Source organism: Chelonia mydas, chromosome 2 (genome assembly GCF_015237465.2).
Source record: "Chelonia mydas isolate rCheMyd1 chromosome 2, rCheMyd1.pri.v2, whole genome shotgun sequence".
In the NCBI taxonomy this organism is placed as follows: domain Eukaryota; kingdom Metazoa; phylum Chordata; order Testudines; family Cheloniidae; genus Chelonia; species Chelonia mydas.
Genome location: NC_057850.1, coordinates 100595736 through 100667824, shown reverse-complemented (window position 1 = coordinate 100667824; position 72089 = coordinate 100595736). Strand labels below are relative to the sequence as shown.

Sequence of the window (72089 nt, the reverse complement as noted above, 5' to 3'; positions counted from 1 at the left end):
CACCAATATCACTTTCTGGGACTGACCTATAAGAGGTCTGATATTTCATACAGTTTGGCAGCATTGTAAAGCACAAGAAATGGAACAGACAAAGACGTTAAAGCCATCATAGCAAAAGCCAGACCTGCCTTTGTAACTCTAAAGCCAATCTGGAGAAACCAAAATCCAAACTAAACTTCAAATATTTGTAAAGTCGGTTTTACTATATGGCACTGAAATCTTATCTTTCACTGAAATCTTTGGAATCTTATCAAGACCTTAATATCTAAACTCCATATTTTCATAAACAGCTGCCGTAAATAAATCCTCAATATCAGATAGCCAGAAAAAAAATCACAAAATAATTATATGGAGGAGGATGAAACAGAAACTGATAGGACAGGTAATTAAGGAATGAAATGGAAATGGCTAGGACATACATGGAGGCAAGACCCGAACAACACAACAAGACAGGTGTTGGACTGGACTCTGCAGGCAAGAGGTGATGAGGTAGACCAAGGATAACATAGAAATGCACTATAGAAGCAGAATTAAAAGGCATCAAAATGACATGGGAAGAAACAGTCTGCAGCAGGAGTCCAGTAAAGATGGAAGGCAGTGGTTAAGACCCTATGTTCCTCATGGAACAGAGAGTCATAAGAGAAAGACAGAGCATTGTTGGAGCCCCATCTGAAACTGGGACTTCTTACTAGTTGCTGCACATATAATAAGATATAGTTCCACCCAGAAAAGTTCACAATTTAAATAGATACGTAAGATAAAAGGAAAGATAAAGAAAGTGTTATTATCATTACTCCCATTAACAATCCTATGAATCCCTGTCCAATGCCTTAACCACAAGAAGAAACTTCTTATCTGAAGGGAAATGTATTAGGTTAGTGTTTGTTTTTTATTGGTTTTGTTAGAACCTGAACCTCAAAGTGAAACCCATGAGAATGAAAAATGAAGCAGAGATTAGCCTCCAATTTTTGTACAACTCCACTGCTACCTTCTTTCCTTGCTGGACACGCTTACACAGGATATGACGTTAGGAAACTCACCCATTTTAAATTCATGTCCCAGATAATGATTTAGGGCTTTCTCCTCCTCCCATTGAAGCCAGTCAGAGTTTTGCCATTAACTCCCATAGGAGCAGGATTAAGGTTGTAAAATATACTTCTGCACCAGGAGAACCAGCATAGCATGGTGGGATCACATTGTCTTGGGAATGTGGGATAACAACCAGAGGCTGCAGATCTTCAGATTGAAGGCTAGTCTACACTAGAAGTGCTACAGCGGCACTGATGCAGCTGCGCCATTCTAGCGCATCTGGTGAAGATGCTGTATGCTGATGGGAGAGCTCTGTCCCACCATCATAATTACTCCACTTCCGCAAGAGATGGAAGCTATGTCAGCAGGAGAGTGTCTTTCAGCGATGTAGCGCTGATGTGGACAATGCTTAGGTCACTGTAACTTGCATCACTTATGGGATAGCTTTTTCACATCCCTGAGCAACGTAAGTTAGCAATAGTGTAGACCTGTCCTGAGGAAACAGACATTCATGGAGCTCTGTGTGGAGTGGCTCCAACCCTACAGCAACAGAACACTCAGTTCCAGAGACCCATATTGGTGCAGAAGCGGGTGGCTATCACCCTCTGGAAGTTGGCAATGCTGGACAGCACCTGATCAGTAACAAACTACTTCAGGGCTAGGAAGTCCACTGGTGGGGTTGAGGTGATGCAGTTTTGTAAAGCTGTCAACACTCTATCTATGGGAAGGTGCCATCACCAAAGTTTCGGAAACTATAGCTGTATTCCAGGGAATGAGGTGTCCAAAATGTGTGGGTGGCATTGATGGCACCTACATCCCCATACTTTGCCCACCAAAACGCTCAAGTGAATATATGTCAATAGCAAAGATTACTACTCCCTTGTTCTTCAAGGCGGAGTGGACCACAAAGGCAGGTTTATGAACAAAAACGTTGGACACATATGAAAGATTCATAACATCAGAGTGCTGAGAAGAATCAAGACTGCACTTGAAGTGGGAGGAAGGGACTTTATTCTGGTTCTGTACAGCATCTCCATGCCAAAGGGAGATCCTGCATACCTGCTCCTACCCTGGCTAATGAAACCCAATCCCAACATCAACAACCTGGCAAAATGGGAATTCAGTTTCAAACTAAGCAGCAGCAGGATGGTAGTGGAGTGCACCTTTGGATGGCTGAAGGATCTTTGGCAATGTCTACACACTTGGTTGGATGCTGAAACCATTCATGTTATTGTGGCATGCTGTGCCTTTCATAACATTTGTGAGATTAAAGGAGAGTACTTTAGAACAGAGTGGGCACAAGACAAGACTGGCTTACAAAGCCTTTATAGTCAGCCTGATCCAGCGAACGTTCATACTTGTGCTGGATCACCATAGGTCAGGGAAATCCGTGATGCAATTTGTTCCTATATCTTGAAACAGGGGTTTACCTTAGCCTGGTCCCAAACAAAGCACCACACCTCCTGCAGCTGCTGTAAAAACTTGAGGGAACATTCCCACTCATTTGTGTTTCAATGCACAGTTTAGTTCCCCTCCCACCGACTGTCACAAGCTGGTTGCTGAGGTAATTACTCATTATGGGTATTTGGGGCAGGATGTGTCCACGTCTATAACACCTTCTGGTTTGTGATTGTTCTGCAGAGGGTGTGTTCTCAGTTAAATTTCACTTTCTTTTGGGGTTAATGTCCACAACTGTTAGCCAGACTGCAGTTTGGGGAGATTATTCAGTGTCTGAAGGACCTTGAGAACAGTTGATAGAAGGGTTAGGAGGGATTTTTACAACTGGTTTCTGGCCATTGTGATTCTCTGCTGGGATAAGGACACTTACCGGCTCTTAACTGTGAATTCTCCCATGGTTCAAAGCAGTCATGATTTTGGGGTGGTAGGGATGGGGGTCAAGAAGGGGCCATTTTAGAGCTGTTCAGTATGTGATGTCACAGTTCACTTTGTTTTTCCTGTTCTCTGTGTTGCCATAGGGAAGTTTGTTCACCTTTTCCATTTTTTCCCCAGTTAATAAAGTTACCTGTTATTTTTGTGCACACTGTCTCTGGCTTACTTTCATTCACATATACCTGGATGTGGGGGCGGGGGAGGTGAAGGAGGTGGGTTCTGGAAGGGACAGAAAGGACCTTGCAGTTCTCTGCCCCTGGAGTTATATGACTCAAGGCATCAATTGGTGGAGCCTAAAACGAAAGGGGGGAAAATGTATCCTTTTACCACAGTCGATGAGCAGCTCCAGCAGGCTGCCTGGATGTGCAGGACAGAAGAGCGGCGCAACCGCCTGGGAGCAGCAGGCAGCCCCACTGGCAAGCTTGGATGCGGCCCTCCTTCATGGCTGCCCCCTGCCTCCCTCTGCACTGTCTACCCAGCAGCTATATTCCCCGCCCGCTCAAGCCCTCCCTATAGCAGACCTACCTGAGAGCATGGCTGGGGAAGCACCACTGGCGGGGCGGCTTGCATTCCTTCCCTCCCAGGGAATGTTCCATGCCCACTGGGAGCCCCTTATCCCATTTGCCATGGTCCCCTGCACTCTGTCCTCTGCTGCAGCCCTGCAAACCATGTTCCTGAAAGGGGCCACCCACAGCCCGAGGAGGTACATGCATACTGCTGCAGGAGCCACCACTTTAGGGCCAGGCAACAGGCTGCCACTTCTTCTGCGCCCGCCCCCCTCTCCTCGATGGAAACTGGACTGTTATTGTCCAGTCAGTACATCTGACCAGACACTGCCAGGATTCTATTTACAATTGAGTCTTGGTCAGGGATTATTGGGGTGGGGAGGGAGGAAGGAAATGTGTCCTGCATGCAGCCCTGGAGAAGGAGGGAAGGGATGTTCATAGGGATGTGGGGGTTTTAACTCACCAGCCTCAGGTTCCTATTCCCGTTGAGTCTTGGGGTCCACATCTGGCTCCTTAGGAGGGGCTTGATGAACCAGCTCCTCAGGTAGTAGTGCAGGATAACATGCTCCTCATCCTCTGGAGCCTCCTCCTTCGGGTCTTCTGGGATCACCTCCTCCCTGATCCAGCCTGTTCCAGACCCTGGCTGTCATCTGCATCCCATCAGCCTCACCTGTGGTTATGTGTCACCTCAGGCTCAGTACTGGAAGCCCCGGAGAGCACCTGGTCCAGATCCTTGAAGAATGGATATGGTGCAGGACCACTCCCAGAGGGACTGCTGGCATTTTTTGCCCTCTGGTACCAAAGCCTCAAGTACGTTATCTGTTCCTGACACTGGGCCAGAGTACCATGAATGCTCACTTGTGCCAGCCCCCCAAAAACTTCCTGGTGTAAGTTCCTGGTGCTGTGGCAGAAGTCATGGAGGATAGTACACTACAACCACACATTTATCAAAACTCAGCTGACCAGGAGACTGCTCATGGAGCACATACCATGTTCACATGTACTGTTGAAAAGAGCACACTGGAAAACTGTTGTGAAGTGGTCAGTGCAGCTCGCTGTTATGGGTGAGAACACGGGGACACAGACCATTATAGATTTGGGCAAGAGTCAGGTAGGAAGGGTTCAGAGCATTGTGAGAATGGGTCTGGAGGACTATTGAATGCAGGACAAAGAACAGGTCCCTTATCCCTGTCCACACAACAAACTGCCATGGGTACAGGGTCGTGCCACGGCTTGAGATGTGTTCTTGCCTCATGTACACCATGTTTGAAACCATGTTTCTGGGGTCTATATAAGGATGGGTTGGGAGTTCTGGCACAAGAAGTGCTTGGACTCGTGTTCAGTCACCAGTGTAGACATATGGAGAGGAAAGACCAGATGAATTCAGTGTCAAAACAGCATGTAAGGCCCAACAGGTCTCAAACAGAGGCCTACAGAGCTTCTAGGAAATGAACACCTCAACACTGCCACCCAGAAGCAGCTGTAACCAGCTCCTGCACCACTACCCGTGACCCACTGTTGACACAAACCTGAGAAGTCCCACCTCAAGCGTTTGACAGGCAACAGCCTCATGGCTCCTGATTGGTTCCTTGCCCTATATAAACCCAAGGGGAATTCCAGGAAGTGTCCAGGCAACAGTGTGGATCTGCTGTAGCTGCCATGGCCATTCCTGCTTTCTGCTCTTGAATTCCTGGCTTGGACCTTGCCTCCTGACCTGGACCTTGAAACCTGACTCAGATTCTGATCCTTGGTATCAACCCTGGCCTGGAACTTGGCTATGAACTCCTCTGCTACTATCAGCCTCAGGCTTGACCCTGCTCTGATTCTTAGTCCCAGCTGTCCTTACCAGGATCATAACAGTTTGCCTGGACCACCCTAGCCTGTGGTGAAGGCCTACCTTGGGGAAGCATGGAGGCAAACCTTGGTATTAAAGTGCAACCAAAGATGGTCCCTGACCTAGAGGAAACCATAGATCACTCGTTCCTGTTGTCAGGGTTAGTGACAAAGGAGATGGTCCTGAATGGCAAATTCCAGAAGCACCATCAGGAAGTCCTTTGGTTCAGAAAGATCTTGCCATACTACCCCATAATACTCATTATTTCATGGCCAGCAGCTCATGATCTGCACATCTTTTGGCATGAGCGCCAAGTTAGCTGCCACTCTGAGTTCTGCCAGAGAGTCTCCCTGCGTGCATCATCTGACAAACCCCGGAACAAAGATGCCCTGCTCCCAGTCCTGGGTCATCGGCTAGGTGGGGCCACCACTAGAGCTGACTTCAGCACTGCCCCTCGAGTACAGTGCCTATGGTGATGTCTTCAAGAAGAAGAATGCCCAGATCCTGTCACACCAGAATAATGACTGCCCGATTGAGCTGCAACCAGGATCCAAGGCACCAGTTGGCCATATCTGCTCTAAGTCAGAACCTGAGCTGTTTTTTTTTAATGTGCAATCTGTAAAACCTTTGTGGGAAATAATCTTTGATTTTTTTAAAAAAATAGGCCACCTACTTTAGAAAAGATTTAAGGTTGGCTGTTCACAACTATAATGATTCAAACTATTCAGATAATACAGTCTTTCTATAGATGGTGGATATTTTCTCACTTGCCACAGAGAAATGAAGAGCAGATAAATACACTATTGCAGAGGCAGCACATCCCTACTATATGTACAGAATCTCTCCACTATGTGTATGAAATACCACAGTCCCTGTCTTTACTGAAAAATCAATTTCAGTGTAACTGGCACAGATTTAAGACCCTCCCAGAGTGCATGATGAGCAACAGAACTGCACACCCATGAGTAACTTGCTGGAGAAAATTCTGACTTCAAATAGGCTCAAGACCAAGGAAAACATATACTAAGTCTTAAGAACTTTATCTCTAAGTGTGAGAATTCAGCAAGGACTCAAGTGAAGCAATGAGGTCAGGGTACATTCCCCCTCAGCTGCTGTATGTAAATACTTGACCTCTGTGGCAACCAGTCAGTCATCTATTCCTCTAGCCTAACCCACTGCAATGAATGCTTCAGAATATTTTGTTCAAGTTCAGCTCTCAGGCTCATTGAAGATGAACTCACCCTTCAGCAAATGTCATCAATAGCTCAACCAAAGAGTTTCCTCATGATGTGTGCCTCTGTGTCCTGCAGTAGCAATAACTTTTTGCATGATCTCAACACTGACATTAATAGCATGTGCTGTAATGAAGATGTGATGCAATGCAATAGGGTATTTGTCTATGTCCTCTTTAAAGTCTACTTAGGCTTTAATGCAAGTTTCTCAGGGAACACAAAGACCAGGAGGCTGAACACTGCAAAGGTTTCAAGAAACAGAGGCTTGTGTAGTGCTCAGCATCCTCAGCTTCCATTAATTTAAGTTGGTGCTCAGCACCTAGCAGGATCAGGTCTCAGTGCAAGAGGTGCTGGGAAGCAGTTGCTTGACTAACATCCCTTTAGGCCAATTTACCATCGCAATTGTAGCAATGTAATTCAGTGGAGTTACTTTGGGTTTACCCCAGTTTAAATAAGATCAGAATCTGGTCCTCTAAGCCCAGTCATGTGGCAGGAGCCTGGGGGAGAAGAGAAAGTGTCAGCAAATTAACCATTTCCAGAATACAAAAAGCTAGCTTGTAATACCAATGCTAAAGTATTACTTTCTGAAATACCACATGTAGACAATGACATTTAAGATGTATTAAAATTATTTAATCAAGTTGAAAGAGATTTCTAAGAAGGAGGAAACGAGGTACTTTATCAATTTTAGCTTCTCTAGCTTTGCTCTTCATATTTTTAAAAGAGCGCAGAAGCTGATGCAACAAAAGTAAGTTCTAGTTTGACTAAAGAGAAAAGCAGGTAGTACAGGACTAGCCAGGACAAAGATCTAAAGAAAGAAAGAAAAATGATGAGACTGTAAACCAAACAAGTGCCTAAAACAAGTAACTCCTTCTCTGCCCAACACTCACCCACACCCACACCATTGCATGTAATAATTGGTTACTGCTGGTTCTAGCCACTGACACTGGTAACTTCAGGTAATTGTTTAATATTCTATAATGGGTTAGATGTTTATCATAGTGCTTATTCCTAAAAGGTCACTATCACTTTACATGAATGCATCAATACATGTTATTAGGATTCTAAATCTAACTGTCTGCTTTCCTTATAATTATTATTTGCCTTAGTGTTTCCAACAATATTATTTCAGTCATGTCTGCATTACAGACAAGCTACCACAGCTTGAAAGTGTGGAAGTCAATATTATTCATTGTCTGAGAATATGCCAAATACACCAAAATGAACTCACAGGAAAGGTATGATTCTCATGAATTGACTCATCTGCCCATCCAAGACATGAGGGGGCAGCGCTACATTTTCCAGTTGGCCCATGTGGCACCCCTACTTTCCACCTTGAAAATTTTCCTCTGCATGTCTCAAAAGGATTTGATATGGATCTCCAAGAGGATAACCCAGGGGCAAACATACTGTGCTTCATGCAGCATGCTAAACCGGAACGATGAATTGTGTAACACAACCACACCTACCTCACAAGCCCTCACCTCTTCGCTGACTTGCTCAACTTGTATAATCAGCAGTTTTCTTTATTTAAATTCATATTATTATTTTCAAATGATCTCCCCACATTTTAAATTGTCACGGTGTTGTAGATGTATTGACAATGAAAATGAGCCCTTACTGTGCACAAGTTGTTAGGGAAAAGATGGAGATCTCACTGAATTCAAACCCTGAACCAATCTATCGATCCCTGGTTTAGTATCAACCTATCCTGTTGAAAAATCATATAAAATTTAATAAGGATTTAATAGGCATTAAACTTGTTGGGTACTATAGAAATGCAATAGGATTAGTTCTTTGTAAATTACTCTAAAAACCCAAGAACAAATTAAAAAAGGCCAATCTTTTAAAATATTTTGTGCCATCCAATTAAATTAATGAGATATAAAAAGATAATACTTTTTATTAATGGCTAGAGAGATTTTCCAAGAAGGAGAAACCTAACCTTACCCTGGTCCAATTGGAACACTGCCTCTTTGGCCATTCCTTAATAGGAATTTAAGTTTTCCATAAAGGATTAGACTAATTGTCAGTCTATTCTAGTATTCTGTGACCACCAGTGGAAAGTACCTAGTATTTCAGAAAAAGGTAAAAACATCCATAAGACATCCAGTTAGTTGCACAATGCTGTAAATGGACACAAATTCATCTCTTGACCCCTACAGGCAATCAGCTGATCCCCTGAAGCATAAGATTTGACTACAGTATCATTAGCTTTGATTACATAGCCACAAATGTTATTAGTGGTCACAAAATTATCCAGTCCTTTTCTACCGCCAGCTCCAGTAGTTGTCTCAATGGCCTCCAGTGACAACGAATTCCACAATGACTCTACTCTGCGTAAAAAAACGTTTCCTTTCATTGGTATTAAATATAGTGTTCTTTAATGTCACTGAATGTCATCTAGGCCTCCTATGATGTGAGAGGGTGAAAAACACGAAACAGGTGAACTTGATCAGATGAAATAAGAACCAAGCCAGTCAAACATCAGAAACACAAAACAAAGATTTTTGAGGTTTGCTAAACTGTTCCCCCCATTGTTTTTAATTCTTGCATGCTTTTGCCTTTTCCAGATCCTGAGAGAATCACAAACAAAAATGTGAAAGTACTGGAAGAAGGCCAGTTCTTGTGAGATTCCCAGACTTGTTTGCAGATCAGAGAGTTTGGATAAAGTCTGTAGCCTCCAAACCTCTTGATCTTCATTCGTCCTCACTAATAAAAATGATACTACATTGTTCTCATTGTTCCTTTCCTAATAGCCAACTATATAATAAATACTATTTGATTATACAAAACATATTTGAGGTTTAACAGTTAAGTATCAAGATGTGCATCTGCCACATGCTTGTTAAACCTAAATAAACATGTCATGAATAATCAGCTGTTGTTCATTTAAAGGGAAACTGTCAATGTAAAAATTATATATGTATTTTAAAAGTTTCATCACAATTGTTAGTTATGCCTTTAGATTATTAATAGTGAAAAAATGTACACATCTGATGTACTTTTAAACATTTATCATGCCAATTTTCCTCCCCTGTGAATTGAATAGGGCTCCATTTCAGCAAAGCTGTACTTACGTAGGTCCTGAGCAGCAACACCAGCACTAGAATGGCTATTTTTCCATTTTCTGTTTACAGACAGCTTCACTTTCCAATTTGCATATACAATACCCAGTGTACAAATACAGTGTGGTTGTGTTTTGGTTACTCACACTGTGAGGAAACATTCAAGCCCCCAAATCCTATTTTTGTTGCAATTAAAAGAAGCCATACATAGAACCATTCTTATTTATCTTAGGTGTTGTCAATCCTTTATTTTAAACAAAGCCTAAATCTGGGGCCTCAACCACTTCTCAACATCCCTTTAACACACAAAATTAGTCTAATAATACTTACTGTAACTCCTGGTTATAGTAAATGTCTTTAGGATAGCTCGTTTTAAGTGTTACCATTAGCTCTTTATCCCTTTAATAAATGTACTGACCTTTTTCCAATTTCTGAGAAAAAAAAAAACACTGGAAGTTTCAAAGTTATTTTAAGATTAAATAGTTAGGCAACCACTGCTACCAAGGGTATTAATTTTGAAATGCCAAAGAGTAACAGTTAGGTGCAGCTATGGGGTGCCCCCAAAGAAAGAGAAGTTTTATTGCTATCTGAAATCTTTTCTTGTATGACTTGAAGCACCGATTAAGATGCCTTCCCCCGCCCCCCTTCTTTTTTTTGTTTAAATCACGTTTTTAGGAAACAAGTCTTTGGGCCTCAGTGAAGCTCACATATGTTTGCCAGTAAAATGTTGTTGACTGGTTTTATTTATTTTTTATTTCCATAGAGAATCTAGTTGAGGGCTGCACGAATTAAAAACATAGAGGGAACACTGTTCAGTTTCAAACAGAAGGGAAGCTGGGAGGGCGAAGTAGAGTTTACTGTATAGGATTTTTTTTTTTTTTTAATTTGCCTTGATGGAAGTTGACAGCTCAGCCTGTATTTCAGTTCTGTCCATGGGCAGTGAAATGTGTGAGAAACCAATACTCTGAAAATTCTCATATGCATATGAAAAATCATGGTATGAAAAGGGGCCAAGGGATTAGGACAAGATAAATTTATACTAAGCTTTACACATTCCATTGACAAATTTGCTGTTTTTGCGTTGTTGCCTCCGACCTCTTGGTTACCGAGGGGATGACATTAAACTGGGAGAAAATGGCTTATTATGTGTGATAAATTCAAACAAAGATGACGCACTTTACCCACCAAGTATATCTAAGAAATTGTGAGGAAATGTCAAGCATTTCAAAAGAAAGCTGCCGTAAATTCTGATGCCGGAGACTTTAACGAATTTCTGCCAGAGTAGAAAGGTCTCTTTGTTTGGACTCAGCTGACACTCAGCGTGTGGAATATTATGAGCTAGGGGGTCACATAAAAGCTTAAGGAAAAGAAAGAAAACTGTAGATGTGACAAAACTCAGGCACTAGAGGGCTGAGAGCTGGCAGGAAGACTTTGCTTTGACAGAGTTCAAATTGCTGATGGAAAATAGGCACTCACATTCCAAAAGATTCAGAATACAAATATTAGTTCTTTTAGTCTTCCTCCCTCACTCTCCGTCCAACTCTAAATCCTTCCTTTCTGGATGAGATTGTTGGGTTTTGTTTTTTAAATTGTACTTGGTTTGCTTTATGATTATAGTTTAAAAAATTAGGAAAGAAAGAATAGGAAAACAAAACCACACAAAACCCAAAAACCCTGTCCCGCTGATGTTACATAATTGATGAACAAATGATCACATGTTGTGTCCCTGATTTAGGTCAGGAGGTGGCAGGAGGAGGAAGTGCTGTCAAATGTTTGAAAGAAAAAGGAGGTAGAGGAGTAGCAATGAGACCCCCTGCCACTGTGGCAAATTAGCTATTTCACAGTGATGTTTACACTATATAGTGCTTTTCACATTTTGACCTCTTGGGTGCAGGGGAAGACAGAAAGGGCAAAAATGACTAAAATGATAAGCTAATGCTCTCTAGCTGAAGTGAAACAAATCTGCAGCCCTGGTCCTGCCTCTGCGTATCAGCACTTGTAGATATTGGGGGGTGGAGGTGGTGGCAGCTTCTGTGCACACAGTAGCATCTAGATTAGAACCTTCTGCATACTCCCTTTTTTATTTTTAAATGTTACCTTTGAGCTGGGGAACAGCATGACAAGATGCACTTATCTGAAATGTTTACAGAATGTGTAGCTAAATAAATCAATAAGTAACTGACAATTCATTACTGAGAGAGGTTGCTTTAAATTTATAACTTTGTTTTAAATCTAAAATATCTTCCTACTTATTTATTTGAAGGAAAAACAACAAAAATACCCTCTGAATATTTTTCATTCCAAGGCAGGAGCTCATAAAACCCTATACCTGATACAAAAGGTCACTTATACTATTTACAGGTGGCATGATTTTTATTGGTTCCTCTGAGCAGGTAGTGTTCTGATCCTGGTCTAAAGAGAGGACATGCACACTGTCTACAATCCAAACATCCACTGCCTGGGGTGTGGCATTGTTAACAAAGTAAATGACAACAGCAGGATGTAAATAACAACTCAAGATTCGCTGTTCTTAGGAATCCTTCTGTAGGGTCCCAGAGCATAGATCCCTCTGCCCAGGGAACCACATCTGGCTTCCTTACATTTACATAAGTCAATAAGAGACACTCAGTAGCTTAATTCAGGGTTCTAACACCTGCCAGTGGAGTGGCTCAACAGAACAGCCCATGACTTTGGAGTATGCAAAATTCAGATCCAGAACTGAATTTTACAGCATGCGCCCCTCTGAAAAATCAAAGAAAAGTTAAATCCAAAACAGCACATTGCAACGATGGGCAAATTTTTAAAGTTGCCTCAACCCTGTCTCTAACGTTGTGCCTATATGTTTTTCACACACTATTGTTTGCCTTTGCCAAACCTGCGTTTGTACTTGTATAGAGGCATTTAGTCATCTACTCAGTCTTTGTGCTCCAGTGCCCATTTACTCATACAAATATATGTTTTGCACATAAATGGGAGTGCATTCCAGAAGCACTGTTTGAAAATTCGCACTCATTTCAAATCCAAAAGAACCTGCAACCCGATTAAAATAATATGGACCAGAACCACATCTCACTCTACAAAAACAAAGTAGTTCCGAGTCTGGCCAAAATGCCACTCTATCTGACAGTCATTGATGACAATGGGAGCAGTTAGGCCAAGGCTGAGAGGGCTTTTGAAAATCCCACCTACAATGACTGACAGCAATCCTGCCAAGAGTCATCAAATTAAATTATAATTTTCCTTTGCTGCTATATCAATCTAACATTTACAGTAATAATGATCATAACATATTCATAATCATGTTTGCCCATTTGAGTGTTTTGCTTTTATGCACTATTTCAACATAGTCTCTTCCTCTGCTCAAGAAAATTCAATTAGCTCCTTTATTACTTTACAGATTCTAGAAATCTGCCTGTACCTGAAGGTGAGTGAGTGTAGAAGGAGGGATAGCTGAGTGATATTCGAATGTTAGGTTAAATAAGCCAATAATCACCTGATTTGTACAAATCCTCAGTCCATGTTGACAGGAAACAGTTCTTGTTCAAAGTCTATGTTAGCCAAAGAAACTTTTCTGTCCGCCTCTAAAGGAGGACTTTATATAATGACCACAGTTTGCCAGCCTCTTTAAGCACTTGAATATTATTTTCAATTCTTTAGTTCAAAACCTACTCCACAATTGCAAGAGCAGAAACATCTGTCATTTCTCTCTCAATCCAACAATCTCTAAAGAGGCTTGTCCTATAAGAAAGAGACACAAAGGCTGATTCTTATCAACATGTACAGCAAGACTGTGACCAGAGTGTTTTATGCAAGTCAGAAACCATGGCATTCTTTCAGTAAATCCCTGTTGATCCACAAATTGCTCCACTGCAGTTATGTAGAGTAGGTCTCACTTTGGAATCAACAACAATGTGTGTTATTTGCAAAGTCTCAGACAATTTCTTGAACCAAAATTAGGTGGTTTCTCTAAACCAAACAACGTTTGTCATTCATTTATTTTATTTTTTGTAATGAATAAGAAATATATTGAGATTTTCTGGGTACCTAGTTCAGAGAGTTACGATGACCGCTGTAATGCTAAAGGTACAGAAGCTTCTGGAAATATGCTGGGTATGTTGAGCAGTGTTGTATAATACCATTTTTATCATCCAAAATCTTTGCTTTCCTAAATATCAATTATAATTATAGGACTGTCTGCAAGAGTAAAGGGACAAAATTTGTTCTCCTTCCCTGTACGCATGGAAAGAGAGCTGTTCCCATGCTCAGGTGGCGGTATTATAACCATATTCTGCTGAATAGGTGAGAGGGAAGCTGAATCTTACCTATGTGGTATGAGTGTTCAGCCACAAAATATCAGGGAGATCATTGGACAGGTGTGGAGTTTGTATGGTAGTGTGAGGAAAATGGAGAGAAAAATTCTTTACATAACTTGCTGATAAATAGAAGTGGGCTACTCTCTTCTGTGACTGCTTTTCTGGAGAAAATACACACATGTATATTTTTATTTCATTTCTTCACCTTTCTAAAATGTAACTATAGGAGCTCATCTTGTGCTCTGGGTGCCTAGCCAATAAATTAAGAAATCACAAAATGAACAAAGGAGTGCCCACAAATGTACCCAACCCAAACCAGCTCCACCTCAGCCTCTTACAGAAGATAGAAAAAAGATAGGCTTTGCAGTGGGTCTGGAAGGTTAAGAAATCCTGGCTCTGCTAGACTAATGCAAAGAGTGAGTTTCAAAACTGAGGATGCCTCACAGATAACACCCTTCCTACAGCTCTTTGATCTCAACTGTAGCTGTATATCACAGGGACAGGGGTAAACTGGTTTCAAACCACTTAAGGCTTTATAGATTAAAATCAACATCTTGAATTCTATCCAGAAACTTACTGGAAGGCAATGCAGACCACGTAGTACTTGTCTAATGTGCTCCCTACTTGCAACCTCTCTCAGTAAGTGGGCTAAAGCATTCTGCACTAGCTTCAACTTCCTAGTGGTCTCAAGATGTAGCCCCATGTGGAGTGCTTCATAGGTGACAAAGGCACAGATAATTGTGCCAGGTAGAACTGGGCAGATTTTTTTTATCAAATAGTAACATTACCCCCACCAAAAAAAAAAAAAAAAGCAGTTTCAGACAAATAAGAAATGAGAGGGAAACAATTCAAAACAGTAAAAACAGTTCATTTCAACATTTTTGAAAGAAACCATTTTGACATTTCAGTTTGAAACAAACTGTTTAGTTGCAAAATCTTGTTTTCAATCAATATTTTGAAACACAATGACAATTTGAAATGATATTTAGCATCTTGATTTCATTTTGAAATAACATTTCATATTGGCATGTTGTTTCAAATCAACATTTCATTTCAATTCTTCTCTCACACCAGAGTAACTTCCTTGATTTCAGTGGGGTTATTCCAGATTTATTCTAGTGGCAATCAAAGAAGAATCAGACCCTTGATGTGAGTGCAAAGTGCATCTGAGAATTTTCCAATAATTGGAAAAATATATTCATACCTTTCTTCAATACTGTTATTAAAAATGATAAAAAGGGATTTTACTCACATTTACCAAAATATTCACTTCTGGCCTAATATCTTTGTATTGGTTTGTGGGTACGCACACAAACAAACACAGAGAACTGTACACCTCAAAAATTGAGGAACATTGGTTCATTTCTAAAAGTCATGAAATATTAAGATGCTTAATTGAACCACCTCTGAAATATCTGAACTTGTTGGGTCAGCATGGCTGTGACAGAAATTTCACAATGACAGGTTCTTGTGAACTTTCCAATCCACCATAGTGTATATCCAGCATGAATACAAGAATAGCCTTTTGTATTATTTTGGCATTTTTGGTACCAGGCACATTAGGAAGTGGAAACGCCAAAGTCATCGTAAATGAATAAACATTGCGGGGAACAATTATAACTGAACTTCTCCAAATTACAAAATGTTTTGGGTTAGTTCAGTATGCGCTATTCAGGATGTAGTTCACTGCATGCAAACCAGTTTTCTCAAATCCATTACATACAATATAAAGAACTTCTCATCACAGCCACCTATCTTTCTAAATTAACAGCAATGCATACCAATTACATTAATCATTGGAACTATTTTGTATTACGTGCATGTCTGCACACACACATACACAAAAACTATGTTAAAATAACTTTAAGCTGGCAAACTCAAGCACTTAGAAGTTAGGAAATGCCAGAATTAAGGTTGCTTGTGTAACCTTAATTCCCCTCTTTATGAGACAGTGTTTAATACATGACCATATGTTAGTTTTTCAAAAGTATCCCTACCTCATTCAGTGCACAGGATGGACAGTGCTCACTTAATGAATAGGTATTCAGTATTTTGTTTTCTCCTCATTTTTAAGTGTTTGGCCTCATGCTTTATTCACCGAACACTATTCATAACTTGCTCTGTAAACAAGATTCTTAATTTCCTCATGGTCTTTTCCATGGTGCCCGTCACTATAGTATTCTGAATGCTTCACAGAGTGTGGAGAGAGAATAAATGAAAAACTAGAAATGGTTAGCCAGGACAGGAGACAGGGGCAGGAATGGATAATAGAGGGTCAGTAGCGGATGATAAAGCTCATGGAGGACCAATCAGAGATACTCAGGTCCTTGATTGCACTGCAGTCAGAACACATGCATGGTCTACTCCCCCTGCAATCCAGAGAACTGCCTTCCATGCCCTCCCCAAACTCCCCCTGCTACATTCATTGCATGTTCCCAGCCCATTGCAGTACACATTGCACTCTACCCTAGGGACATTTTCCATAACGACAGCTGGACTTACAGACAGCTGTGATAACCTCATTTCAGAGAGTGCTGCTCACTGTCATTTTCCTTGTAATAAATGTTAATCATTGTATCGCTATGTAATAAAAAGTTAGTCTTACAAAGACAAGGATTCTTTATTTGTGACAATGATTCTTTATACACGGTGGTTGTAGCAGAAATCATACACAGTGGCAATCAGCACATTTGCAGACAACAGTTAACACTCAGGCAGGAATCATTGCAGGGGTCATTCAAGGTGGCAATGCCTGGCTGAATGAATTATATAAAGCCACATTACTGGGACTCATTGTCAAAATACTGCTTCAAAACCACCCTGATTTGAATAGCCTCCCTTGATTCCCTCTAATAGCCCTGGTGTCTGGCTGCTCCAAATCACCAGCCAGGTGATCCACCTCAATATTCCACCCGTGGAGAAACTGTTCCCCCTTTGCCTTCACAAATGTATTGCAGAGCACAGTACGTTGCTGTGACCATCCAAATATTTTTGTCATTGAGGTCTAACTTGCCAAAAAGGCAGCACCAGCAACCCTTTAATCTGCCATTCATATTCTGCAGTCATTCAGCACCTAATGAGCGTGTTGTTGAAGTGCTCCTTGCTGCTGCCTAGGTTTCCAGTGTAAGGCTTCATGAACCACAGGATTAAGGGGTAGACTGGTTCTCTCAGGATCACTGTGGGCATTTCCACGTCCCCTGTTGGAATCTTCTGGTCTGGAAAGAAAATCCCTGCATGATACTTTCTATACAGGCCAGCATTCCTGAAGATGTGTGTGTCATACACCTTCTCTGACCACCCTGCACTAATGTCAGAGAAATGATCCCAGTAATCCACAACCTCCTGCAATACCATAGAGAAGTAGCCATTTCTGTGGATGTACTCCATCACAAGATGATCTGGGGCCAAAATTGGGATAGGTGCGCCATCTATCACCCTGTTGTAGTTAGGGAATCCCATTGCCACAAAGCCATCCACTATTTTACACACATTGACCAGAGACACAGTCCTTCATAGCAGGCAGCAATTAATGGCCCTGAACACTTGCATCGCCGCAACCCCCACGATAGACTTACCAACTCCAAACTGATTTGCAACTGACCGCTGGAGTTGCCAGCTTCCACACAGCAATCACCACATGCTTTTCCACCCATCTCTCATTTTGGTGTCCTTCCACTGCAGTGCAGGGGCAAGCTTTGCACACAGTTCAATGAAGGTGGCTTTGCAAATACAAAAGTTCTGCAGCCACTTATCATCATCCCAGCCCTGCATCTCAGTCCGATCCCACCACTCAGCACTTGCTTCCTGAGCCCAATAGCGATGGTCCACTGTGTGCAACTGCTCTGTGAATGCCAACATCAATCTTGAATTGTTTCTTTCCATGGCACCCAGCAGGACAGGCAGCATGGATTCCTGTTCAGATTAACATCTCATGAAATACCGCAGGATCAGCCACATTGTGTTCATAACGCGAATCACAAGACTGGTGAGCAGTGAAGGATCCATGCTTTCTGGCAGAGTTGGTGGGTGCAAAGTTTACAGGGGCAGTTGAAAAATGGTGCAAAACATAGTCAGAATCCCTTGGAATTATGGGACAAAGAAAACTGCATTATGGGGTGACAATCCACCCCCATAATGCACTGCGATCCATTCCCAGAACTCCTAGCGGGAGAAGGTGGCAATTGGCACAGTGGAATAGCTACCCATGGTGCACTACTTTCTGTCAGTGCTAGAGCACCAACTGAGGACGTGCTCCGCTGACATAAGGAACATTGTGTGAAGATTCACAAGTGATGTAATTACAGTGGTTTATGATAATCAATGTAACTTCAGGTTTCAGAGTAGCAGCCGTGTTAGTCTGTATTCGCAAAAAGAAAAGGAGGACTTGTGGAACCTTAGAGACTAACAAATTTATTTGAGCATAAGCTGTAGCTCTACGGCAGAGGCAGGGATAGAATTCAATTGCACAGGACAGCATTCTACTACTTTAACCATAAACACTCCTTTCTCTTCCTGCAATCCTCTGCCTCATTCACTACACACCTTCCAACTTATGCAACACATGAGGCAGAAGTGGTACAGACAACAGGCTCCTCCACTACACAATTCTAGTCTATCCAGTGCACTGAATTTATGGAAAAATAGTATGTGATTATATAATTAAAGACTGTAGCATAATGCATATGCACAAGGGAGCCTCATTTCTAGAAACAGCTAAATCATTTTGGCCGAAACTTTCCAAAATCATTCAAGCATCAGGCATGGAGAATTTAACCAAATGGTTAAAGTTTGGCAAAGTTATAGGCAATTAAAAACATGATCTTATAATAGGAAGCTTCAGAATACCTTAATAATTGGCAGTGTTATCAGACCATTGAGATTACAAAACTGAGTTCTATTTCAAACAAAAGGGGTGTGTTTTTCTATTACACTATTTTTTAAAATCGAGACTTTCATTCTAATTTTCTATATTTTCAGTATCATATTGACTTCCCAGTTGAGTGGTGGGAGACTCAGAAGAGATACAGAATGGGATTTCCTCATACAACAGAAGGACGGCTCTCCTGAACAGGGGATCAGCTTCTAAAATGAGAGCTTGCCCCAAACTTCATATGCAGTAGAAGATCCAGATGACGTACCCTTATTGCAGGGAAGAGTAATTTATACTTTTAGTTCACAACTGAATTAAAAAAGGGCCTCAGCTTACTGGACTCTCAGTTCATCGTATGTGTGAGAGTTAATTCAGTACTGAGAAAAAAAAGACAAAAACTGTGCAATAATTAAACTAAGGCAACAAGGATGTGCCAGGTTTTAATTTTAACCCTGTCCTGGAGGGAACTGGGGAGAGTAGGGAAGGAGACCGAGAGTCTCATGTTTGCCCACTTGTAGTTTATTTAACAAAAGTCCCTGATGTTGCAAAACACTGACTCATCGTTTTTGTTAAATAATTAAGACTGTTTAGGAATCTGTTTCACAAGCCAGGTGCAAAATTAAAAAGTTCCAGGCAGGAAACAGGAGATCATTGTACTACTGAAAGCAAGTAGATACCAAGTAAAGATTATATAGCAGCACTTACTAATTTTTTAACATCTGCCAGCCAAAGCTAAAGGAGAAACAAGCCAATTACACACTAGCAACACAATGCGGGAATTGCCAGTAGTTATGCCCTAACATTAATGTTCTGAGGATGAACTAGAGGAATCTTATTTCTAGCAATGGACAAATAATTTTTTAAAAATTGCACATGTACATGTGCAATTTTTAATTAATTCTCTCCAGCCAATCTCACACTCTTTTGTGTTCATGTTCCCAGCTGGGCGTGTGATGAAAATGTACCGTCACAAATGTTTGAAGAAAACAAATTTCAAAGTCATATGCATGAGCAATCACAGAAATTCAATTTTAACTTGGCACATGCAAGTATTTTTTGCTAGAATTCCACTGGCTCTTTACATTAAGAAATGTAGCTTGGATTTCAGATGTTTCAGATCAATCCATACAGTAAAAAATTTGAAAAGACATGAGATTATCATGCTCAGACAACAAATGCCTTTGAGGAAATCTCCATTTGCTCCTGGATATTCCGTGAGGAAAAATGATACTAAATGCACAATAAAAACTGTTCACTAGGAATTATTTAACCCTCTATCTACTTACTACTAGAACCATTACTATTTTATTTTACATTTTACAGATGGGACCAAACCATTTAGTTTGAATGTGGATCTGAATTTCCCTAACACTTGGGGATGTTTGTAGGCAGGGATTTGGCTTCACCTGTTATGGGTCCCACACCCATTGTTGTCAATGGGAGTGAGTGAGCACTGGATTGGGCCCATAGTAACTGTCCTTGATCTTTATCCAGATTTGTTCATTTGTTCACTTTTTTGAGTGCATTCTCCTGACACTTAAGGAGTCTCATATAGAAGTTTCTTGATGTGGATGGCTCTTTCTTGCCTTTAATGCTCAGCACATTTTGCCTTAGAATTAGGATGTACCAATTTAAGGTCTAGAATATGCCTTAGAGGTATAGGCTTGCATATGAGTGGTGAATGGGATGGAGACACTATGTTGCAGATCGAACCCAAGCAGCAGATGATGATTTTCCATAATTCACCCCTTAAATGGGTTCAGTGTCCACTCTTCCCTGAGGATCCCTGCAGTGTATGGAGGGATAGAGCCATGGTTCTATCATCATCTCGCCCCACTGATGAAGGCAGGGACACCAGTGGCACTTGCATGGACAGCGGCTTTGGTCACCAGCCACAATATGATTGATCTTCGCATACAGCCAAAAAGAGGAGGCTATTTGCTCCCCCCTTTCTCCTTTCACACATATGCTGAGCCAGCTGCAATCTGCTTGTAGAAATGATAATATTAGAAGTAGCTGAATTTTTTTCTAGCAAAACTTTTTCCTAATGACATATTGCAATTTTGTTGACATCAAAGTTTGGTTGGTGGGATTTTCCTATAAGAATATTTGAAACAAGATGATTAAAAGTGACATTTTGAAATGTCAAAAAGAGTCAACATTTTCCATTTTGCCATTCCATTTGCAATAGATTTTTTTCAGACCTTTTTGTTTCATGAACATTTCTGACATTTTGGGTTTTCACCCCATTTTGGTGCAAAAACAAATGCAAAATATCAGAATTTCCTGCAGGATGGAAATTCCATTATCTAAACTGCTCTAGATTGTATTAACTTTGTAGTTGCACACTGACTCACTCTGCATTTTAAAAAACCCCATCTCAAAATCTATGGTGTGTCCTTTATAAAATTATTGTTTACTGAATTTTCCTGTCATTTACATCAAAGTAAGGGCATTATACTTGATTTACCACATGATCTCTCAAATCCTGCTGTAAAAACACCACTTAAATTTCAGAGTAGCAGCCGTGTTAGTCTGTATTCACAAAAAGAAAAGGAGTACTTGTGGCATCTTAGAGACTAACAAATTTATTTGAGCATAAGCTTTTTGCATGCATCCGATGAAGTGAGCTGTAGCTCACGAAAGCTTATGCTCAAATAAATTTGTTAGTCTCTAAGATGCCACAAGTACTCCTTTTCTTTTTACCACTTAAATTGTTGCCAATATGTACACCTAAAGTTCTCCAATACAAGTTTTAGATTTTACTTCAGACTTTTAAAACTCTTCCAGTCAATCTCACCCACAAAGATGAGATTTAGAACTCATTAGTTTGACTAACGTGCTTAACTGCTCTATAAAAATAAATACATAAATACATTGAAATAGTGTACCTACCTTTAAGCGTATTTGCAGATCATGAATTGATTACAAATCATAAAACAGATAAATAAATCCTGAAATATATTTGCAAATCAAGCCTATAAAATAAAATGTTCAATCTTACTGTTGTCTCTGTAGTAGAGGGAACTGATTTATAAAATACTAAAATTGTACCATAATGCTAGTGAATATGAATTTTACGACTTAACTGAAAGTTCTGAGTTCAGGTCTATTTAATTTTCTTTTTACTATTTATATATAAATTTTTCTGTGTAACATTTACATTTAGTAATGAGTTTCATAAAGAGTGTACAATTTGTACACTACTATCTGATTAGAAGTTGAAACATGACTCCTCATTTGGCATGTAAATAATGTTATCCAGTCAGATCATACCATGCATACTGAAGGATATCTAAATGTACCTTAAACAATGTTTTCAAAAGCAGGTTGTGAGTCACCCTGAAACATGATATCGCAATCTAAACAGAATTTCACATACAAATTGAAGATTTAGCTGTACAGAATTTGGGTGTGCAGTTTTGTGTTAAGAAATTTGTAGACCAGGTGTCATAGAATCATAGAATATCAGGGTTGGAAGGGACCTCAGGCGGTCATCTAGTCCTGCTTTGAAAGTGTTACATATGTGAAGATTGTAAATATGTAAATTAAACAAAAATAGTTTTCCTGATAAAAGTTAAAACAATGTTAATAAAAAAAATCTGGTAGCTAAATCTCAAGTTCAATGTAAGGGGTGAGATTTTCAATGAACTGGAGAAGATGTGGCTAAATCCGCTCCATTGCCTTGGATAGATCAACCAAAAGTGTGTAACTCAGAATGAAAGGACTCTAGTCTGTGACCCATTGAACCTGATGAAAAAGTGCCACAGGTATGCACCGTGCTTTACAGGTAAATGAAACATACAAAGAGGGATTGTCAAGTGACTTAAAAGTGTATTGAAAGTCGATAGGATTTGGGCTCCAAAGTGATTTAGGTGTTTTTGAAAATCCCATCCACAGTTAATTCTATATTTAATCTGAATTGGGCACTGATAATTAGGGCTGTCGATTAATCTCAGTTAACTCACACAATTAACTCAAAAATAATCGTGATTAATCGCAGTTTTAATTGTACTGTTAAACAATAGAATACCAATTTAAATTTATTAAATATTTTGGATGTTTTTCTACATTTTCAAATATATTGATTTCAGTTACAACACAGAATACAAAGTGCCCAGTACTCACTTGTATTATTTTTATTTCAAATATTTGCACTGTAAACATGATAAAAGAAAGTAGTTTTCAATTCACCTCATACAAGTACCATAGTGCAATCTCTTTAGCATGAAAGCGCAACTTACAAATGTAAATTTTTTTGTTACATAACTGCAATCAGAAACAAAACAATGTAAAACTTTAGAGTCTACAAGTCCACTCACTACTTCTTGTTCAGCCAATTGTTGAGAGAAACAACTTTGTTTATATTTATGCGATATAATGCTGTCCACTTATTTACAATGTCATCTGAAAGTGAGAACAGACATTTACATGGCACTTTTGTAGCCAGCATTGCAACATATTTACATGCCACATATGCTACATGCCTCTTCATGCTTTGGCCACCATTCCAGAGGACATGCTTCCATGCTGATGATGCTTGTTAAAAAAAAAAGTGTTTTAATTAAATTTGCGACTGAACTCCTGAGGGGAGAATTGTATGTTCCCTGCTCTGTGTTTTACCGGCATTCTGCCATATATTTCATGTTATAGCATTCTCTGATGATGACCCAGAACATGTTCATTTTAAGAACACTTTCACTGCAGATTTGACAAAATGCAAAGAAGGTACCAATCTGAGATTTATAAAGATAGCTACAGCACTCGATCCAAGAGTTAAGAATCTGAAGTGCCCTCCAAAATCTGATTGGGATGGGGTGTGGATCATGCTTTCAGAAGTCTTAAAAGAGCAACACTCCGATGCTGAAACTACAGAACCTGAACCACCAAAAAAGAAAATCAACCTTCTGCTGGTGGCATCTGACTCAGATGATGAAAATGACCATGCATTGGTCTGTACTGCTTTGGATCTTTATCAAGCAGAATCCATTATCAGCATGGACGCATGTCCTCTGGAATGATGGTTGAAGCATGAAGGGACATATGAATCTTTAGCACATCTGGCACATAAATATCTTGCAATGCCAGCTACAACAGTGCCATGCGAATGCCTGTTGTCACTTTCAGATGACATTGTAAACAAGAAGCCAGCAGCATTATCTCTCATAAATATAAACAAACTTGTTTCTCTTAGCAATTGGCTGAACAAGAAGTGGGACTGAGTGGACTTGTAGGCTGTAAAGTTTTACATTCATGATAAAGAGATTGCATTGCAGTACTTGTATTAAGAGAAAGTAAATAATCTCCATTCAAGAAGAAGTAGGAGTAGGCTTGGCCTGGTGAGGGAACTTCAGGTACAGCCTGGTCCCACTGCTCAGCTGGACCATTTGGGGAGATTAGTGATTTTTTCTTCTCACTTACCATGGAAAACTCTCACTCATGGAGTTGCACAAAACTTGGCAGTTGTGATCTAGGGAAAGTTTGGATCTAAACTGTCTAGCTTGGGCCCATTTTTTCATCTTCTTGTATCTAAAAATAGATAGCTTAACAAAGCAATAATATACTTTAAATTATTAATGTTAATATCAATATCAATAATAATTAATACTCAGATTCTGACTGCCAAATTTATTTTATTAAAAAAAACCGTTCTGCAATGTTACAGGAAAGTACAGTAGTTTCTCCTGTCAACATTTTGTGAAATATTAATTCCACAGTCAAGACCCTTGTGTACCTAGTTTCAACTTGGGAGGAATTTTTATCATATCCATTAGCTCCTGAAAATACGGGGTTTCAGTGGAAATGCTATCTTTAAATTAATTATAGTAGTGCTAGCAGGCACCATTATACTGCAATAGTTTATGAAAATTCCCATATAGATTACATCAATTGTAATATGACTTTTTATGTTATGCTTTACCAATACTCATAATTTTTAATGGTGTCAATGTGACTTACATAAGAATCACTGTGGAGGACCCAGGGAGGCAGCTGCGGAAGAAGCATCAGCACAATTGTGAACACCATTTTCAAACTGCACTTTGGTTTGAGTTCTATGCAGCAGTCTAAAACCTGCTGCATTCAGGCATGTTCCAGGTCCCCAGCCACACCTCTGTTAAACATTCTTGGCTCTTTAAAATCCAGCCAGTCCTGCAGAGAGGTGCCACTATTGCAGGGTGAATGACAGTGAGTTCCTACATAAATGGCGGGTTTCAGAGTAGCAGCCGTGTTAGTCTGTATTCGCAAAAAGAAAAGGAGTACTTGTGGCACCTTAGAGACTAACCAATTTATTTGAGCATAAGCTTTCGTGAGCTACAGTTCACTTCATTGGATGCATCCCTTTCCACTGCATAGGTGGGATTTTAAAGGGCCGGGAGGACTGCACTGTCCAATTTCCAGCATCCTCCATTGCAACACATCTTTCGCGAATCCAGCATTTCTATCTGTCTCATGTCTAAGGTGCCCTATCAACTTGTGTCTAAGCAAGCAAGATTCTGCCGGCCTCCTTACACATATAGAGAAATGCAACTTCTTTGTCACATCTTCAAACAACTCTAGTGACTGTCTATTAATATTAGTAAACAGTGAATGATTACCCTTCTCATGCCAAATTCACAACTGGCAAAACCCCTATGACTCCACAAGTGTTTGAGGGGAGCACACACAGCAGCAGCCATGGCTACACCCTTTAATGGGGGAAGTGTGCCCTCCCCTTGTGTCACATCAGCTTCACTGGCTGGTGCAGAAGGGGATGGAGGCCTCTGGGACTTTTTATGCAACTGGCTGTACTAGACTCCCAACGTGAAATCCTGGTCCCAGTGAAGTCAGTGGCAAAACTCTCATTGACTTCAGTAGGGGCAGGATTTCACCCTCAGTACATGCCCCAGGGGGAGCACAAAGACTGAAACCATACAAGGGCAGAGAGGGAGGCTTTTACATCTTCCTCCTCCCTCACCATGTGCACATGTAACACTGACAGACCTCGGTTGTTGGCAGGCAGGATTGAACCTGGGGCCTCTGGAACTAAATGCATGAGCCTCTACTGCATGAGCAAAAAGCCACATGGCTCTTAGCTAAGGCTGTAGCAGATGCATTAATCTCTAAGGGTATGTCTATACTACCCGCTGGATTGGCGGGCAGCGATCGATCCAGCGGGGGTCGATTTATAGACTCCTGTACTCCACAGCGTGAGAGGCGCAGGCGGAGTCGATGGGGAAGTCTCAGCAGTCAACTCATTGCAGTGAAGACACTGCGGTGAGTAGATCTAAGTACGTCAACTTCAGCTACATTATTCACGTAGCTGAAGTTGCGTAACTTAGATCGATCCCTCCCCCACAGCGTAGACCAGGCCTAAGTGGTCTCAGTGCCACTAGAGGGGACAGAACACCAGACCCAAGAGGTGTGTGGGTTACACACACACACACACACTCACAGAGCTAGCAACAATCTACCCCTTTATTGTTCCCCAACAGGCCCAAGACAGGAGACTTTAAAAGCCTTGTTTGTACTTCAGCTCAAGTGACGCATCCTGACTCCTTGCTTAGCCCAGTTCTCTCACAGGACTTGTCTACATTATCTGCTGGATCAGTGGGCAGCGATCAAACCAGCGAGGGGGTCGATTTATCGCGTCTAGTCTAGACATAATAAATCAACCACCGAGTGCTCTCTCATTGACTCCGGTACTCCACCAGGGCGAGAGGCGCAGGCGGAGTCGACAGGAGAGCATCAGCTGTCGACTTACCACAGTGAAGACACCGTGGTAAGTAGATCTAAGTATGTCGACATCAGTTATGTTATTCACGTAGCTGAAGTTGTGTAACTTAGATCGATCCCACCCCGTAGTGTAGACCAGGCCATAGTTGGTCTTCCAGTTTCAGTTCCACACAAGGCTTCAAAACTCACATGATATGCTAATAATAAGAATATGATATTATGTTTAACACACAGAGAGTACCGCCCCAACACATAAACCAGTAATCTGCCACATCTGTGCTATGAACTCATTAGAAAAGACTGTGACGTTATATCTGCATATATCTTTATTTTTCTTTTCTCCTTAAAAAAAAATAAAGATATTCAGAAGATGGCTTCGGTATTTTTTAAACCAAAACATCAGCCGACGTCCTACATGTGGATGGAAATGTTCAACTAAACACTCAGAAAAAAACTTTAAAAATACACATTTTTGGATTTTTCCCCTCTAATGCATTAGTGTATTAAATTGGTTTAGAGCATTGTGCCATTATTTTAGAGTTAAACAGTTAAATGCTTTATACAGGAACATCAAAACTATATATGCGTCAAACACCAAACATTTTTAATGGCTTTCAGATAAAACAATTTATTTATGCAATTAACAAGAACATGCAATTTCTAATAATTAGCAGATAATAGTTATCCACAAAGTACTTTATAAAATTGCCTTCTGAACTGCATTCTTTCTGTAGGGAACCACTGAAAATTAGACTATAAAATTACCAGAAAATGTACTGCATTAACAAGAATTTTCTGTATTCAGTTTCCACTTCATATTTATGGGCTTGAATATTTGTAAATATTTGGTTTCAGGGAGAGACACTAGGCCCTATGACCTTACTTTTACACAAAGAAATTAAAACTGCAGCAGTTTGCTCTACAAGATTATATTTATACCATTTTTTCAGCAAAAATATGTGAAAAAGTATCTTCATATTACAGTTTTGCTAACCAAGGACATTGAAAATTCATGAGCTTGACTTAAACATTAGAATAAATTTGGAGTCTATTTGGCTTATGGTCTTTGAGCATTTAGGGTTCATGTTTTCAGCTTTTCTCCACAACTATGAAACTTTAATTTCCTCTGAAAATCTCAGTTTTCATTATACACATAACTCCAGGAGCTGGGGCTTCAAGGAAAAAAACACCAAATATCATGAGATTCACAATGCAATCAGAGTTGGCATCAGTGATTATGTGGGGTGGATTTTGTCCCTATAGGCCCATTTACACAGCTCCTGTGGAGTATGTGGTCTGTGAAAGGGATGAACCGCTGCAGCATTAGAGACGTAGTCTAGGGCCCTCCTACACAGTCCTTGACTTAGAGGCAGCCTAGGGGCCAGACGGAGTGAGATGGTGAGTGGCTAAAGTGCTCTGTAATTTAAGTTTATGACAGTATTAATTATTTGGCATTATTAAAGCATATAAAATTAAAAAAATAATAATTTACATTCATGGCTGGATAAGGAGGTTTAGATTTCTGCATCCTCAGATACCCTGGATCACTGACATGTCTGGATTGTTGGGCATATCTCTTCTTGCAATACTGTGTGTTGCATATTGTACAATTGGATCTATTGTAAACCATTCACCCCATATAGAGTGAGTGACAGAATTCATTCTGAAACATGTTTTCCTGGCATTCAAGAGAACACTAATCCAAAACTGTTTCAGACTTCGAAGGGTACACTTTATTTATTTATTTATTTATTGTATTACCACAAAAGAAAATATTCTTCTAGGGTCAGCATTGCTGTATGCCTGCCAACACAGGAAGGTGCTGAAATACCATCCTTTCCTAGAAAGGAAGGTCTAAGAAAGCCAACAAAAGCAGGTTAAAAATGAAACATTTAAAACAAAACAAAACTTTTGTTTGAAGATGGGCAACAGTGATGAGCCCGTGGTGCTATTTGGAATCGAGGCATTTACTGGTTCTAATGACCCTGGACCTTCCCTGCCTTGAAAACTGTGGCTCCTGTCGAGCTACAGGTTTGATCCAAAGCACAATGTGGTGCTTAATGGCTGTTTACACTCATGGGAGCTGTCTTTGCACAGAGACTATGCTTCTACTTGATGAAAACACCACCAAAAATACTGTTTTTAGAGCATGTAACGTTGAAGATCATGGCAGCAACTGAGAGATTTCCTGTCTTGGCAGATGGGAAAAGCAGCATGAGTTATCATCTGGGGGGGGGAAAGGGATGGGAAAGAGATGCAATGAGAAAAAAATATATACACACACAAAAAAAGCAAAGAAGAAAAATGTGAAATTAAGGCCATGGAAAAAAAGAGAAAAGGGAAACAAAGTTAAGTCGGAAAGCTTGAAGAAAGACAGTTGCGTGACAAAACACCACCGCAATTGGGCAATATTTTTGTGATTAAAATTATATTTGACAGAAAATAACTGTATTAATACCATACTGTATTTATTTTTAAGATATTTTCCTTCTTCATTGATGATGGCTCTTGGATTCCTCCATCACTAATCAGAACTAATCTGGCTCTGGGAAAAGGGAATAAAAGTCAGGGTATTCAGGGGGAGGAAGTTCTCCCACCAATATAGGGATCTGTCATCATTTCCTTGCTCTTGAATCGTACAAACATGCATTGCTTGATAACCTTTAAATTCTTCCAGCAACTGCTATATTTTCTCAGTTGATACTGCATCTGGGAAAGTCAAAGTGTTTGAGAATTCTTGGAGCCACACAGAGACTGAGTGATTCTTTCTAGAAGTACTTCTGAACTATCTGTGTCCTACTCTACTCTCTTAATTTTTTTCATCTTCTGGAAATAAATGGCAACTACAATATAAAATAATAGTATTACACTTTTGTATAGGCTTGGCTAAGCTTGTATCATACAAGGAAAACAAGAGGTCATGGAGTCAGAAACCTCTTTGTCGCCTGTACCATATTTTGTTTCATGTCAATGTACAACTTCTATTGTAGGGAAGTTTCATAGGGACTTTCATAATGCAGTGAACCAAACGTTCATGCCCCTCCCTTGCATAGTAAATGAATATTGTGCATGTAATTCCAAGATAGGGTGGGGAAAAAAATCCTCCCGTAATCTGGTGGTTTGGCATAGAGTGCTTGCACAAAGCTAATGCTGACACCATTACAGCACACTTGCTGTAGAAGCAGGGTACCTGCTCTCACGTGCACAGGGGGTTCAGGCCTATGGATGCCTGTAGTGACAAGGTGGGTGAGGTAATACCTTTTATTGGACCATCTTCTGCTGGTGAGAGAGACAAGCTTTTGAGCTTACACAGAGCTCTTCTTCAGCTTGTCTCTCTCACCAACAGAAGTTGGTTCAATAAAAGATATTATTTCACCCATCTTGTCTCTCTAATGTCCTATGACCGACACAGCTACAACAACGCTGCGATCCCTGTAATGGCAGATCAACTAATCAGTATTGCCGAACCTCCCACAACTCACCATCACTGTTTCCAACCCCCCTGCAGTGCCACTGAGAGACAGACTCTGGAACAGAGCTCTGCAGTGCTCAGACATGCACAGTCCACTTGGGTGGGCTTTCTGTGGCTTTTCATGCCCACAGATGTGGGGTTGGGGTGAAGGCATCGAGGGTAACATTTGGCTTAGACTAAGGCCACAATAGAGTTCTTAGTGCTTATGACATCAAAAGCACTTCTGATTAGTCAATAATTGGTTTAAACATTCCAGAAGTGTGGGAATCTAAAGACATCCCAGTCTCTCTCTCCTTCTACCCCCCCAAGTGCATGGTGTATGTGTTCTCAGACATAATTCAGGGTAGAGATACTTTGATAAAGGCAGAAGCAGTTCAATAAACTATCTTTACTTTATTGGAAGATCTTCAAAAGTTTTCTCTTTCCTTTTGCAGACTTATGAGCCAGTATCCAGTACTCAAATTGGGGAAAAACATAGTGGAATCATTCACATACCATCCATCTTCTTCATTGTTTCCCTTATTTTCTGAAAGGAGCATGGGGATATACCATACTCATGATTATAGATAAATTCTGGGCCATAGCCTTTCAGACACTTTCCTAGTAACAACTCTTAGAAGCAGTGACCTATTTCATATTTTTTTTCAATTTCACTTTTATGCACAAAAAACTTTTGTTTTTTTTCCTGTTCTCTTTGAAAAATAAATAACATAACTGACCCAATGTAAATAGACTGAACAGCCAAATATGCTATCCTTTCTGGCACCTGCAGTAAATGCATGACAGAGAATTTGACTTATACATATATTCTTTTCTTCTTCTGAGATAAGTTTTTCAGACTTTTCTTATGTTCCCATATTCATACTGGCATTCCTACAGCAAAGACTAAGGAATCCTCCCCACCCACATTCTATCTTTCAGCAGGAAGAATTGGTTGATTAAGGTAAAAATATCTTTCATAATGGAGCTATCATTGCACAGTGACATTTTTACCATTCCAAGTTATGCTTGGCCCAGTGACAGATCAAGAAGTCAAACAACTAACGGATACAGCTTATCTCTATAGAAAGAGTCACCAGAATCCAAGACATAATGTAAAAACATTCATTTCCAGCAAGTTCAGCAACAGCATCTTTAAGTAGAATGAGTAGTACAGTTAATCATATAACAGTTTCTAGTAGAATAGCATAAGTAAAAAAAAAAATACACAGCTTTATCTACGGCCACCCCACCTTTTACCCTCTTATACATGATATCATTCTACTGTGGTAATGGCATCCCCCAAAGTTATGATTTTAGACAGATGCTGGACACAGTGTGACACTGCAATAACAAAATAACTGGCTTATCATTGGGTTACTGATTGTGTGAATCATGCAGAAATTACAGGAACTCTCTCCCTGCTCCTACAACCCTTCCTTTATCCTCAAGTTGATGTTACTTTCCTTCTGTGTCCCCCATTTGTTCCCAAACCTTAGATCTTTCTCCAAGCCGTCACCGAAATACTGAGCCCCAGAAGGTGGTCTCACCACACAACTTGATAACATGATTTTGGCAATTAATTGATCTTTAAATATTCATGGTAAATAGGCCCAATGGCCTTTGATGGGATGTTAGATGGGGTGGGATCTGAGTTACTACAGAGAATTCTTTCCTGGGTATCTGACTGGTGAATCTTGCCAATATGCTCAGGGTTTAGCTGATTGCCATATTTGGGGTCGGGAAGGAATTTTCCTCCAGGGCAGATTGGAAGAGGCCCTGGAGGTTTTTTGCCTTCCTCTGTAGCATGGGGCATAGGTCACTTGCTGGAGGATTCTCTGCTTCTTGAAGTCTTTAAACCACGATTTGAGGACTTCAATAGCTCAGACATAGGTGAGAGGTTTTTCACAGGAGTGGGTTGGTGAGATTCTGTGGCCTGCGTTGTGCAGGAGGTCAGACTAGATGATCATAATGGTCCCTTCTGACCTTAATATCTATGAATCTATAACTTCTTTAATGCGAATTGTTTACCTGCCTTACCTCAAGTCTTGACACAATAAGTATTGATATATGTTAGTTCTAGCCACTAGATCTAGTTCTAGTGGCTAGAACTAGTTCCAAAGCTTACTTCTATATCCAAGTCAGGACCATATTGGTTTTCATTAAGACTTTTTACAAACCCACCTACTCTTTTAAAAATGGTCATTGAATCTTTAATGACCAGTAGAGAGAGCTTTAGCTTTTCATTAAAAAAAAAAAAGAAAAAAAAAGACTCCACCATGAGATTTGCTAAGAAGAGGGAACAAATCGTACGTATGGTCCTCCATCTCTGTACCCCTCCGCTCCCAACTTGCACAGTGTAATTGTAGTCACCTAGTATGGTGAACACTGCAGTCATGGACAGACGTAAGAGGCTAGCTTTGCCCCTAAATCCAGCTTGTTCCTTTGTCATCTCAGGCAAAATGTTTGTCCTCCTCCCCTTTCTTATTTTAATTCTTTTCATTCTTATGATTTTCAAGTTGTCATCAATTACAGTTTCATTGTTCTTTTGTAGTATTGTATTTCACTCTCTTTTTAGTTCTTGCCTGTTTCTATTTAGAGTCTTTTCCTCCCTATTTTTTTTGTTTGTTTTTTTGTTTTGCTCTTTTCACTTGTTCTTTATCTGCCTTTGAAAGTCTAGTACATAGTTCTTTTCATTACATTCCTGATTGTTTTCTTTTAGTTTTTTAAAATGTTTACATCTAAACTGTATCTCTCTTTTCATTTACATGTATTTGATATTGATATTTCTGACCTTGGGTAAACTCTGTTTATGTGGAAATATCATATTTTATTACTGTTTTTTCTTATTTTCCTTCTCCATCATTACAGTAAACTTTTTTTTAAACTTGTCTGCTGGGTCACTGTTTTTTTCTTCTTCTTCTTTATTTTAATTCACATCCCTTCAATTCTTTCCAATACTAGATTACAGGTTCAGAAAAATATTTTAAGAAACATGTAAAAACTCCAGGACAGACTCTTTTTGCAAAGACTGCAGTTCATAGACTTGGAGCAAGCACTTAATAGAAAATGAAAATGGCAAAGTTACAATCACCTTAATTGACCCATTTCTCTGAGTGAAGACAGTGACACTGGTGTACTTTATTGTATAAACATGTTCATCATTTGGCATCAGTGTATTTATATTCACTTTCTACCAATGCAGATAGCAAATAGGCTCTTCACACAATCCAGTCTGTTAATGTTAATTTGCCTGGAGACAAAACTGATTACAGGAGGCAGATTGTTGGGGTTGTAGCTCCAAAGACCTGGAATAAGCTCATAATTTCCACTAAAACAAAAACCATAACATGGTACAAATGGTAATCTTGCTCAGAGGGTGCAGAAACTTGCGGGATGGGAGCCAAGCCAATGCCACCGTGCTCCAAAGCCCAGGGAAGACTGCATAAACACCACCATGTGGTTTGAGCTCCTAGGGGGATCAATTCTGGATGCTTCTTTTTAGGAAAGATGTGGACAAAATGGGGAGAGAGTCCAAAGGAGAACAACAAAAATAATAAAAACCTGGTTCAGAAAACCTGACTTATGAGGAAAAGTTTAAAAAACAAGAGCTATTAAGCATTGAGAAAAGAAGATGGAGGAGGGGAATGTGATAACAGTATTCAAATATGCTAAGGGACGTTACAAAGAGGACAGTGATCAATTGTTCTCCATGTCTGCTGAAGGTAGAAGAAGAAGTAATGGGCTTAATCTGCAGCAAGGGAGATTTAGGTTAGATATTAGGAAAAGCTTTCTACCTATAAAGGTAACCAAGCTCTGGAATAGGCTTCCAAGAGAAGTTATGGAATCCTTGATATTGGAGATTTTTGAAAGCAAGTCAGACAAATACCTGTCAGGGATGGTTCTAGGTTTACTTGGCCTTGCCTCAATGCAGGAGGCAGTACTTGATGACCTCTTGAAGTCCCTTCCAGCCCTAAATTTCTAAGATTCTCTGACTAATGACTCCAGTACCAGTCAGCCAGCCACAGTACTATGGGTTGAGGAGTTTCAGAGTGGATGCCCCAAGATGCATGAGTGCTCCCAGGTATCCTTGGGCTCTGCTCAGTTAGGAAGCCATGCTAATTACCTCTTCTGCACATTCAGTAATACTCCCCCTCCAGAGGGGAGAGTGCCATTGGTAACCTACAGCTTCAAAATCGAGGACATTTTGAATCATGGACATTTTTGCCTGGAATGGAATGATAGCATCTACTGCCTAATTCAAGAAATATTTGGTCTTTTGAAGTTTTCAAAGCCTGGTAAATGTGAAACAACTGAAATTATGACTATTCAATGGAACATAGGATGTGTCACACTGAATCAGACTATTGATGTATTAAATCTTTTATCTGCCTTTTTAGACTGAGTGTTATAAATTATATTATTTGTTTTGGCTTGAAGTACTCTTAGTAACACTTCTGTGCTCCAGAAGGATACTCATGAAAATAGAATCTGGATCTTACAAGGCTAAACTCAAGATCAAAATATAAAATAACCAAATTCTGGTCTAATATATACAAATAAATTTGCACTCACTCCACTGAAATCAATGGAGTAGTACCACTGTAAATATGGTAAATATGGCTCTTAGATTTAGAATCACTAAATAATTTGAAAATTTGGACTGGATTTTAACTTCAGATCCATTGCAAAAATCACTAGATAGCAGCAGATTCTTAAATACGAACTTCAATGTTCACTATGAATTGAAGATAAAAATCTGGCTCTTACTGTCCCTTCATTATTTATTACTGTTGCATTCATTGAAAAAGCCAGTAAATAATTTTCTGACTGCAATTACTTCCTTAATCGGGTCATCTTTGAAGTTAGAAAAATTAGTTAGATGGCTTTGTTCTTTATCTTCTACCACAGCTGTTTCTGTTTGTGCCTAGTAATGTCACTGGGTACTTAAGGGTCCCGCACTTTTGGTGCTGATGTGTAGAGGAAGAAATCAAATATAACATGCTATGGTTACTTTAACGACTGTGCTTTGTATCACTTTTCTTTTAGAAATGGACATTCACCTACATAAATTCACGAGGATAAGAAAGAACTTCTCATCTTCCTTTCACAAAAATTCATACAGCCAAAAAGAAAATGTTCCTAAATTGTGTGGTATTTCCCAAAACAACATATCCATATCAGTAGAAAATGATATGCAATTCTATAAAATAATATTTCCAAAATGTACAGCTAGCCTATAAAAGCAGCTGGTATTTAAGGCCCCAGTCCTGCTATTGACTCCACAGAGGTGATCTCCATGCCTGTGCAAAACCCCATTGGCTTCAGTGGTAGGAGTCTATCATGTGCAGCCAGTTGCAGGATTGGGGCCTTATATGCTGAGGGCAGGACTGGGATTCTGGAAACTTTGGTAGAGCTGTGAATATAACCTCAGAATATCCTTGTATTTACAGTATCATATAACCTCTGCCTCAGTTAACCAATCTGGATAAAAACAATGGGGAAAATATTGCTTACAATAATGGGTGAAGTGCTTTGAGATCTCTGTGGGAAAAGAACCCTATACATACAAAGTATGATATAGAGGGCTTGATCTTCCACCTTGCCTGTGCTCTGTGGTAAGTGGAGGGTAGAGGGGGGCTTGCAGAGAGCCAGCTGAATAGGGGCAGAATATCAGGAAATTGGGGATGCTATTCTCACACTAGCTTTCCTTCCCCTTTCCGTACACCAGGGAATGTTGTTGGTAGAGGAGGTGGTGAAGTGTCCTACATCAGATTTTGAGAGATCTCCTGTGTAGTCATAGTGCTATATGTTCACCTGGCCTGTTCTCTTAATGCCAGATATTTCCTACTATCTACACATCCAGTATGTCGACTGAATTTGTTTTTATTTGTAATCAGCTGTTGTTACTGTACCTCTACTCACTACTTCCTAAACAAAACACAAATGATTGATAATTATTATAAAAGTTAATTTACAAGAATACTTTCTATACAAAGAAGAGGATTTTCCTGTTATTTGCAGGAACAAAGGTAAACTGAAAAATAAGGGATTTGCATTTAACCATTTTTCTAATGCAGGGAGGTTAGAGAAGAGATGACTTGGGAACAACTAATAGTATTTTGATGTATATATTGTAAAGTAGTTCAGTTACATGTCCACCCCACTTTACAATTGGTCAACATGTCAGAATAGAATTATTGACTAGCAGCGCTTACAGTCTAAATGCATCAGTGAGTACAATATATGAAGGACTGTGGGTTTTTAGAAACAGCCCTGAATAGGGGGAGGTCTGGAGCTGTGTAGCCCCAGGATGACCACTGAAGAGACTGTTCATCCCCACACGTTAGGAGCAGCACTGTTTGCTCCATTAGAATAGAACAGTGTGCTCCTCCCTATGTGCTGGCCCCTCTCCATCCTGTTTTTGCTGGCTTGCTCCTTGGGAGAAGTGGGAAAAAGGGGTAAGCTATCTCTGCACTCACCAAAAAGCAGGTAGCACTGACGCTATTATCATGAGAGGTCTTTATGTAGCAGTGGAGTAGCTTCATGTTTGTCTCTTAATGACTGAGCAAGAATGCTGTACAATCTAGACCAAATATTACAATACAAAAAAGCACCATTCAGGCAACCACAGATTGGTGTGTGTGGTCACTGAAGTTGGAATAGCATCATCTTACTTGAGTCATATCCTGTGTGCAATAGTTAGGGGAAGACAAAAACCCAGATATCTAATGACACAATTATACCAGCTATATAGTCCTTCTGCTGTTGCTATTTAGTTTTATCCCTTTGCCAGCTCACTGTGTGGAAATACTTAGTTCTAGGGGTAAGAGATGATGGACATCATGAGTCAATGGTCTTGGTCTTTGTTCTTCACACAGTTCAAATACTTGCCAGGATGAAGATCTGCTGCTGCTGCTATTTCTTCTCTTGTGTCTTCCACATTTCCAGGTCGTCGTGATAGCATTGGGTAGTTTTGGGAATATTTTCCTTCCTCCTGTGACTGGTTTTCTTTCCTCCTTTCAATTCCTTTTCTCCATTTTGGGAGATGAAGATGTATACATTCCTTCTCAGTCACTGTGACCAAAATTTTCCCTCTCTCACTGTCACCACTTAAGGAGAAGAGAAAGAAAAAGAAAAACAATGCTTGTGAAATAATTTTTTTTTTGAAAAAAACACCCAGCAGTCAAGAGGGAGACTATGATATGCAGGAGGCTCAAATGATCTTTTAAACTCATGCTCTTTCTATGACGCATAATACTTGCTTTCATGAAGCATAATGAAATAAACAAAAGACAAAAAAGTATGAATATATGAGCTCACTAGAAAAGAAAATGTGTCCTTTCACAAACCAAACAAGAATGTCTCAGATTTGGCTAGAAGTATTTTATGTTGCTTATTTCCCAGCTATTTCATCTATTATATTTCAGACTTCACAAGAGTACAGTAGTATTTGCATCCAAATCCTTTATGGCTTCACTAAAACTGGAAAATGAAACTGACAATCTAAGTACACCATAATATTGCCTAAGGGGGAAAAATCCCTGCTATTATTAGTCAATCAAAATATTGAAAGTCAAATATTGAAACAAGACACTACCACCTACAGTTAGTAATGGAGCTTGTACGTATAAAGTGGAGCGTGGGCTAGCTCTGATTTCTTTATTATGTACAACATATGCATTAGGCACTCACACAAGGCCAAGTCCTGAAACAATGAGTGAAGCTGGAGTAAAAGGGATTTCCTTACATGTAAAAGCAAGCGGGGGGCGGGGGGGAGAGTAAGTTTAATAAAAGTATCAAGATGAGCAATAAAACTGAGTAATCCTGTGATTTATTTACCATAACCCATTTCTTTTGTGACCTCATCCCACACTGATTGCACTCTTACTCACTACATCACTAGATTGCAATCAATTGTGGGAAGGGCCAAGAGATTTATTTATATATTTACTCCAGGCTTTTGAGCATATATCATAATAAAATATACAAATAACAATGAATTAACAATAATTAAAAAAATAAACCCAATACATTAATAGTAAAGAATGACTGTGGTTACTGTTGCTGGATCTGCGAAGTAGTAGGCACAGCTTGCTTTTGTACTCCCCATGCAAGGTTTTAGCTAAATAGACATGGCTGAAATGCACCTTTTTGCAGAGAGCCTTATGAACCACTTAAGTCTCACATAAACCTTGTTTTGCAAGCTTATGGGGACATCAGTGCTCCATTTCACTGCGTGTGGACCCACTTGACTATACTATTATGTAGTGGCCAGCACATGAGGCCAAATCCTGTTCTCATTTACATTAGTTTAAATCAGTAGTAAATCCAAAAAAGTTAAGAAATTGACTTTATTAAAAGAACAGAATTTGGCCCAATCATTTCCTCCCCTTCCCAATGCAAGGTAGAGATATTCACAAAGTCCTTCTGTAGTGCATAGATGAGGAGACTTCTCTTTCATAGGTTTTTTTTCTCATTTCACCCCAGTCATAGCAGACATGCTTTGTTGCTCCACTCTAGACCTTTGAACCCATGTGTAAATGGTCTGAAGGTTGGGTCCAGAACCAATAATTTGGATCTACAATTCCCATAACTACAAAATGGTCACAGAGGATTCTAAAGGGCTCAAAAGTTTCAAAGGCTTAGTGGAAATGGAAATCTTGAATACAGTTCTACTCTGAAACGTGACTGTAAAAATGGCATCCTGGAATTCCACGTTTATCTATCAAGAATTTACCAATCATATATGATTAGTTTACAAGTACAGAGATATATTTTCTGACCATTAGCCCTGAAAACTCAACGTGGGGTATGAGATGACTTCTTTCATATTTATGCTTCAATCACTAGCAATAAAGCTTCTAGAGGCCAAATTAGGACTTCCGTTCCACCTGTACAAACCCCTGAGTTACACTTGTGCAGCCTGAATTGCCTTCAAGATATAACTAATTGGAACACAGAAAACAAGTTTGTTGATGATGAACAAGGAGGAATAGAATCCAGCTGACTTTCACTTAGCTATGGTGGCTCGGTAGTTTTAAAGAGAAGTCAAATGCTGTAAAAACTAGTTTTTCCTACTGGAGCTAGCAGAAATGACTCTGAATACAGGAAGCAGATCTGTTGACTAAGAATATGCCATTTTTATACAGCCAGTTTTCAGAGCAGAACCAAACTAATATGGAAGTGAACTACCTAGTACTTTGTTGAAAATTCTTGAGTATTCACTCGTTCTTCCATGTGTACTTATTATGTAATGTAGCAAACTAGCTATATGTATTGTGGGTGAAATTTGCCCATCTACAAAGTATATTATGTCAACATATGCTATTGTATATCAAGAGGGTTCCTCCCTCCCCACCCCAAGTAGATTAAATGCTGTGCATTTTAGATAGTATTTAACAATATGTGGTAAATTATTATTATACTGGGTTTGTTGTAATAACATTATTTATGATTAACTCTCTTGTTTTTTCTGTGTTAATGGATTGGGTTTTGTATATACAATAGAATGTTCCATTGTGACTTAATGTTAGCGTAATAAACAGTGTTACTGTATATGTAAAACAAAGAACTCATTACTCTGATTCTAATGCTAATAAATGCAGTGTGTGTAGGCATGTTGTATGGAGGTGGAAATGACAGGGGCTTTGACCCTGCTGTGTCACCTTGGTGCCTATAGATGTCACTGGACTCATGATGTCTGGCACTTCTGATGTCCGAAGTTGGGACCCATGTACCTTAACTCTTATAGTAGATATAATTTACCACCTGGGGGACAAGAGGTGGGAATCAGCAAAGGTATCCACATTGTCTATAAGCAGATATTTAACCAGATATGTTGTGTTTCATTCATTCTGAGGTATATTCCTTGGTTATTTTGTGTGTGTGTGGTTAAATGTTCATTTTTTCTAACAATTTGCAGTGCGCTATGCTTTACATTGAAATACAGCTCAATAACTGAACTACAACTGTAAGCCATTTTTCTTACTTTAATAGGTAAATAGTTTGTATAAACAATCTAAATATAATCACTAGCATTTATGACTATATTATTTATACTCCTTTTTATAGTATACGCCTTTTAGTAGTATAGTATAGCTACTTTTAGCTTTTGTCCATTATTAGCATAATACAGAGTTAAGTTTTATTATATAACTATATATAAATAGTTTACTTGTGAAGGTAACAAATAGAGTTCTTTGCTTTCTTGTAAAGTTTTATGCTAAGATAAAATTCCAATGTCTAAATATTGGGGTCAAATTATTTCCTGACTCCGCTCAAGCCAGTGTATCAAAATATAGCATAATTTGAAAATGCAAATGCTAAAACTATTTATATAAATACAGATTCTCTCCAGATAGCCCAAGATCATCATGGTAAATTCTTTTGTGCCCTGTCTAGTAAGAAGAAATTAACACCATCAAACAGTAATGCCAGTACTGGCCCAATATACGACATAAACATCAGCTTGAAAAGTGTGGTGTGATAGTTTGACACAGTTGGAAGTTTCCTTTCACTGATAAGTTCTTAAAATAAACATGAGAAAAAAAGCAGGTTTTTACTGTGACTGATAATGCATTTTTTTTTCTGGATGCACTGCTAAACATAGCAATTGGAGTTAATAGGTAACTCATACCCATCCCCTCCAGTGCTAATTATCAATGGAGGAAAGGAAATAACTAATTTAGGCTAGTGTATTTGTCTTACTAACAACATTAGTAGTAGAACAAAGAAGACTAATTCAAGCATTTATGAAATATCTAATACTAGCCTCATCACTAAGTCTCCTACACACAATGGTAGTGAAACGTAGTATTTTATAAATATGTACACGTATAAATAATATTATTGTAACGATAATTATTGATTATATGATTCCACACAACAGCAATAAAAGTGCCTCAGAGGCTATTGTAGCAAAATGTTACAAATAAATAATTTAATCAGTTGCAATGGGATTGATTTTAAGGTGAGACCTGTATATGAGATATTAATTAAGATAAAGCCTCAAGTACCAGCAGAGATTCTTGTTTTGCCCACAGATACAAAATGTAAGCAATACAAAGCCTAATTCTGTGACCTTCTACATGCACATGTTACTCAGTAATTATAGCCTTTCCTGGTGTCTTAAAGTAGCAGCTAAGAATACCTTAGTAATTCTGCAAACATTTTAAATGAGGAAAAGTCAATTAATTTAATGCTTTCAAGTAGGCACTTAATTCAGCCCTGAAAAAGGTAAATCCTTACATTTTCACTGTCTCACATGTTAGCAGGTTCTCTGTGCCATGTAACTGTTAAGTTAGGTAAGTTAGGTAAGCTGGGTATCAGACAGCAAGGGAGAGTGCTGGCTAATACTTGCTGGTTTGCCCAGAGCTATTGTAATCACCAGTCACATTCCCCTTTCCTGCACATGCTTTGGGAGCTGGTTTGTCCTTGACCAGCCAAAGTAGGATCATCAGCCACTTGCCAAGTCTACTGAGGCTCATCATTGGGACTGTGATGTTATTTAGACTTGTCATGATATACTGCGCTTAACAGGGATCTTGGCAGTGGCTGCGTAGGCTCCCACAGCGGTAACTAAAGCTTGAAAGAGATGTAAGAGGCCCTCTATCAGCATACTCTCAGGCTGTTGGTAGCATGAGGAGGGGCCTGATGATTCTCCTAAGGTTCAAAGAGCGGACATAACCAGCCCTGTTATGGTCTTCAGGACAGGTGGAATGCTTCCTGTTGCACTGCTCCTTATCCAGCCTTTTTTACTACCCTCTCCTCTACTGCCACTCCACTCTCCCCTGCTCCACTCTCGCCCTTTATACTGGCTCCTTTTCTGCTGCCCCACAAATCTCTCTTCTCCATTGTTTGCGATCTATATACTTTCCCCAGCCCTCGTACTTCCCATTCCACTTGTGGACCTATTGTGGCCTGCAGGAAGCAAGCATGAGGTTTGCAGAATGGGGGTAAAGGAGCTAATGGGAAGTTTGGGGAGGGACAGCAAGCGTAGGAAGACGTCCACTAATCCAACAAATTTAATTGTTTTCAACTTTCTGTTCTCAAGCCAGGTTCTGATTAAAAAAGGAAGGTTAGAAGTTTTTAACTGTGGTGACCCCAACTTTTAAAAATATGTTTTATTTTACAGGCAGCTTGCTGATTAACTTCAGTTTTGGTGGGAATGTTTTACTTTTCTCCATAGCTAAGCCTCCCGCTGGGGTTTCAAAACTGGGCTGGTCAGGCTTTCTTGCACTGTTTTATCACTCCTATTGACCCATTTGGAATCTGGAAGTGCAGAGTTTGGCAAAAAATGAAGAAAAAAAATTAACTGGAAGTAATCCAGTTCAGTGCGTCTGATTTCTTACTACAATTCTCATCAGAATCCTGAGTGTGTGGTCTGTGAAAACTATTATATCCAAATGGTAAATTTCTTAAAAAGACTCAGATGAGTGTTTTTGCTGGCTAAGGACTTCAGGACTCCATCATTCAATATACTGAGTTAAAAACATATATCCCAACTGTTTAAAATGTTCCATTTGGACTTACTAAAGCATGATTTTTAAAAGAAATTTCTGACAATAATACACACTGGACCTGTTGCTCTGACTCACTTAGTCTGAGCTACAACTCTGGAAGACTTCCCAGCTGAAATGATGATTTCTATGGAAGTATGGCAATGATCTGCAATGTTACTCATCTGCTACTCACACTAATGACAATGAAAGGGATTTCATTTTATTTGATTTGTAAAGAATAAAGATTTCAGCACATTCTACTATGTATTATACTTTGCTGATGTTACATATTGATTAGAGAGAATGTTTAAATCAAGGGGCAATTCAGTACTATCATTAGTATCGTAATAATATCCTCAGGGTAGAAGAAGAGGGTTGTTATTTATTATTTGAATTTTGCATACAAGCCATAGCATTTTATGCTAAAGACATTATTAGGGTACTATTGCTCATTTTTGTCTTTGATAGAGCTACAAAACAGGTTGTTGCTTTTTGTATGGAGGACGGGCTGAGTTTTTCTTTCACAAGGAACTTACATTTTCATAAGAAGATGAAACTTGTTTTCCTTTTTAACTTTGCCATATTTTAAATTGATGGTTGTCTGTCCATAGTCAGACTTTCTAAACTATATCAATAATGATAATCATTGGTATCTAACACTTCATAAATATCCCTTTAAGATACTATTTGATAAGTCCTGTAGTCTTGTAGGAAACAATCTGTATACTACTGCTTCAAAAGCAGCTAAATGCATTACAATAAATTTGCTTTCTCTGGGACGAGAATTGGAAACCTATGAGATGTTGAATAAGAAAACTGATACCACTGCTTATCTGTACAAAAGCTAGTGGTGTTAGGAAGCCCAGTAATTGAAAAATGGATAGTACTGATATTTGAACCTTTTTATATAACCTTTGAAGTGTAAACCTTTTGGGGAATAAATTGCTTTTTGTAACAAGAACAATGTCAGATCCCATATTTAGAAACCACACACTTAATTCATTTTCAGACAGAGAAACTCATGTTGTCTTGTTGGGAAAAACATTGCAAAATGGATTAAGCTTCACCCTGGAGAGATGATAACCTAATATAAATAACTGCAGGCTGATCTTTATTAGTTACTGAGCAAATATTGCCAAATAGGACAGGCGACCTTCAATGATGATTGATCTAGGATAAGTCATCAACAGCCTTGTCTCCAGAGAGTAACTTTGGGGCATTTTGGAATTGTAAGGCTCTTCTTATTTAAGGATAGGCATTATAGCTAACATTGAGTAAGAATAAGTACACCTTGTTTAATGGTAAGGATTAAAGCTAATATGCTGGCAGAGTAATGACATCTGTTTCTAAGGTGGGCAAACTGTTAAGTGTTTGAACTGATCAGAACTGCAAGTCGTAGGGGTTCAGCTGAAAACGTGAACCTGTCAGAACTTCTCAAGTTCAGAGGAACCAGTCTGAGTGCTGGTTTTTAGAAGTACTTTAAGTACGAATAATTTACTGAAATTGACATTGGATGAGTGGAATGTCATTATCTTGTCTACAGTACATTGTAACTTGCACAGTATAGGTGGGAATATTGTTCTCTTTCTTACAACTATTCCTTTGTTAATTTCTTCCCAGGGTTGGAGGATCTTAGGTTTGGAAGTCAAGCTTCACATATCATAGTCACCACTTGGAGTTGAAAAAAGTCACAGGGCACATGATTAAAGGAATTGTGTCCCATTCAGAAACTGCTTTAATTATATTGTTTGTATGTAATAAATATAAACTAAATTATGAGTTATATAAACATTTTAAACAAGATAACTCAAAACAACATAACATACTATTTGACAATACCTGGCATACAAGGTAATAGAAAGCAATGCTGATTACATGTGGAAATGAGTGATATCTGGGCACATGAACTGTTTTCCTTAACCAGAGTATTTGGCTACATCTATTCTACATACCCCTGGTGGCAACGTGTAGTGTACATGTAGCTACACACTGCAGTGAAAAGCACACCCTGTCCACATTGTGGTGTGCAGCTACTTGTGTCAGTGAAAGGCTCTGGCAGAGCGGAAAGGCCTCTGTGCCTTTCCCCACTGCCTCCCACCTACCAAAGCCTTCCTCTACTGTCAGAGTCTTTGCCTGATGTGGGGAAAGGCTCCAGCAACAGGGAGCTGGCAGAGTCTTTCCCAGCTGCCTCCCCCATGCCTTCCCGCTTTCAAGGATTTTTCCTACAGTGGGGAAAATTTACAGCAGCAGGGAGGCAACTAACACTGCATTGCTGAAAACAGTAGGGTAGATGGGGAGGCATGACTTTGGTGAATAGAGAGCCATATAGGCTATGTACTCAGATACATACCCACACCCTTCAAATGTGTCTTTACTTGCCTAAGCTGTGCCTCACTGTCTCCACAACAATTTATACCTGTGTTAGAGGGACTATACGTATATGTGCACTAAACCACACAGAAGGAAGGGCAAAGTGTAGACACACCTTAATGAAATTGTGGGGTTTGGAATTTGCTGGTACTTATATTCAAAGCCTTAAACCAAAAACTCGACAAAGATATCATGATTTTTATTGGTTTTATTCCATGTATACTTCAATAAATGCTTTCAATGTTTACTCATATGCAGTATAGATAACTTATTGAGATGGACGTAAGAGAAATTTTCAAATCTTTAAACTCTAATGAGCATTTATTCCATTGGTTAATATTCATTACTAAGTTCTAGTTTTTCAAATAGTGGGTATTAGTCTTCTAGCAGAACACATCATTCTTCGGACCCAACCTTGGTCATGGGATCTGAGATTGCCTCATTGGAGAAAAGTCTGTTAGAATTGGTTGTTCAAATTCTAGTTGAAGTGCCTGTTGTAATACAAATGAATCATGATATTCTTATTAAACTATTTGTTATTTATGTAACATTGTGAATGTTCATAGTACTGTACAGTTGGAGAGCAGTGGCAAACAAATAACTTTGTCCCTATCTGGAAGGAAACAAACTATTAAAATGGAAGCATGCCTTCTTCAATCTGTATGCTACTTTCTCTCCTGATTTGAATATTTTTTTGTTTCAGCTGGTAAAGATCAGTTTGAGCTTCTTTTGAATTGACACCTGCTCAATTAATTTGGAGTTTCCTTTTTGTGACTTATCTTTAGATATTTTTATTTTTTGTTCAGGTGATGAAACGTTTTGGTTTGTCCTTTTTTTTCACCTGTGAAATAAAAACTATTATCCCCTTCCCCCCTTATGCATGTTCTAAAAGTTACACTTTTCAGAATCATGCATTGAATGTTCACTCATAATTTTACATATTTAAGGTTCAGGACACACAACAATCAATATTTGTGCATACACGTGGGGAGTTTGTACACCCCAAATGGATAGACAACCATTCATTTGGCATGAGAAAATGACATTTACTATCAAAAATTTAATTGTGTGTGTACCCTAAAACTTGAGTTCACAAAACTGCACCTACAAATTCCAGGGCTGTGTGGAGGCTGCTTTGAAAATTTGGTCTTCAATATTTCTCCATAATATGGCCTCGGTGCATTTGAAGAAAGGTGCATTAGGAGGTAGTGAACGGAGCAGCAAACAGGGGAGTTTTGAGTGAGAGTTCTCCAGGTGAAGGAGAAGTGACTATGTGACCCTGGGGATGAGCTTGTTGTCTGTTAGTTTTTTGTTGTTGTGCGCTTGCTTGCCGTGTGTCTGCTTGATTGACATGTATAGTGTGGTTTGTTTGGGGGGCTGTGTGCTGAGCCTAGCAGCCTGTTAGGCAAGGCTGAAAGCTTCCTAAGGAGGCTCTAGCCTGTCATCCGTTTGATCCCTAGTTCATTTAGGATTCCTTGACAAGGGAGAGGGCTAACTGAAAGACAACAGGGGTGGGGTTTAAAAAATCAGCTCCTAAGCAATCAGAGGAGCTAGCCAATAAGAGCAGCAAATGGGAGTTTAGAGAGGTAATGTGAGAGTGTGACGGGGTGCGACTCACCACACTAACACCCCCTGTTGGTCATCTTGCAGATCATCTCCATAGGTCAGTATGCTGCTTCTCGGTGGTGTTTGGCCGGCTGTCACTTCTGTTCTTGGACCCATGTTGCTCCAAGGATTGTGGCGTCCTCTTTATGACATAGCCCTCTGTCTGTGTTGCACTCTGTGCTCCCCCCTTTTGGGGGAAGGTACAGCAGTCCAATGGTGGGGGAGGGGGAACCCGGGCCCGCCCCTGCCCACTACTCCAGGTCCCAGCCCAGGGACCCCGTAGATGGCAGCCATGTGCTACATCGCCTCCAACCTCTCAGTCTACTTTCCTGGACCAATTCCCCACACCTTCTCAGCCCTTATCTCCGGGCGTCAGCTTGTCACTCTTAGCAGTCAGCCAGGAGCTCACTCACACCTCCCCTGATCCTGCCCAGCACTGCTCTGTCCAAGGTGCTAGCATTCGTCCTCCTGCAAGGCAACCACTTCTCCCTCCTTGAGCTCCAGGAAGCAACTGAAACTGCTCTTTTTCTGCAGCACTTCTTCTATGGGCCTGCCCAGCCCTGACTGGCTGCTTCTTGCAGCCCCTCTCTAATTGGATGCAGCCCTCCTGTGCAACCTCCCGAGGGCTATACTAACCCCTTATGGGCCAATGTGGGGCAAACACACCATCACAGGGAGCCAGATATGTCTAATGAAATTTTCTAGATTTAGGCCAATAACCACCACCTGCTTCCCCCCCCCCCCCGCAAAAAAAAAAACAACACAGAGAGAGAGAGAGAGAGAGACAGACAGAGAGAGAGAGAGAGAACAAACAAAAAACCCTGTAAGTGTAAAATTAACGTAGGGAGAAGTTCAGCAGCAGAGTGGGGTCTATCCAGTTTATTGCACTGAATGCAGCATGTATGATTACCTGCCTTATGGGCAAGTGGCATATGCATGCATTTGATAAAAGCAGTTCATGGCCCTCAGAGACCAGGTACAGACTCTTGAACTGGAGGAGCTAAGGGAGACAAAGGTATAGAGATTAAACTTTCTGGAACAACCCCTAGGCTGACAGCCTCTGTACTGTTGAGGAGGATGAAAGTCTCGAGGAAAGAGAACATCAAGCTGGAATAGCGGGAAATGATCCCAGTTAAGATGTTCCTTCCAGATGATGCCATGGTATCCTCTTATACTGAACGATACCTCTCCAAGGGAGGGGACCCCTGTTATTACGAAGAGTCAGGTAGTAGTAATGGGGATTCATTATTAGAAATATAGATAGCTGGATTTGTGATAATCAGGAGAAACACATTGTGAATTGCCTGCTGGGTATGAAGGTCGAAGAGCTCTCAATACATCTAGACAGGCTTACATAAAGTCCTGGAGAGGAGTTGTTGGTCATGGTACATATAAGTAGTAAGTACCGATAACATTGGGAAAGGTAGCGCAGAGGTCCTGGAAGCCAAATTTAGGCTGATAGATAAGAGATTAAAGTTCAGGACCTCCATTGTAGCTTCTCTCAAATGCTTCCAGTTTCATGCCTAGAGACAGTTAGACAGGCATAACTGCAGGGTGTCAATGAATGGATGAGACAATGGTGCTCAGAGGAGGAATTTAGGTTTATTATGTACTGGGGAACCTTTTAGGAAAGAAGGAGCCTATACAAGCAGGATGGGCTCCATCTAAACCAAAATTGAACCAGATTGCTGGCATGTAAAATTAAAAAGGTCATAGAGGAGTTTTTAAACTAAGGGCTGGAGAAAATCTGATAGGTGAGGCGCACATGGTTCACACAAAGACATCCCTTAGGGGAAGATTTATTAAAGGGGTGTCATGGTGGCCCAGCAACCAAGGGGTTGACACAGGCACTGCTAGCCATTGCTGATTGGCAGCCTCAACACAGCAGAGAGGATAAAAGGACTGGGAAGTAGAGGGCAGGGTGGCTACCAGAAGAGTAAGCAGGCCTGGAGGAGGGAACTCCTGCCAGCAAGTTGCTGAAGGGCCACTCAGGGACCATATCCTAGAAGGAGACTGCCATACCAGCAGATTGAAGAGCCTTCAGAAACTCAGGGGAGGTAGGAAGGAGTTCAGAACACGGCTGGAGATGATGAACCTCCATTCAGCTTATCTAATTTGAGAGTCCTGAGCTGTAGCCAGTAGACAAGGGGAGAGGCAATTCGTGATTTAGTCCTAAGCAGCACACAGGATCTTGTCCAAGACATGAATATAGTTGAACAGCTTGGTAATAGCAACCATAATGTATAAAATTTAATAGGCTTGTGGTGTGGGGGAAGGGATACCAAAGAAACCCACCACCTTAGCATTCAACTTCAAAAAGGGGAAAATTCAAAAAGGAAATGACATAAAAATGAGGATGTTAGTTGAATGGAAATTAGAAGGAACAGTTAAAAGAATGAAATACCTACAAGCTGTATGGAAATGTTTAAAGATTTAAAAACACCATAGTAGAGGCTCAAACTATATGTGTATACCTCAAATAAACAAAAACAGTAAGAGGACCAGTAAAATGCCACTATGGCTAAACAGAGTAAAATAGGTAGTTAGAGACAAAAAGACATCTTTAAAAATTAGAAGTCAAATCCTACTGAGGAAAATAGAAAGGAACATTAACCTTGACAAGTCTAGTGCAAAAAGTATAATTAGGCAGACCAAAAAGGAATTTGAAGAGCAAGTAGCAAAAAATATAATAATTAACAGCAATTTTTTAAAGGACCATCAGAAGTAGGAAGCCTGCCAGACAGTTAGTGGGGCCACTGGATGATCAAGGTGCTACAGGAGCAATCAAGGAAGACAAGACTGTTGCAGAGAAGCTAAATGAATTCTTTGCATTGGTCTTCTCTGCAGAGGATGTGAGAGATTCCCACGCGTGAGCCATTCTTTTTAGATGACAGATCTGAGGATCTGTTCCAGATTAAGGTATCAGTAGAGGAAGTCTGGGAACAAACTGATACATTACAAATAAATCATCAGGAATTCAAATATGAAATTGCAGATCTACTTACTGTGCTATGTAACATAACACTTAAATTCAGCCTCTGTACCAGATGACTGGTACATAGCTAATGTCACACCGATTTTTTTAATAGGCTCCAGAAGCGATCCTGGCAATTACAGGCTGGTAAGCCTAACTTCAGTACCAGGCAAATTGGTTGAAACTACAGTAAAGAACAGAATTATGAGAAACATAGATAAGCATAATATGTTGGGGAAAAGTCAACACGGCTTTTGGAAAAGGAATCTTTGCCTCACTAATGGACTTTCAGAAAGCTTTTGACAAGGTCCCTCACCAAAGGATATGAAGCAAAGTAAGCCATCATGGGATAAGAGGGAAGGTCCTTTCATGGATCAGTACCTGGTTAAGAGATAGGAAACAAAGGGTAGGAATAAATGGTCAGTTTTCACAGTGGAAAAAGGTAAATAGCAGAGTACCTCAAGGATCTGTACTGGGACCAACACTGTTCAACATATTCATAAATGATCTGGAAAATGGGGCAAGCAGTGATATGGCAAAGTTTGCAGATGATACCAAATTATTCAAGATATATAAGTCCAAAGCAGACTGGGAAGTGTTACAAAGAGATCTCACAAAACTGGGTCGCTGGGCAACAAAATGGCAGATGAAATTCAATGTTGATAAATGCAATACATTGGAAAACATAATCCCAACTGTACACACTCAGTGGTGGGGTCTAAATTAGCTGTTACCTCTCAAAAAAGAGATCTTAGAGTCATCATAGATAGTTCTCTGAAACATCTGTTCAATGTGCAGCGCCAGTCAAAAAACCTAACAGAATGTTAGGAACCATTAGGAAAGGGATAGATAACAGAAAGAAAATATCATAATGCCACTATACAAATCCATGCTATGGCTACATCTCGAATACTGTGTGCCGTTCTGGTCAACCCATCTCAAAAAAGATACATTAAAATTGGAAACAGTACAGAAAAGAGCAACAAAAATTATTAGGTGTATGGAACAGCTTCCATATGAGGAGAGATACAAAAGACATTTTAGAAAAAGAGACAATTGGGGGGGAGAGGCATGTTAGATGTTAATAAAATCATGAATGGTGTGGAGAAAGTGAATAGGGAAATGTTATTTACCCCTTCGCATAATACCAGAACCAGGGGTCACTCAATTAAATTAACAAACCGAAGGAAGTATTTTTTTCATACAATGCACAGTCAACCTGTGGAACTTGTTACCAGGGGACATTATGAAGGCCAAAATTATAACTGGGTTCAAAAAGGAATTAGATAAATTAATGGAGGATAGGTTCATCAATGGCTATTAGCCAAGATGGTCAGGGATGTAACCCCATGCTCTAGGTGTCAATAAATCTCTGATAGCCAGAGGCTAGGACAGGATGACAAGGGATAGATTACTCAAAATCCCTATTCTGATCATTCCCTTTTAAGCATCTGGCACTGGCCACTGTCTGAAGACAGGATACTGGGCTAGATGAACCATTGGCCTGACTCTGTATGGCCATTCTTGTGTTCCTATCTAAGGCTTGTTGATTTAAGTCCAAAGTGTAGTGTACTTCTTTTCTGTGTTTTTCATTTTTATGCTGCAATGTGTTAACTCATCAACTGGAGGAGCTAGGTAAATCCTAATCTAGTGAAACAACTAGCATGACTGGAATGTGGTCAGATAGGACAATACTCCCAATAGTAGAAGTTATTAATTCAGAAAAAAATGGTGAGATATAAAGAAAATGTCCAAGATTAAATATGTGGATTGAACTCCAGATCATATAGATTAATAATCTCTCTTCTGTGGCCAGATTTATCCCTGGTGTTATTCCAATGAATTGTTTAGTAGCCTTCATATGTCAATCATGACCAAACCTATTTGAATGAGTTAAACAAGCTATTTGTCATTTCCTGTTTGTCTTGTATACTTTATCCCATGGAGAATGGGATTACTTTAAAATCTCCACCTCTTGTACACTTTGGTTTCTTTCCACCAGTAATTCTGGTGACGTTTTCTTGAACAATTTAGGGCTTCTTTTATTGTAGTGAATATGTTGACTATTATATTGTGACTACTCTGCTTGTTGATTTTCATCAGCATCTATCTTCCTTCAGTACCTACTTCTTCATATTTCATGTTACCGCTCAAACATTTTTGTTTGAGTAACATGGTTGCTCCTCTATATTATTTTTTAGAGCTTGAGAAGTAGGTGTGCTTTATTCACCCCTTACTGAGTTTGTCTGCTTCTTCAGGAACTGTTCTTGTGAAGTTACTGGAAAAGGCCAGGGTGATTATTTAGTAGGAAAAATTGAATCTGTTGGAACTTTATTGCTTTCCTCTCAGAAATCTGACTTATTTACGACATGAAGAATTTTAGGGCACTTGATAGGACTCACTTCTTTTTTTTATGATACTTCTGCCTTTGTGTAAAATTGTGCTATAAATGATATTGACAGTGTCATACAGTAATACTGTATTGGTTTTAAGTTCCATTGTTTCAGCAATTTATAGTAAAACAAACCAAAGATGTGCCTGTCTGCTGAAATTGTAAAGTTGCAAAGGCCTTGTCTTAAATTTTGCAATGTATATAAGGGAGACTTCCAGGTTGACTAAGCTAGAGGGAAGGTGCACCTTTTGCTTCTCTGATGGAGCGTATACTACAGGGGGTTCTATTTTCAATCGTGAACTCACAGGTTATATTACATCCATACACCATTTGGTTCAGCCACAAAATGAAGGATTTCACTATTGCTGACACTGTTGAAACAGTCAAACAAGTTGTTTGTGACAGTTGTATAGATGGAACATGCCTTTGTTTAATACATTATACCCATACCTTTCATACAGAGATATGGAGACTGCGACACATTCATGATGCGTGAAGTTCCTAACATACAAAGCTAGTCCCCTTCTCATTTATACATTCTTATTAAAAATGAGAAAATTGGTTTGGGCAAAATACTAGCCACCTTCCAACTCCTAAACCTTCTCCCATTTTTATAACCCAAACTGAGAGCCTGCTCAGGGTTGGCTCCTGCACAGGTACATGAAGGAAAGAAGTTCAAGGAGCCCTCTCTCAGACTTCGTAGAAGAACAACTGAAAGTATATAACCTGCTACTGACTGGTGCTTTCCTGGAGCTATAGCAACATTGGCTATCCAAAAGGGGTAGTGGGGAGGAGTCAATGAGAGCAGCATTTGCTAGGGGAGAAGGGGAGCTCACTCTGTATTTCCTTGGAGAGCATGAATAACATTGTGTCTCTCATGGGATACAGTGGCACCAGGAGAGTTCACTGAGTTAGTGTGGGTCTGTACCAACCCAAATGGGGGCTATGTTTGAATGCCACAATACTTATCTCTCTATCTCCCAGGCAGGAGATTCAGTCACTGTTAGGGTGACCATATTTAACAAAGAGAAAATGGGACACCCCCAGCCACTTGCCCAAGGCCCCCTCCCCAGCTCAGTACTGTTGCCCATCATTGGAACTCTGCGGGGGCCCCTCAGGAGACTGTTGCCCATGACTAGGGTTGCCAGGCATCCAATTTTCTACTGGAACACCTGGTCGAAAAGGGACCCTGGGGGCTTCAATTGGCACTGCTGACTGGCGGTGCAGCGGGAGCCTGGGGCTCCCTGCCCTAGTGCCATGTGGCTCCTGGAAGAGGCTGCCAGGTTCCTGCGGCCCCTAGATGTCTGGACAGCCAGGGAGGCGCCGCGCGCTGCCCCACCCCGAGGGCCGACTCTGCAGCTCCCCTTGGCCAGGAACCATGACCAATGGGAGCTGTGGGGGCCATGCCGGCAGATGCAAGGTAGCGCGTGGAGCCTCCCTGGCCACCCATGCACCTGGTAGCCATGGTAAGCACCACTAGGACCCCGCACCCCAACCCCCCTGTCTCAGTCTGGAGTCTCCTCCCGCACCTAAACTCCATCCCAGAGCTTGCACCCTGCAACCTCCTGACACCCCAACCCGCAGTCCCAGCCCTGAGCCCCTGCCCCACCGCAGAGCCCACACCCCCAGCTGAAGCCCCTCACCCCCGTATCAACCCCCTGCCTGAGCCTGGAGCCCTCTCCTGCACCCCAACCCCCTCATCCCCAGCCCCACCCCAGAGCCCACACTCCCAGATGGAGTCGTCACCCCCTGCCCCAGCCTGGAGCCCTCTCCCCTCACCCCAAACCCCGTCTTCCCTGGCCTCACCCCAGAACTTGCACACCCAGCCAGAGCCCTCACCCCCCCTTCCACACCCCAACCCCCTGCTCCGGTGAAATTAAGTGAGGGTGCAGGAGAGTGAGTGATGGAGGGAGAAGGGATGGAATGAGCAGGGGCGGGGCCTCAGAGAAGGGGCAGGGCAGGGGGCAAGGCAGGGGTGTGCAGTTTTGTGCTATTAGAAAGTGGGCAACCCTACCCATTGCTGGAGCCCTGTCAACCCCCCTCCTACTGGAATGCCCCCCCAGCCCTGCCTCCCTCCACTCGCCCTCCGCCCATTCCTCTGCACCTCCCCTTTTTGACAAAAGTGAGCATTTGTCCCATTTACTCTTGCCAACTGATCAAGACGGCAAGAGCAAATGAAACAAATGCCTCCTGTTGAAAAAAAAAGTTGGATGGCCAGGACAGGGCTTAAAAAAGGCACTGTCCCAGCCAAAACTGAATGTATGGTCACCCTAGCCATCGTGCACAGCTATGATCTGAAGCTGTATTAAGGTGTAGGCCCATTGTCTTAACTCCCTCTTGTTTTTTTCAAAGGCCAATAATCTGGATCCTTTTTTTCTCAGATGCAGGATCTGCAAATGCTCCACCCCTATTGCTGACCTTTTGATAACTTAAATCCCAGCAGTACTTGAGAATAAAGATGCCCTGTGTGGTATCTTAACCTTGGAGCTCTGTCAAGTCATTAAAGCGTCAGCAGAAGCCTGATCTGGTGCAGCATTTGTAAAGTGTACTGATGGAGAATGGGAGAGAGGCAAACGGGCCTCTTCCCCTGAGAAGTCACCTAATATTTGGGACATATGAAATGCTCTTCTGAAGAAATGGGAGAGGGGAGCAAATTAGTTGCCAGCCACCTAAAGAGTCAGGTGTGGAATAAAAAGCAACTGAGACCCTCTATAAACTTTTGGTAAAGAGAAGAATTCTCCCCCTTAAACTATGTCACTTCCCTTAAACTGTGTCACATAAAGAATTTTCCCACTTGCCAATCTTCTGCTCAAATTCAAGTGAATCCAGCATCTTGGTTTGAACTGGGAGTTATGTCAATAAGTCAATGTCTGGAAAACAAGAATTCCATTTTGCAATACATTTGGAAGTTTTGAGATTTCTTTCTGATCTACATCAGAGCAAACCCAAGACCTTTTGAACATGTTCATGAAAAAAACAGAGACCATGCCCAGAATAGTCAATAGCCCAGGAGCAGGGGAACTCACCTGCTATGTAGGAAACTCAGGCTCAAGTCCCTGCAGTGCCTAGTTCAGAGCAGGGACTTGGTCCTGGGTCTCCCACATCCATAACAACTATGCTATTGGTTATTCTGGGGTTTCAGTTTCTACAAATCAGGATTTCTGGACCAAAAAAACCTATTTAATCAAAAAATACCTGGCCAGCTCTAGTCAATGGTAATGCATCTGGCATATGTGAAATGCGAATAAGATCCTTGAAGCATGCTTGAAAAGGGATTGTAAAAATACGTTATGGAGTTCCATGTTTGTTATGGATCAGTGGTGTTCAGATCAAGTTAGCTCAGTTTACGGTAAACAACTTCATTTTTTTTTAAATTGCCAGCCCTGGAGATTCAGCCTGTGATCTGAGAGCCAAGCTGTTTTTTTTTTCTTTTTCATGCATACTCACTGCTAATGAACATTCAGCAAGTTGAACTCAGACCCCTGTTACACCTCTGCAGTGGTATTATTTCATAGGTATAACAAAAGCCTAAATTGTCTAAAAACTTCCCTTTGCTGCACTAGTGTAAGCAACAATGGAAGTCCTAGTTTAAACAAGATCTGTACAGCCCCTGGTGTCTTTAACACTGTGTTAGTTAGACTTCCTCTGAGCATATTTCATTGACACAGTGTTAAAAAGGGCTATGTTGATAGTATTGGTGGGAAAATTTTAGAAAATATCCCTATTATATCCCTCCTGTGTAAGAGGGCATAATTTGTCTCTGCAACTGATGTATGTTTATACATGTATGTTTAAACTGTTTATAAGTGATGTGTAAGAGAACCTAGCTCTGTCTTCCAAAGTCATTTTCAGACTCTTTTCAAAGTAGTACTACATTTTGACACCTGATCCTGAGAATTGCTGAGCACCCTGAAGTTATGTGGGAATTGAGGACATTCAGCACCTTGCAGGATCAAGCCTTATAATTTAGCTGTGCTATTTCACAACAGGCTAGAGTTTTGAATATAGGCTTTTACCTGGATATTTTGTTTTTGTAAAAAACCAAATATGCTAGTTTCATCTATTTTTAGGCTTTTTAATGAGTACCTGTCTCCGTTTCCCTTTTTACATGAAGAGACTGAGTTATTTAACATTAAAAAGCATGTTCTCTGCATGCTAAGCTTAATCGACTCAGTACTCATTATTATAACTGGATTATCATTGGCTCAATGATAATTTTTGAAGGGGTAGCTGCATAAATGCTCTGTCACCTTTTCAAGCCATTAAACACTCTGGGCACCAGCCTCTTAACAGTAATTCTGACTTGTTTATCTCAATTGGTCTTGCAATCCTTCTCTTGTACAGGACTTATTATTGGTATGTACAGTAGATTTGAGGAAACCCTGATATTACATTCCTTCATGAAATTATCCACAGCAATATTTAGTGTGGTGTAGGAAAAAAAAAACATATTAACAGATGGGGTATTTCCATCACAAGGTAATGCACCTCAGCCCTTGACAAATAAAATATTCTCCTTAAAAAGCAATTATGCTTTTGACCATTAAATCTGGACACCTGGAAGAAATGTTTGTTTCAGATTTACTAGCACTCCATTTTATTTATTTTAAAAGGGCAGGATGGGATGCTCTTCTTGGTTACCCCCAATTATAATAGTCCTTATTGCAATTCCTTCTTTGCAATACTCAAAATACTTGCACCCACCTTATGGAAAATTCCAGTTTAATAAGCACTAATAATCTTTCTGCTGAATCTTTAAAACAACTAGTAGAATTCTATGGCAGGGATATAATTCTCTTTTCAATTCTGTAGCTTGGACTGAAAATTCTGTATGAAGAATCAGCACTATGTATTAAAGTCTATAGCTTTTTAGAATAATTATACAGAAGCCTATTTAATGGCTATTGATTTCACCCCTAGAAAATTCTCCATAAATTGGTAATTAATTTAGAATTTGATAATTTATGTCAAAAAAACACCAGGAGTAATTCATTTAAAGCTTTTCCATTACCCCATGCAAAAAAAATAAAATAAAATAAAATGAAAAAAAATGAGATGTTGTATCTCTATCAATGGGAAAATAAGAGAGAAATATTTTTAAGGCAGTGAGAAGTATTTGTTCTAGAACCTGGCTTGTTCTCCCCTGAGGAAAAAAAGTTCAACTTTTCTTTTCAACTATTTTGTTTCCCCCTTTCTTTCCTTTCATTTATGGTGCCCTAGACAGTATCCACACATAGCCCGCAGTTCTGGAATGCCAGCCTGGCACTCCAGCACAAAGCAGAGCCAGCAGTGGTATAATCTACTAATGGCTTCTTTTCATTTCAGCCCTCCCTGAGAGACTCAGTGGCAGATTGTAGACTCAATTACTCTCATGTCAGGTGATTATCCTAGGTCTTAATGTAATCTTCCATTCACACATACCATATTTCAATTACGGCAGCTATGAAACAAGCTGTGTATTCAAATCACCAATCACCTTATCACTGCTGAACAATGTCAACTGTAAAAAACGCCAGCTGAAGGCAATTACACATGTGTTGAGAACCGATTATGATTACTCTCTGTGGTATTTGTGATGAGCTGGGGAATGTTCTGAAAATTTAATTTAATGACAATATGCTTGCTGTACAATCCATAATACCTCCTGAATCCAGCATGGGGCTATTAAAACTGATAGGAGCATATTATCACCGAACTGAAAAGCTGGGTTGGGATGGTTGCTGGATGTCTCTACAGGGAATGATAGGTAATTTCTCCACATATTTCTAACGGCTGAGGCAGACAGCTTCCAATTCCAGCTGTACTCTGAAGGTGGTCTCTTCCTCTCCCTCATTCTTTCGCAGAGCTGAGTTAAGGTGTTTTACCGTAACCATTGCAGAATAATATGCGGGGGGGGGGGAATGAAATGGGGGGGGTCTATTCTTTTACTGACTACATGGCAAAGAGAGCTGTTTTCAGTTTGGAACTTTCTTGACCTTATTAAATACTTTTCCTCTTGTTTGGTCACTCTTTCCTCTTTGGGGACTTCATAGTACAAAGGAGATTTAATCAAAGGAGTAATAGATTGTTTCTAGAGGGAAAGGGATCAACAGCCACTTGTCATGTCGTGCCCTGCCTAAGTGCCTGGGGTACTTGAGCTCCCTCAGGGCACTCCATACACCCCTTCAGCCCCTCCTGCTATTGTTTCTACTGTTGCTATGCAACAGCCACTGGCAGCACAGCCTAGAAGGCTTGTCCTACAAACCCCACTACTGCCAGTGGGTAGCCATTGAGGTTTTTATCTGAAATAAATGATCTAAAGTGCAATAAAATAAACAAAAATAAAATTTAAATGATTTTATAATGGTCTGACTTGTCTCACATTACCCCTTCTTTCCAGCAAGTAGCCAGCCTGTGTCATATTTCTCATCCATCCTTCAACTATAAAGAGGAGCACAACTCTCCTCTTGGCTAATCTTTAACAATGCTACTAGCCAGACTAAAGAGAGAGGTGGGGGGAGGAGGCAGTAAAGCTAAAGCCATTTATTGATTTTAGTCTGTAAGATTTTAGATTATGCCTGCAATTCATTTTAGAAAAGCCTGCAAACTCCTCTGCATGGATGAGACACAAAGGTCTCTTGTTTGTTGTCAGGCTATGGATGATAATACTATGGCCAGAAAGACTGCTTTGAGCTGTTTGGCTTCAATGCACTATACATCCCCCTTTTAAGGGGCCTTTAAACACTTATTCCTTGAAACAAAACACATTATCTATGGGTACAAAAATGAAAAATCTAATCAAACCAAAACTGTGATGCCATGAACCTGGATGTAGGAAAAGATGATTTTTTTAATAGGTGTGCACAGAAGAGATTTATCTATCTGTAGTTCCATTTCAGATGCAGAGCATTTATTCTGTAAATGGGTTTATTCTTTCAACAGGTTAACCCATTCTGGTAATTTGCCCTTTAGTGTACAGGAAGTTTGTAGTAGATTTATTACTTTAAAAGGTATTTGTTTAACTGGACTGCTCCACTATACAAGCATTTTAAACCTTGAAATTGAATAGCCCCCAGATAGCCCACAACTTGAATGTTGTAGAAATTAGACTTGGCTGACCTTTGATTTCAGCTGTTATGCCATACAATGTTGACTGTCTCAGCTCCATCTCAGCTAAGGTTGCTGTAAAGTCACCAGAATGAAGGTGTATGACTGAGTGAATGGTGTTGGGGAAAAGGTATTGTGATTCACAATCCACAGTGTCTCTCTCTTCCTGGGTCCTGCAACACTTTCCCAGGGAGAGCCAAATATCACAGAATTACAAAACGTGAGGCAGAAAATGAAGAATCAAGGATGAGGAAAATGTCAAAGTGAAAAACAATGAAAACCACAGTATAACAAAATTATCAAGATCTTATATAAAAACAAATGCAAAATAATGAAGTAATGTATAATTAGGATAGATGGAGACAAGAGTAAATAGTAGGAGAAGAATATACATACAGAATATACAGGTTCAGGAAATCCAAGTTAGACCAATTTTACTGTGGTTCTCAAAATGTGATAGGAGAATATCTATTAGCATTTTTCAGTCATTTATCTTGATTTACAATATTTACATGATGTTTGTGTAAGGCAACATAGTGATGAGTACTTTTTACAAGTGTATAATATTTTAGCAGCAACTATAGTAATAAATAATAGGGAGGAAAATGGTAAAAAACACAAAAGAAAAATACAGTAAATGTATAAGGATTCTGCAGCGTGAGGTGAGAACAACTGCTTAACAAAAGAAATAAAATGGTTTGTTTTGGCTCTGGATTAGTGCACATCATAGAAACCACTGAGCTGTAAGGGGTTTGAATCTGAACTCAAACTAAAGCTAAAGATTTCAGGGCTCATCTGCTCTTTGCTCCTGGTATCTAACATCCACATTGTAGAACACGTATGAAGCTCACAAAATGTTTTGCTCACAGGAGAGTGTTCTTGTTACATGAGCCAGAAAGACAGTATGTATGCTGATTCATTATATTTATCCCTATTATCCTGAACTCATGGGAAAGTCAAACAGCAAGGCAAAAATCATGAGTCTCCTGATAATCATGAATGTTGACATCAGTGATACTAACATGTATCTTACATGAGGGATCAACAGTGTAGGGGCTTTGGGAGCTCCAGCACTGTTGCCTGATTCTAAAATACTGCCCATTATTGAATGACTCACTTGTGTAACTCAGTAGGGCTACCATTTGATGCAGAGAGCAACAAAAACATAATGCACCGGGGCGGGGGGGAAATGACTAATGTTTTGCTCCAAGTTCCGGTTCTTTTTCTATGAATCGCTTCCTCCAAGAAGCCAGTGAGAAGGTTCCCACACCAACCTCCCTCCCCTTCCCACCACTGAACACTCACAGAGCATGAATTACCACGTGTTAACAGCAGGACCATAGAAACAACAGCTCAAAAGTGAATAATTCTGGGTCAAATACTGCTGTTATTATTCAGGAAAATTTCCACTGATGCAAGTATTGACTGAGCAAAGATGCCATAAAATGGTTCACTGAAGTTAAAATTGGCCTCATGATTCAAAGCAAAGCATTTTTGGAAAGGTCTTTTCTAGCAATATCACATCCATTTTTTGTTTTAATAATTTGAGAGTTAATGGATAAACAATTAAGTAAATGCCCAAGAGAATGTAAGACTTTTATTTACTGTCCTGCAAAATAAAGTCATTTTACTTATTTCCTTGGTGTAGGGATCAATTTTACCACCTGAGCTCAAACACTGTGCATAGTCATTTTGGACTCTAAACAAATAGAGTTACAGAGCAGTCTCTCTTAACCTCCTCTATGACCCCAAACTACCACACAATCAAAGGCCAAGCTATTTTCTTGGCTGAATTATATTTCTCCATTCCCCCTTTTGTCCTTCCTCGTGTATAATTCTTAGCCCCAAAATTAAGCTATCTGATTACAAATTGTGTTACTTTTATTGCCCAAAGCAGCTGTTAATTTTTGCCACAGGTCATACAGGATAAAGCCCTAAAGATCCAGCAGCTTCTTAATTGCATGGTGTACCACTAGCTGTTGCCATATCTCAGAGGAGTTATTGCACCTTGCAGATAATGCCCTTTTCCCCTGCAAGCCATGAAATAGATTTTCCTACACCATTGTATTAATTAGACTTCAAGACTCTTTCAAAAATTATAGCTTAAGCTAGCCTTCAAATATTTCAGGAGGTATTAGAAAGATTTTGTTAAAATTGAAAGGGGAAAGGAAATAAGCTTTAGAGGTTTGGTTTTGGTTTTTTTGTTTTGTTTTGTTTTTTAAAGAAAGCAAAAAGAGAAGGAACAAAACAAACAGCAAAACCCCAACTCGTACACCTTGTCACATTACAACAATATACAAGTTTTGATAGAATTCCAAGTTAAGTTTGTCAATTCTGATGTTGTAAAAAGTGAGTGAATTGGCACAACCTGTAGAAATCTCAGGAAACGTTTGAAATTTCTTTAGGTGGCTGTATATCAAGCATAGAGTGAAAAAAGGAAAGGGAAGGAAACTAGAAAAGAAGGGCAAAAGGCGAAATGGTTTGTGTCCATTTAAGAAAAAATCAATAATAGCATAAAATTGATTTAGTGCTTGTCATAAAACATAAGTAAGTGCTGGAAAATAGAGAAAATTGAGTCTCAATTTAATCTGCACAAAAGCCACACTGTACTGATGAAGTGATCTGAGGAGAGAGCTACATAAAACCTAAAGACAGATACTTAATTGTCATATTAAAGACTCTCTTTTCTGCCTGCTGGAGTCGAGGGGTAGCATCCATTAATCATGTGGATAAGGGGCATTGAAATCAAATCTCAATTAAAATCTGTTCAATAATGTCTCTAATATGTTTTTCAAGCATTAATTTTTCCCCATCGATTCCATATCCCATAAATCAGATATGTTGCAGTGCATGTAATAGTTTATGGAGGAGAGGATTATGGTTTTATGAAGTTAATGCAGCAGAACCATTTAATTTACACAGGCTAAAGTTTTATGTCTGTTGCTCATTTCTATTATTTTCTTCAGGTAAAAATTCTTTGGGATATAAAACTAAAACTTTTTTTTTTAATTTCTGTTACATACATACATGCTTGACGTGACTTATTCTCAAAGGTGGCTGCTAAAGAAATTGCACTTTTGGTCTTCAGCAAAAGTGAGGTTTTGAGGGGTGGATTTCTGAATAAAATCTCCCCCAGAAGGAAACAATTTGTGTTGCCACTGCTATGCAATATCTGGTGGCAACAGAGCATGCAGGGTCTGCACATCAGATGTCTCTCTTTTTGTTTTAAAGACACTGACATAAACATTTAAGGTTGCTTTCAGGTAGGACTAGCAACAAATTTTAGATGAGGTGTAAAACTGATGTCTGACCACTGGAGGATAATAAAGAACTCATAGTGCTTTTGCAGCAGTAGGTGTGTTAACCTTTGTGTCCGGGCCTAATTCCAGTTTCAGTAATTACATTCTTCACCTAAATTTCTCCGGGCAGTTTCATTTGGCTACATTCTTCTTCTTCATTTCCTGTCATAAGTTGTTGCACGGTGTTGATGTGCACTGTTATAAAGCTGCCATGTACTACCCTAGAGACAGCTGCATATTAGTGGTGGTGGGGACTGATTCCTGAATATTAGATAGTGCTCAAATCTACCCCTATTAATTTAAGTGATGGAGGATTAGGATTGTAGTTTTTAAAGTGCTTGAGACCACTAGCTATGTGAGGCACTATGCAAATGTAAGATATTAGTATTAATCATCTTTCTCCTTATTGTTGGTAAACCGTTTGCTTCAGCCAAGTGCTATGGCTATGTACTAAGTTAACCAGTTAGCTAAACTCCTGCCATCTGCAGGCTGGAGTTTCTGTGTGTGCATCCTACACCATATAACAGTGGAGACTAGGACCCTAACAGTAAAAAGTGATAGGTCTGGCAGTTGATGCCCCAGGGCAGTGGCCCCGACAGATCTCTGCTGGCTTGTTTCAGCAAGGATAGCTCAAGAATACCTCTCCTATCAGTAATTCCTAGTAAAGAAACTTATGGGCCTCCAGCTGTTCCTCACAAGTCCCACTGGTGTAACTTGGACTACCCATATAAATAAGGGCTGCAGAACTGGCCTTGAAGCTTGTTTGGTAGCTGAATGGTTTTTCTGTGGCTAAATGAGGCAAATGTTCCTATTCAGCAGTGCTAAATACATTTTCCAGCACATTGATTTTTTTCATTGTTCCTAATTTTTAAATCTTATGTTTCTTTCTCAAAATGTATCTTTTGGCTAATAACAAGTGGGCCTTATGCCACTCATGCCAAGGTCCTCTGGAGCACTGCCAGACACCTCCCACTGAAGTCAATGACAAAAACGCTGTTGGCTGCAGTGGAACAGGTGCAAGACCATAGATTCATAACAACTAGGGGGTTGATTCTTAAGAGATGTAGCCCAGAAGGGGACAAAAATGACATTAAGCCATCTTTGTTCCTCCCAAATTCTTGACCTAGCCCTCAGAATAAGTTACAGCCCCATGGGCTACTCTTGGTTTTGAAGGTCACCCAATGGGTTGTCCTTCAGAACAGCCATAGAGGAGAACACTCCAGCAGTATTGATTCCTTACCCAACATGCCAACTCCTTTCCTAGACCGTTCACGCACCAAAGCCATGTGCCAGAGGCCCTGGGGAAGAGGAGGGCAATGTAAAGCCTTTCTGCCGTATACCACATGGAGAAGCTCTCTCTCTCCACACACATACACACACACACACACACACACACAGAGGTAAATCTCCCTGAGGTCTGTAAAGCTGGCCTCATGAACCATTATGAAGCTGCCCCCATAACAGAGCCACAGTAAGGCTCAGAATCAGGATCAGAATGTCTAAGAAATTGATTTAAAATAAAAATCTATTTAAATAAAAATAATGACATGTCTTATGTTAATTAGGCAGTGATGGTTAAACAAGCAAACAAAAATTAGGGGAAAAAAGAACAAGATAGAAAAAATAATACTAAAAATATGATGATTCTCTTAAATAAACCAATGGAGAAACCTCACCTGGAATAGAGTGCATTCACTTCTGGTCATCTGATCCCAAAGAAGGTATAGCAGAAATAGCAGAGGTTCAGAGACAGGCATCAAAATTGATTAGCAGCATGGACTTATTCCATTTGTAGAAAGACTAACTTGCTGGCACTGTTTAATTCAGAAAGCTGATAAATAGAAGGGACATAGAATTGGCATACAAAATAATCAATTCTATACAGAAAATCAGCTGAGTTCTCCTGTTTACTGGTTCTTATAATACAAGAGTAAAAGTGCAATTGAAAGTCACAAATTTTAAAGTGTTTAGAAAGAATATACTTTTAATGAAATGTACAGTCAACCTGTGGAACTCATTGCCAAAAAATATCATTGAATCCAAAAGCTTAGTCAAGTCAGAAAAAAGATTAGAGATTTATCTCAAGCATAAAAACATCCACAGTTATATTAGATAGGATAAAATGTTTTTCGAGGGGCTAGAGCATTAACTGACAAGGTCTAGAAGGACAAGATGGGTAAGGCAATATATTTTATTGGACCAACTTCTGTTAGTGAAAGAAACAAGTTTTCAAGCTTACACAGAGCTTGAAAAATTGTCTCTCTCACCAACAGAAGTTGGTCCAACAGAAGATATTAACTTATCCACCTTGTCTCTCTAATATGCAGGGTTCAACACAGCTACAACAACACAGAAAACAAGTGCAAACTTATCCTGGGAACAGGTTATTCCACTCGGTGTTTTGTGCCGTCCTCTGGAGCATCTGGTACTGGCTGCTCTCAGAGGCAGGATAGAATCATAGAAATTTAGGGCTGAAGGGACCTTGATACCAGGTTATATGGAGCACTGATCTGATCTACTGTGGCAGTTCCTCTCTCGCTATGTTATAGTTGTGTGGGGCAGTCTCTTATGACATATTACACAGTTCTGATGCACGTTAAATGATAGCTCCCATTAATAACAAAAAAAATCCAATGTAAGAAAGCCAATGAATAGTTCCCATTCTAAAATAAATATTTTTTATGTTGCAATTTTTCTTCATGTCATTTAGTAGTTTTATTTTTCCTTCCATTTGATCTGACATTTTTAGATGAAGGGGGAAACAGGCAGGATTTCCAGAAAGACCAATGGCATATGACACAGGCATTTAGTATCAGTCACTGATTCTGAACAGCAGTGACAACTGCAGCCTACTTGGTAAGATGGGCCTTGGTAGCTCTGCTCTGAGTATATCCAAGATTCTAGCTCCATTTGTAAATGGCACTGCCCCTTCTCTTGACTCCCCACCCAGGCAGTGTTTAAACTGAGTAATTTGCATAAAGAGGGGAAAGCAGATTCTCCAAGAAAAAAATCAAGTCATTTGGTGCATTATCACAAACACAAAATATTTGTTCTTCAGAAATATCCATGAGCCAGGGAGAAGAAAAATCATCCTTGGCAGCAATGGATTGGCAATATCTACAGTAAAAGGAGGATGTTCTCCGCCAGAGAAAAAGCATTCTCCTTGACTCCTGGTCCCACTTTCAATTAAAACACAGCATTCTTCCTACTTCGTTGCCTGCATTATAACTTTCCTTATCTTCCCACCATTCTCTTGGAAGACGCTTCAAATCTCCAGCGCAAGTGAGCTTCTCTCTCTCTCTCACCCCAAGAGCTAGTGTTTCCTTCAGTAAACAAAACACTTTGGAACACTTAGAATCTATCAAACTGGAACACCATTTTATCAGTCTGAGACATATTCCCCAAACATAGATTGGGAAATGTTCCTGGGACTGATACTAACTGTCAAAACAGAACATCTTTTTAAGTTCTCCCATTATAGCACCTCCGGTGAAGCCAGCCAAAAAAGATTCTCTAGTTTTAGTTTCTGAAACCAGCACCACTACAGACTGCAACGAAGTGCAGCATGATTTTCTTTATTGCCTCCTTTCAACAAAATCTCACTGGCATTCACTGCAATAAAACCAATCACAATGGAATCATTTTATATGTCTGTGACTCTCAACTATAGTTCCCCAAGCCACTGTTCCAAATTAGCAGGAGTTAAGCACCCATTGATGGAGACTTAAAATAAAGTGTTACTCAATGGACTCCCACTATAATCACTGCATTATTCAGAATGTACAGAGATTTTCATAAGAGCTGCAACAAACTTAATATATTCCGATCTTTGACAGCAGTATTTGGGCTGCGTAGAAATTTCTGTTTTCTTGTAATGGAATCTGTTATGGTGACAGCTTAACACCAACAGATTCAAAGGTCATATATAGGCTTCCACAAAAGAGGACTTTTAAAAACTTTTAATGAATATATTCTTTAAGTTTTTCAGATGAAGTCACAGAAGCCTTAATTAGATGCAAACTGATTCCTTCAAACCTTTCAGGTGACAATACAGGCTTGAATGGAACACATTTGAGAGCTCACACAGCCCTAGTTTTCATGCAAAAGACTCAACTCCCATGAGTGAGCCAATTATAAATTATAGTGTAGGTGAACTCGTTCTCTCCCATTCACTGGAGCTGATTCTGTGTCATTAATGTTACGGTGCTGATATCTTAGAAAGGAAGAAAAGGCTTTTCATATCTCATTAACATTACAGAGAAGTGAAACAAATTCTATGATGGATGAGTGCTACACACATGGAGCTAATTCAATTTCCTACATTTTAATAAGTCATTGCAAAAAAAAGCAAGAGCTATATCCACAACCAAAAGGCTTGCTAATCCTCTGTGGTGTCTTGCATTGACCTCATTGGCACAGACTTGCTATTGGCCAAGATTCCACCACTGTTAGGATAATTTAGCTGAGTGTTAAATGTGCCAAAATCTATCTTTAGAGATCTCAACTTTTCATCACCCAAACGTTGAACAGTGGCACTAAAACAGCAGAGTGCGTCTTGCACTATGCATCTATGAAGACAGAGGCTTAGATCTCTATAAAAGGGCTATGATTTACAGGAAACATGCTGTGAAGGAAATATTAGCCTCTCATATCTGTTTACAGTTCCTCATCCAATAAAGAATCATCTCATCTTGGCTAGGTGGGTGAGGTATGTTGGATTATATTCAGTGCAGTCGTACTTTCTTCTTGCAAAGTGTAAAATGTCATCAAACTTGAAGGCTAACCATATCAGTCTTTGTACAGTTACTGTAGAAAACTATTGTTCCCTATATCCTACTGGCACAAACATGTATCCACAGCACATTTTCCCTCTCTATAAACAAAAACATATATATCATATACACGCACTGCAGGCCAGATCCTTTGCACTGAGCAAAGTTCAGGTGAGGAGGTGGGGAATAAAGTTGTTCTTTGCCACCCCTCTAATCCTTAGCTGTCTGACAGTCAGTCCAGAGCCTCATATAAATTAGAGTAGCCTAAATGCTGCTCTACCTTACATTAGAGAGACCAGATGGGTGAGGAAATATCTTTTATTGGACCAACGTCTGCTGGTGAAAAATACTACTTTTTGAGCCAGACAGAGCTCTTCTTCAGGTCTGAAGTTGGTTCAGTAAAAGATATTTCCTCACCCACCTCATCTCTCTAATATCCTGGGACCTTCTCAAATCAGACATTTGGTTAAATAAAACTCTTAGAGTATTATTGTTTACTCAATCTGCACAATATTCAGTCCAGCCCAGTTTATGTCATTGCAAGAACCTTAATTTATGTTATCTTCACATTCTTATAAGAGCATTGCATAGATACAATAGCAGGATCCAGCTATCCTTAGTTACACAAGTATTCCTTCGACATGCACATACTCCTAACTACTTCAGCTTAACTAATGGTGCGAGTAAGAATTACTCATGTGAGAAATGGTTTGCAGAACTGGGACCTTGACCTTTAATGTTGAATTAGTTAATGTATGTATATAACTAATTATATAAAGTGTATGTTCTAAATTGTGTGTGGGTGTTTTTGTATATATTTAATATATATCTATACACACATTAACAGTTATATAACTATTAGTATGCATACATTAGAATATATAATACTGTTTGTAGGTCATGTTTGTAAAGTGCCTTGAAGATGTAAAGCGCTGTATAAATGCTACATATTATATTGTTACACTACAATTATATTTTACTATTTCGAAATGATTCTTTTATGTCTCTAAAATGTAGCACTTTTGTGTAAGAGCGTAGAGTGACTTCTACTGTTTCTCAAGTATTCTCTTCAGTAGAATGGAGCACCAGGGAAATGTAGTGCAAACATCCAAAGCTTTAAGATTTAAGATTCATGTATTGATACATGTAACCATTGCTACGCGAAAAAGCATAGCAGTGGCCAGCTTGTCTCTTTAGTTTTATATCCCAGCATTGAGAAGTCGCTGTTAGACGAGAAGAGGCATAGTTTCTAATATTTTTCCCAGTCATGTGGTCATCAGGGTTCAACTGAACCTAGCAGAAACAGATCTAGGGAATTCTATATAAGTGCATGTACAGAACACACTTTGTTTTATTTTATAGGAATGCTTTGTCAAGATAAGCATACCTTACAAATCCAGAAAAAACAAACATTCTCCAGAAAACAGACTATAAAACTGTTTTTCAGAGCTTTATCCTTTTTTATAATGGTGTTTCCTTTTTGCAGGACTCAGCTCTGCTCCCTGCTACAATATCTCAGCTTGTTCTATTTGACGGCTGTTCCCCTGTCATCACTCATTTTCAGTGGGCAAGGGGGAGCAATTGCTGGGCATCAAATCATCATCAAGTAAACCAGCCTTGACACTAGTTAAAAAGGGAGATGGATGGTCAGTTGGCTTCCACAGAAAATATTCTCCTAAGTATCCTAGCAAGGTCCCTTGATACCAGACTAGTGCCTTTTTTTATTATTTTTTTTATGGGAGCAGTGCAATCACCCATATTTCTTCTGGGTCATCGTTTGATGGCAGATTTTCTCAGGGGAGGAGCACAAGAGGTTAGGTGAGTAGGCTCCTCATTCAACAATTAAAGTAACAGAAATAAAAGCTGTGAAGAAAGCAGTTTCCTTGCACTTGTATTCTTTGCCTGTAATTGGCAGTGCAAACCTTTTCACATTCATGTAGTATTAGGAATTCAAAATTTAAGTTGAACTGCAACAACCCTCACATCCCCTCCCTCCCCACCCCACATTAAATTTATTGTACTTTGAAATCAGAGAACAAAATTCACAATAAAATAAAATACACTGAAAATTCAAATTAAACACTGACCTCTTTCATGGTTCACTTAGCATTTAGGGTCTGATCCGGTAAGAAGATATGCACCCTGAGCATTTTGTAGGACTGGTCTCAGTGAGAGGGAACAGCTGCTAACATGGGTTTGAGTCCTACCAGGATCTCTACAATACGGCTCTGATCCTGTAATAGACTCCATGTGGACAGTCACATGGCTTCTGCTGAGTCAATGGGGCTCTCAAAAGGCACAGGAGCCCAACGTGTGCAGTCAATTGCAGAATTAGCACCTAGATTACCAGCAAAACAGTATCATTCAATTGGTAAGAAAGAAAACTTTCATCCAGTTAATCCTAAATTTAAAAAATAATATTGAAAAAAAAGGTCAACAACTTAGAAATGTATTATAACAACTGACACTCGGACATCAGATACTTTTAAATCCCTGCAGACACTAAAAGCTGTTCACCTTACTCTGGTGAGTAGTACCACTGAAGTTGAGTAAAGCAAGCAGAATCTGGCTCCTAGCCTGCTACACTATCTATAGGAAAATGTCATGCACATTTATGTCTCTAGATATGTAATAAATACATAATAAGTAACAGCAGTAACTTACTTACTTAATAAGTAACTTACTTTTTAAAGTGATGTTGCTGTAGGAGGAAAAGGAAAAGACATAACTTTTAGTTGTACAGCTTTTTGTAGCGTACCTAGGCAATGTACTTTCTACCGATCCAGATTCTCAACTGGTGTAAATTAGATTAGCTCCACTGAAATCCATGAAGTTGATGAGGAGCTGATTCTAATATAGTTTTAAAAAAATATTTTGTTAGAAGTACAACAATTGGGTGAATTCTTTATTATTAAACAAGAATCTAATTCATCGATGAATGCACATATGCATTTCTCATCACTTAATACATCTGAATGTCTAATGAAAATTATTTAAATGATATAAGAATTAAAGTTGACTGGAAAACAGAATAAAAATGGTCATGCTCATTTTTTAGTGAAGGTGTTGTTCTTGTCAAAAATATCCAACCATCTCTAATTAGAGTTTACTCAAATTTTTGTCTCAAATCTCAAAATAATCTCAACATTGATTCTGAAATTAAAAAATATTGTTACTATTTTTGTGTTATTTTCCACTTTCATAATCTTCTGAACATCTTGATTTTGGCCAGAACCAGATCCAAAGTGACAAAACACTGTGTGAAACACTATGTTCACACAATATTTATGGCCTGACAAAAATTTGGAATTATTGGAAATCTCACAAGAAAGACAAAAAATCCTATAAAATGAGGCTGATTTTTGTCTGCTACTAATCACTTTTGCTCTCTTAGTCTGTTTGCTGCATCCACCTGCCTCTCATTTTATACTTAAATCGTAAGCTCTTTGAATCAACAACCATCTTGTTATATGTTTGCACAGCACCTAACGCATTCAGATCCCAATCTCTGACTAAGGCTTCTACTTATTTTTGCAATACAAAGAAATAATTAATTAACAATAATACATAAAAGTGGCTTTGATAAATTCAAAAAGCTGCAGACAGAAGCATCATCTTTCTGAGATTCATCCAGCATAATGGGCTCCTGCTAAAATAAATAGAAGTTTGGGGATTAACTCCCCTGGAGCCGGAGCGGGCCCTACAAAACATGCTGTCCAGGGCAATATCCCTCATCAGGCAAAACTCCTACTTAATTCAATGGACATTTTGCCTGAATAAAGAGTTCAAGACTGGCCCTTGCTCTGCTTCTTCATATTAAAATGATGATAATGATAATAAAACAACAGTAATAGTTAATGTTCTTTAATCACAGTATAAAGGAATCAGTCCTTCAAGGTTATGAACTCTCCTAGGAAGGACTGAGCAGATGCAACGCCAGTCAAAAGGTTGTTGCAAGTAAAGTCAACTGAATGGAGCGCAGAGTGCTCAGCATTCCACACATAGTCTCAGCACCTTGCATGATCGTATGTTTAAAAAAATGTAAAATGCAGCAAGATCCTAGCTGAGGAGGAACAAAAAGCTGAAATCAGCCAGTGACAGATTGATTGAGGAAGTGGCATAATGTAGTTGAGTGCCTTCTGATTTTAATTCACATGATGCTGTTTATTACCCTTAGGGATAAGAAGTACTATTTTAAATCCCTTTTAGCACTATTTATTTCAAGCATATTTTACTAGGATATGACCCACGTTTAAACAACTCATATAATGTGGTCTCCCAGGAGAGTCCTGTGGTTATATGCTTGTAGAAAATAGAAAAATAAAACAGAATTCTAATAATTAATCTAATAGTATTTAGCCAGAAAATTTAAAAATAAAGCCTTTAATTTAGGAAATAATTCAAGAGAGTGGTTTATATGTTAAGTTTCAAACAAAATAGATGTGATTATCTCATTTTAATAATTAACTTAATTATTAAAATAACATTTTAAAATAAAATCACTTTGAGATGTATGCATATTCAGCGTTGCATGGCATGAGATTTTCTGTAGATGTCCAGTGCGATAAGACTTCAACAAATATATTCATTGGCGATACATACAAATGTCGTGTAACTATAAGACATTTGGTATTTTACAAAAAAAATTCTTTTTAATTATATCAGAGGGGGAATAATCCTGAGCTTTTAAATTGCTTGATTCAGAAACCATTTGATACTTGTGTTGCTGTCACACATACTGTAGTTTTATAGGTTTGATACTTCTTGTTCACTAAGGATTTTTCAGTCCTTTCATGGGGTGTAACTGCTATTTTTTTGAAATGCAAAAAGGAGCTTTAGCAATTTTTCTGCTCAAATTACACAGACTTTGCCCAGTTGATGTGGAGATTGTATGTGACCAAAATAAACAGAGATATCACACGGAGGAACTGAACCTTGTTCACAAGATTCATATTCATGCTTGTTTGAGGATATATGAATTGTTAACCATAATCAAATACAAAAAATATGGATTTGTTTTTGAAAAATGCTTCCTTTCAGCCCCTAACACAGAGGTACACAAGAACCTGGCTTGTAATCTTCATAATTAGGTCTGGACCCTACATTAAAGAATTCAGTTAGGAAGCTTTTGCTATACTCACTGCACCTGGAAACCCCAAAATCATCCAGTGCAGCATTTTAA

At 39.6% G+C, this 72089-nt stretch overlaps 1 long non-coding RNA gene across 1 annotated transcript; it reads right to left on the bottom strand.

Annotated features, from left to right (window-relative positions):
* Positions 1–53919: 53919 nt before the first annotated feature.
* LOC122464267 lies at positions 53920–63960 on the bottom strand. The gene is made up of 3 exons (XR_006288213.1): positions 63812–63960; positions 58849–59017; positions 53920–54620 (listed from the first exon to the last, which is right to left on the bottom strand). It is a non-coding gene; the product is annotated as an uncharacterized LOC122464267 (long non-coding RNA).
* Positions 63961–72089: the final 8129 nt, after the last annotated feature.